The sequence below is a fragment of the Pseudochaenichthys georgianus genome, chromosome 10 (genome assembly GCF_902827115.2).
Source record: "Pseudochaenichthys georgianus chromosome 10, fPseGeo1.2, whole genome shotgun sequence".
Lineage (NCBI taxonomy): Eukaryota > Metazoa > Chordata > Actinopteri > Perciformes > Channichthyidae > Pseudochaenichthys > Pseudochaenichthys georgianus.
This window is the reverse complement of record NC_047512.1, coordinates 7550638-7622726: the sequence shown is the minus strand read 5'-3', so window position 1 is coordinate 7622726 and position 72089 is coordinate 7550638. Positions and strand designations below refer to the sequence as shown.

At 41.8% G+C, this 72089-nt stretch overlaps 1 protein-coding gene and 1 pseudogene across 1 annotated transcript; both read left to right on the top strand.

Annotated features, from left to right (window-relative positions):
- The first annotated feature begins 34024 nt into the window (after nucleotides 1–34024).
- On the top strand, nucleotides 34025–41897 carry LOC117454007 (cathepsin Z-like; annotated as a pseudogene).
- Nucleotides 41898–47782: 5885 nt separating this feature from the next.
- Nucleotides 47783–50222, top strand: nanos1 (nanos homolog 1). Its single transcript, XM_034092815.2, has one exon. It carries the CDS (start codon nucleotides 47956–47958, stop codon nucleotides 48664–48666), a length of 711 nt encoding a protein of 236 aa, XP_033948706.1. The 5' UTR covers nucleotides 47783–47955; the 3' UTR covers nucleotides 48667–50222.
- The last annotated feature ends 21867 nt before the right edge of the window (nucleotides 50223–72089 follow it).

The following is a 72089-nucleotide window of genomic DNA, read 5'->3' as shown; positions in this document are numbered from 1 at the left end:
TGCGTCCTCGCTCAGGCCTCGGGCTGCCTCGCTGGCCGTCTGAGGCCGTGGCGCATTGCCATTACAGTTTAGGACCTGGGGTAGCAACGCAGTGTAGGCGGGGCTCCCGTCGAGCTCCCGCTGGATTTTATCATCCCCAATTAGATGTAGGAACGTCGTCACCTCCTCGGTCGACCACGGTGTGCTTTTCTTTGACGTTGCCATTTTTGTAGCTCCTCCGTTTACAAAAACGCTGTGTATAAAAATGCTGCAAGCTTCGCTTGCTTCTAGATATATATGCGACGCTAGGGATGATCTCGCACGCCATCTTGTGACGATTCTCTCTGACCAATCAGCAGTCGAGAGTGTTGACGTCACTAGTTCAGCCCTGGCCTGATAGAACCAGGATTTTATGGGGCCGGAAAAAGAGGGAAAAAGTACCCGCTAGCCGGTGCTACGCTATATGGAAAGGCCACCAAAAACTGGCCTGGCCGCTTGAGGACGATCAAGGACGCTTAAACGGGGCTACCCGCTGCAGTGGAAATGCGCCATTAGTCTCTCTGTGTTTGTGCGCTGGGCTAATGCTAATGCTAATAATGCTAATGCGAGGACGATAAAATGGCGGCTTCAGAAAACCTTTTGGGAGTTTACGGGGCGTGGTTTGCAATCCGCCCAGCCAATCAGACATTGGAACCTTTTTCTCCCACGAAAGTCCCTGCTCTCTAGCAGGGACGGAAAAGGGGGTAAAAAAGGTTCTGGTCTCTCAGGTCTTCAGGGACTGGTCAGCTTTCTGTCCCCAGAGTCAGAACTAAACATGGAGAAGCAGCGTTCAGTTATTATGCTCCAAATATCTGGAACAAACTCCCAGAAACCTGCCGGTCCACTGCAACTCTGACTACTTTTAAATCCAGGCTGAAGACTTATCTTTTTGTCGCTGCTTTTAATTGAAACTGAGCTGTTGTGTTCATCAGTAAAGTGGAACCTCTGTGTGAACTATTAATATCTTAGACTGCACTGTAACTTTTTATTCATGTATTTTTTCTTTTAATGTTTCTTTTATTATCTTTTCTTTTTAATGACTGTTTTTAAATGCCTTTGTCTGAATGTCTTTCATTTTTGTAAAGCACCTTGAATTGCCTTGTGTTGAAAGGTGCTATATAAATAAACTTGCCTTGCCTTGCCTTGATGAACTCATTTTAGTTCCGGCTGTTTTTGGTGTGAACGCGACATTTCGGAACTATATCAGAACTAAAGTGGGAAAAATACTGCGGTGTGAACGCGGCTAATGAAAATTCATTATATTTAGCTACAACAACTTCCTCCAAACTATTACTGTGGCCTGAATATTATACTAAGAGACGACCTTTAAAAACTTGCTGCATGTATCCCTGTAGGTCTGGCATATGCAATAAGTTCACAGTTATAGAAGAAAATATCCTTTTTCTGCTTCCCTCTATAGTCCTACCCTCCACCTCATGCAGCTAAACATGAGTATTGTCATCATGTTTGTTTCTGTTTTTGTCTCCATTTCAGTTGACTGAGCACACACTTCCTTTCAGCAGCACTGCTTTATGCTTACAAGGTTACACATTCACAACTTAGACCCCATTTACACGCAAACACAAACGCATACGAAACACAAACATACAAAATACGATATCAAAAAAGTATTTCGTTCACACGAGACCGCTCGAAAGCGCTGGAGACGCTGTAGTACATATGACGGGCCTGTAAGTGGCGCTGTACTTACGCACGAGACTGCTCGAAAGCGCTGGAGACGCTGTAGTACATATGACGGGCCTGTAAGTGGCGCTGTACTTACGCACGAGACTGCTCGAAAGCGCTGGAGACGCTGTCGTACATATGCCAGGGCACCACAAAATACACCAAAAGCAGCGAAGAAGACCCCCGAGCATGGTTGCAATGGTTGCCGTTCTGTTTTATTCTGTTCTGTTTATGCCCCGCGGTGGATTTAGCAACATGTAGTTCATGTAGTTCTCCCTGTCCACTTGTTGCTGATGGTTGTGGTAGAGGAGCTGTAGATTGTGCACTAACATCTGTAGCATGGTCAGTGACAGTAGCTACTGACCATGCTACAGCAGTGAGCAGCAGAGGTGGGGAGAGGCGGGGCTATGGCTTCATCGTTATCAGGAAAATGATCGTATAGGACATACACACGGAGCCATTTCGCCCCCCCCGTTCCGTTTGCAGATCTACCCACCTTGGGACCCGTTATCGTTTGCGGGGTCCGTTTCTGCGTTTCCATTACGGCCTCGTGTGAACGAACCGGCATTGCGAAAGAGAAAAGTAACGGATACAACCGTTTGCGTTCTCGTGTAAACAGCACCTTAATGATAGGGTACAAATCTTCACTGGAGAAAATGCAGATCCTTCACATGATGAGGTGCTCATCTTCACACTCAACTTAGCATTTCAGCAGAGTACTAATAACGACTAGGATGCATTTAACTATGAGAAACTATTGTGATTGGGACCTTAACATTTTGTAGAAAACCTTTTTTTGTGAGTGAAATATAATTATGGCAGGTTCACTTCGGGTTTAGCTGTTTTTATATTTCATTTAATGAATGTTTTGTAATATTACTTTCACCTTAATTGCCTGGAATCAAATGTTTTAGATCACACAAAGCCTGTGTCGAAGGTAGAGCCGCAATTATAAGTCGACTAATGGATCATTCGATATACTGTATGATGTTTCGCTCCTATGTTATCTTTGGGTTTCGGACTGTTAAAACAATACATTAGAATATATAACTTAGGAGGGAACTGGGATGGACATTTTCCACTACTTTTTTGCATTAATCTATACGATTAATTGAAGATGAATTGATAATGAGAGTAAATGCAGCCCTAGATGACAACACGTTTTCTCCCATTTGTGATGTTTAAGTCTTTTGTGTTTCTCGTGAGGACAATACAGTGAATTTCCTTTCATCCTGCCTCTAGAGACCATTATAGAAACTGCAGTCGCTATTTTAAAGCGTTGCTGTTTAGTGTGATCACATACTTTGTTGCAGCAGCAACTGCAGTGTTGAATCCCATCTGGATAAACAAGAGCATCCTGAATTAACCTTCACACGAATCACATGCCTGTCCCTGGTGTGCAGGACTCACAGAGTGTGTCGGAGTCAACACTGAAAGGATGATTTGAAGGACAGAGCTTCTCAGAATTGACTGTTACACTATTATCATCTGCTCTCTGGCTGTACTGCAATATAAGCTTTTATTATGTTGAGACCAAAAGACATGAAAGAGGCTAGTCTGCTAAGGTGAGAACAATAGAGTGCCACAGTGACGCGTCCTAAAACCCGGACGTAAGTTAGCATTTTACAACTTCCGGTTCCTTCGACAAAAAAGCAATGCAATTTCTCCATAGGATTTAGGAAAATAGCTGGAAATAAGGTCTGTCGTTGACACATATTTAAGAGACGGATCACGTTTTGTCTCTTCAATGTGTATGTCAACCACAGACCTTATTTCCAGCTATTTTCCTAAATCCTATGGAGAAATTGCAATGCTTTTTGGCGAAGGAACCGGAAGTGGTAAAATGCTAACTTACTTCCGGGTTTTAGGACGCGTCACTGTGGCACTCTATAGGGGGAACATTTTGAAAGTACCCACAAGCCATATTCTATATTGTTGAGTATGAACCAATCTCTCCTATGGCTAACATTCATCGGACTCCAATAATGACAAGTGTTCATGAAAGACAAGTAGACACATCCGAAGAAACTTCACAAATTACTCAAGCTTTGTTGATGTGTCAAGCTAAAAATAATTCATCAGTAAGAAATCTTAAAATGTATTTATCGTTTATAAAAAGTAATATTCATTTTGTTCTTTGCTTCTAAATGAGAGGATTTTTATAGAATCATGATATCATTTGAGATGTTGCTTTTCAAAACACTACATTTAACACCTAAATATGTACATGTTTATGTCATGTGTTAATATTTGAATGTATCTTATTGTTTACCTAGTATGTATTATTTGAATTTTCTGTGGAACTGCAGGATGGAGCAGAGATATTCATTACAGGGACAATAAAGTATGTCATATCATACATTTGTAGACACCACTTTAAACTGTGGGCATTTGTGTCATTTTATGGATGAAATATTAATCAATGAATCAAAAACAATGGCTTCGATAATTACTCGTTGCCATTCTGACTTTTTTATGCGCATCATTTTCAATACAGCAAGAGTCGTTTTGTTTATGAACAAAGTATATTGTCTCTCACACAGCGAGGCCACACTGAGTAGATGTGCAAAATGTGCTTGTGTCAATACAGACGAGCCAAATGGTCTGTGTGTTTAGACTCTTCAATGGGACGGCACTGGGGCTTTGGTGGGTTATAATGGGAACACCAGTGTGTGAAATATGTTATGCAAAGGAAGCAGGCGAGTGGTGTAGCAAAGGGCCACCGTTTGGCACTAAGTCCAGAGAGTCAGCAATAAAAAGATCGCTAAAGTAAACAAGCTGCTGACAGTTTTTGGCAGCCGCACCACGAGCAAGAAGCGCCTTCCAAAGCTGGCCGAGTGTGTCCTCAAACACACCTCGCTCTGCAGGCAGGAGGGAGAGATTCCTATTCATTGTTTGGAGCTTTACTTTAAATATGCACATATCATCATTTACAGCATGTGTGTGTGTCGCTAAAGGACAGTGATGTAGGTCATTTCCCCTTGAAGAAAAAAATAGCTTTGGATCTGGATCTTCTATATTTTATCAAAGATTTGACATGAGTAATAATCTTACAGTAGATGAAACATTTCAGCAGAATTGACATGAGGTGTTACATTATTTATATTAAAAAGTATAGATAATATCACATGCGATTGAGATGTAAAACAGAACCTCCTTTTGTGAAACATATTTTGTAATCCACAAAGTTATGTCTCTGTATTCATTCAGTCTGTTCTGATTTGTTAGCTGGCTGGCTCTGTTGTGATTGGTCAACTGCTTAGATATGTCCCGCCCCTTAGCCTATCAATGTGTTAGAGAGCTAGCCAATAGGAGTGCGTGTGTGACAAAGTGATGTCACTATGTTAAGGAAGTAATCAAAGGAGTCCAATGGAGGCGTTTCATGCAGGGGAACACAGGGATTTTAGCCTTTGCAGACCATTTACATGCACACAAACATATACAACACTACAGGAAAGGGAAAACCCCCAAAAATGGCCCCTTTAAGTTTGAAAGTTGAACATAAATGGATTAAACATTATAACAAAACAACATCTGCCATGCATTCCTATTTTCTATAATCGAAAGTCACGTTGAGTGGGAGTTCTGGGGTTGAGTTTTGATGTAAATTATTATCCTCGGAGCCCATTAATTTTGCTGGCCTTGGTTCCTTTTCAATTCTCATACACAAATGTCAAAAGAAGTCATTGCTTCTGACAGCTGAAATATTAACAGCAAGTGGTGTGGAAGTTGCAAATTATGAATAAAACATAACGTGTCGTGTTTGACAATTCTATCATGGCAAATAAAACCGTGGGCGTGCTGGGCTTCATCCAACTGACAGCATTAATTGAAATGGCAACGTAATTAAAAATCCTATTAATCATGCAGCCCTAATGGACAGAAAACTGTAAAAACTGAGGATTGACCTTCAAAATGGAATTCGTTCTACGCTCAAACGTAAAAAAAACAAATAATATATATAAATATTTCTGGCCTTTCAAATTAATTGGAGAGTTATATTATTTATCCCCGGAGACAAACACGCAAACATTAATTTGGGGTTGAATGGTTTGCGGCCTGGCTGCCAGTTTAATTAAAACCAGTCGTTTAAGGATTAGGACATTAATGTCATAAACTGCATGTGAAATGATCCAAATGAATGCAAAAGGATAAATATTGAAATTAATTGAGGAAAATCCTAAAGTTAGCCAAAAAGAACGAACACAATTTGCCAGAAATTGCTTTCGTGGAAGTGTAATGTCATCGGTAATGCTTAAAGTAAAAAAAACAACACACTTTTTAATATTTTATACACATAATTGCATTTTCATAATAAATCTAGTCATGCATCACTGAAAACTGCACCTTTAAACCTCCGTGCCTTTAAAAACTAATAAGAGGATTAGCGTTTTATCCCCTCCAGCAGGAACACAGGTAGCGTGTTGATCCATTTAATCGATCCCTAGTCGTGTGGGAATAAGTCTAATCCCGTCTTTTCCCCCTGACATCGACCTCTGGGCCCAGCGATGATCCTGTTTCCAGGATGAGCCTGACTCACAAACCAATGGAGCTCAGCACACATCCCGGGAAAAACTCATCCGGACACATTCAGCCACAATAGCGTCACGCTCGGATTGGCTCTGTGAGCACTGTCATGGCCTTTTGAGCACGAAGAGAGGTTTTGGATGGCAAAGGCTGTGAAATAACAAGGGGAGGGGGGTTGACACTCTGTGGTGTGTTGACTGTCTGTCTTCAACTCTAAAATGCTGCATGCGAAAAGCAGCTGCACTCAACAATACTACTAATGAAAACTTCAATAAAAGATAAAAGGGGACGATATTTGTCATCACTTTACGGATCTTGACACGGATTTGCGTGGCTCACTGCTTGGTGATTGCTCCATTGTCTGCTTGATTCTGCAGATTGGTAGCCAATAGTGGAATCTGGAGGCTAAGTCGTTGTTCACGTCTGCTTAACTCAAGAATCATCCCTTTTATGTCAAAATAGCAGGACGCCCTCTTTTCCAGCAGACACTTCAGAAAAGCAAACAATCGGGTCCAGGAATAGCAGCGGTATTGTTGCGTCCCCAGTTTCTCATAAGGGCCCTCCATTCCTCCTGCCCTCCTCCCAGAGTTTCAATCCAGGCCTGAATGAGGCCCGAACAAAGAGGAACTGTCAGTGGTCTGCTAGACGGGGTGGATTAAGCAGAAATGAAGACCTGTCGCAGACTTCAGCCAAATAGACTCCCTGTATCCAAGCGGCAGTGGCAAGGAGCCACATTTCTTTCACGACAGCCCTTTAATGAGCTCTAATTAAATATCTGAGGGCTCAGCAATTGTCCAGGGGTAAGAGTTGGATGGCTGGCCACCAGAAAAATAAGAAACGGGAGGAATAAACTCCCATGGGATAACCTGCTATGACCACCCTGTTTTTAATGAACAGATAGGATTATCTACTGTGATGCTTATTATAGAGAAAACCAAACTGGTGGAAAGAAAGGTTGGATAAAGTTCACAAGAAACATGATCTACATATTTTTATGTGTTATAAAGAGCACTACGAATTGCCTTGTTGTTCATGGGTGCTACAAATAGACTTGCCTTAACAAAGTCTATGGTAATTCATCCAACAGTTGTCCAGACAATTCGTTTTGAACTTCAAATGTCAACATGCCTTTAAAGCAAGAGGAAAAGTCAGGTGATCCCCGGAGTCTTTAGGACTCTGGGAACAATGAACGTCTGTACCAGGGTTTGTGCCGATTCATCCAGTAGATGTGGGATTCTTCCAATATGTTATTTGTGCAAAATATGGAGGCAATCCATTCTATAGTTGATATATTAGTTGAGATTTTTCTCTACAAACTAAAATGTCAACTTTATGTTGAGCCCTAAAGAAGCAGACAGTAATCGTCCAGATAGTGGTGTAGGATTCACTGTGAATGTCGTTAAAAACCAAGAACCATGAACATTTCATCGCTATCAATCAAACAGTTGTTGAGTATTTTGTGTCTGGACTAAAGTGGTGAGCAAACCAACCCAATAGCCGTTTCCCAGCCATGTGACTACGATGACTAACAACCTAAACCAACATCTCGCTTTTTGTTCTCTAAAAGTCTACTGTTTTAAACATTGTTTGGCTGACCCCATTGCTCAAAGTGACTTCTAAAAGGTGCTTGTAAACTAGATGTGATTAGAAATAAGAAGTGCATCCCTCCTTTAAACATGAGATGTAAGCAAGTAGGCTATGGGTCGTGTTTTCAGTCAGTAGTATCAGTTTTTTTGTTGTGGAACATTCTGTTGCTAATAGTTACCACTTTAGGCAAAGTTCCAACAGCAATTTAACTGACATTGTTACAACCACCATTTTGTCAGATCTGTGAGTAAGCAAATATGTTCTTATTTACCCCTTATGCTTATTAAAGCCCCAGGAGCTTTTTTGTAGGTGTTATACACTTTTGCTTTGTTTGTTTTTTCCTTGTTGATCAGTTCGTATTTGTATTTTCTGTGATCAGTTCACGGTCACTGTGCTAGCAGTATGCTAGCTACCTGAGGCTAATGTGTTGCTAACATTCTGACTAACTGTACATTCAGTGCTCGGCTAACTTGTGTATTTACTAATTTTACTTTTTTGCCATTACTTATTGTGCTGTATGAGGATTTTCACTGGGGTTAAGTTATTGCTGATATGAGCGACCATGTTACTAGATAACCAACCTGTCAATGTAATTAATGTAATTTAATCGATTTTAAGAAGAGTTTCACATTCGCTAACCTCCTGCACACAAGGAACACAAGTCAATATGATGAATACATTATATAAAAATATCTTGACTGTTACTGAAACCACAGAGGAAAAAGCCCAGGTCAAAGCAGGTGATGTGCTGTAACTCATCATACTCAATTTAGTTAAGTGTTAGCACCTGACGTAAGGTGTGAAACTGGAAACTAGTGTGGTTAGGCATGCATGCAGTTTCCCCTAAACTAATTTTGCTCATAAAACCCTGGGAAAGATCGAGTTGTCCATCTTGTACTCGAAGAATAACGGGAAAACAAAAACAGGTTAAATGTCTATTATTCTGTAACGCTGAAAAACTTCCTGAGGATCTGCATTACAGGCATGGGGCGGACTGGCCATTGGGAATACCGGTCGGACAATTCACTACCCCCCCCCCTCCCGTTGACAATTGACTAGCGGTACCGAGTTGGGCCGGTCCAGTTTCCCGGGCTGATTTTTAGTCCCAGTCCGCCCCTGAGTAAATGTGAAGGCCATACGAACGCCTTGCTCTGCAGCTTACGATTCATCATTTTGTGTCACATTCCTGTGCATGATCCGTGTGAACACGAGGGCCATCCCTTCCACCTGGCCGTCTTTTATTCATGGCTTCCTCTCTCTGCACCATTGAGCGGCAAAGGTACCTCTGCTCCAGGAGGACGTGTAGCCTGTGGTACACTTACAAAGGAGGTGATCAAGTATTATCTGTAGTCTTCAAACATATAGTTCAAACTGCTGGAAGAAACGGACTACATCAAGCCAGAGAATAGTAAATAGCACTGGCATAAAGCTCCATAATAATAATAATAATAATAATACATTCGATTTATAAAGTGCTTTTCCTGGTGCTCAAAGCGCTTACAAGCAAGTAAAACAAAAATAACGTCAACAGTGCTAAGCTAGGTGGAATAAGGGCGAGGGGTTAGTGGATTAGGAGTTGAGTGAAAAGGTGAGTTTTGAGGGATTGTTTGAATGATGTGAGAGTGTTGGCAGATCTGATGTGTATGTCTGACTCAAGACTCAAAGACAACCAGTAGTGTTGGTATAAGCACGTTTGCAGGACATACAGTCAACCAAGACTATCATACACATTAAACAGCTTTAAGTCTGTATGTAGATCAGTTATTCTCAACACATGCCTGTTTTATAGCTAACATCCAAACTTAAATGCCAAGGACAAGACTCTGGTCAAGAGATAAGAAAAACTAATAGCATGGACCATGTTTTCATGACCATTCATTGCCTTGGAAGCTAACTACTTAGCACAATAAAGGCTATTTTAACCAGGTTATAGTTTGTCATATTCGATATCAAAAGGCTTTACGTTTTGATACCAACTATTTTCCAGATATTAATGTGGCAACTAAGCAAACGTTCAATAATGTGGCTCTAGAGGGAACTTTCTAAAGTTTGAGGAAATGAATATATTGCCATCATACAGATTGTCTTTTGGGCTAGACTGCAACTTAAATGAAATGGTGAGTGGACATCTTGATCAAAATGCGTTATGGTAAGTAAGGAATCTAGTTATTGACCCATAAAAGTCAGGATATATGTTGGTGTGTGATGCATTGATTTTGACCGTTCCTTTTGAAATCTCGTTTGAGGTTTTGGCTCCATTATTACTTTAAAAAAACACCTGTCAAAAGAGACCCTTTCACTAACTGGCAGCTTGAAAGAACACTCTATGTAAAACTGGAACTGCAAACCTTTTTTCGACGAGCCATAATATTGCCTTCTCCTTCGATTACAATTTTCCTTTTCCACAGAGTTGCAATCTAAAACCACTTAACCGCACAAAAGTTCTCTCGGTCGGTCCAGCCACTGAGGTGAATCAGCCAATGAGATTATTTCTGCTTGAGCAGCCGAGAAATGCTCCGGATTCTGAACCTCACCGAATAAGCATTGGGCAAAGATAATGTGTTTAGAAATGCTGCCTTCTCCTGGCTCTTCAAGTGCTTGTATAACGGCACTTACATTCCTTTTAAGGTTGAAATAGACTTGTTTATGGAATGTTTCAAGTCCTCCAGATGATACTTGGAGGAGGGAGGCATAATGTCATGAGAGGAAGAAATAAGGATACAAAGAGAAAGAGAAAGAGACGCCTGCACAACTTGTCTGCACTGAGGATCTGGCTCATGACTTAAACATTCTGGGGGATGAAATATGCCCACACTGCAGGGATTCTTTCCGCAGCAAAACCTGCAGCTTCAGCAGTGTGAGAGGCATGAATCAATGGAGTATTGTATCAGTGTGTTGTGATCATATTGCTCTGCCTCATGGTCGCTATAAAGCCGCTGTGATCACACTGTGGAGTTATGGAGAACGTTGTAAAACAATACCTTTGCATCCCAGAGAAACAGCATAGTAGTGGGGTATAATGAGGCACTGTAATATGCCGTGTAATGAAAAAACCTCAGTAGGTATCTCCACGACAGAAGGAGTCTTTTTATGGCATCTCCTAAAGTAAAGCTTGGGGTCGTACAGGGTGTCCTCAGAATAAAAATAATGCACTATAATACCTATCAAAGCCACTTCATTCAGAGTCAGGACAGGTGTTATCGGATCAGATATATAAAAAGGGTCAAACACGAGGCTGCTGTTTGTGTCCCTTGTGAAACCAGAGAAGTTACGTGACTTTCAGAGTTAAAGTGTAACGCCCCTTCCGAAGTTATATCAACCAGAAGCAAGATATTTTTCTAAATCTTAATAGTTTTGTAGGCCTTAAACGTTTCTAAACTTCAGGGGCGTTGGCAGGGGCACTGGTTACTAGTGTTGCCGGACTTTTATGTAACTAAAAACAAAAGATATTTGTCTAGGGGACCTCTCATGTCCTATACTCTACTGGTTTACCTATCCCTCTCTGCTGTAAATAAAACATCAAGGTAAATACTTTCAAAAGCGTCAAAAAGAACCTCAAACACTGATATACTGTATAACATTAAACACATACAACATTGTTTACCCCTCAGGATATACATGACTCAAAGGTCCTTCAGTACACCAAAGGGGGCCTGAGTTTTTTATATTTCCTTTCTTGTGACTCAAGATATCTAAACATTCTGCTAAACATTCAGAGCTGGAACCAGACGTAGGAAACACTCGTGTACATACATTCTCCACAACATGTTCAATCAAAGACAAAGTATAGGTCGCCAAAACAGCTCCTTATTAAAACCATCCTTCAAAAACCCAATTCCCTTAATTGTCGTTTTGAGGATGATGTTGTATACGACAAATATTCGCTTCACCTCCAATTCACTTCAATTGACGACTGCACAAAGACACATTTACTGCTTTCCCTGCTTTCATGCACTCTAGCAGACTCCAGGGTCGGAGTTTCGAATGGAGAACCTACAAATAAATATAAATGAAATCTAAACATTAATATAAAAAAGAGCTCTGAGCTATCTTTAAATGCCCTCTCCGTGCAGTTACAGCGGCAAGGAAATAAACCATATCTAATGAATTCTGGAGAGATGGGGAGCTGTGTGTTATCCTCAGCTGTTATTGCCATAAGAGCCGCAGTAAGGCCGCCAGAGGCTGACTGCCACACTTTACATTAAAATAAATACGAAACAGCAGGGTCGAGCAGTAAGAGACTGCTCGTGTGCCTCAGGGTATAAAAAACATCAGCATGTGTCCTTTATTTCAAGAACAAAATGCCTTTTTTTCTCTAAGAAACATGATTTGAATATAAATCAACATTTCATGGCACCAGTAATGGACACAAAAAACAAAGGTATTTATTTTTTACCCAGCCATTTCAAAAGCTCATGATTACTATGACTTCATGTTCAGCAATCAACCCTGACCTTCCTCCCTCATCAGTGGAAATGCTCAAGAAGGTTTAGATGTGGTTTTAAAAAAAGATTTTTCCTTTGATTGTACCTCAAGTAGGCTTGCCCCTTAATGACCATGGATTGTCCGGTTTACCCTTCTGTGAATAAGTGAGGTGGAAATCTGTACTGTACTGTAACAAGTCAGAGGGTCCATCGCGGCTGTTGCTAACCCTCGACAAAAAAACTGGAATGCAGTGAAGGTCAGATTCCATTAGAGAAGTGTTATACAACCCGGGGTGGGCGGGAGGGCACAGAGGAGGGCTTTCACTCGCTTGCCTTGCTGACTTCAGAAGCACCACAAATTCCTCAAGGGTATTTATCTGTAGCCAGGTGATTTCCAGTCCTGGACATCGTCAGATTGAGTCACAAGGGGAAGGGGAGGGATGTAGGAAAGAAAAGGACCCAGGTCCCCAGGTCATTTACTGTACCGGCGGGGTCAGCTTCAGACTATGTCAAGAAGAATAAGAAAGAAAAAGGATAAGTGTACCTGCATCAAGATGATCTGGAGTCTTTGGCACATTCTCAGCATGTGGGTAAAGAAAGGACAGGAAAAGGAAGGGAAGGGAAGAAAAGGAAATAAGGACATCGAGAGGATTAAAGGGAATGCACAGGTGTTCTTGTTTTCTGGATGAACCATTAAAGGGGAAGCAATTTAAATATTCTTACAACCCGTTTACCTGCTTCAGGTGAAGAGAAGGAGAAGAGAGAAAGGGAAAGGAACAGAAAGGAATTGCGAGGAAAGGAAAGGAAAGGAAGGAACATTGGTAGGAGGAGAACGTTTATTTTTCAAAGGGTTCACCAGGTTTAGCCATCTTCTGAGTAGGGAAGTAGAGGATGGAGGAAAGGAGAGGTAGAGCTCAGGAAGGAGAATAAAGACTAGTCCATGTCAGGAAAGGAAGAATGCAGTTGAGAAAAGGAAGTATACTCTCAAGTGATACTTCTTTTGATCATGTCATGTCATGATCATACACAGTGATGTGTGGCAATTCTCAGGAGGAGGAGAAGGAAATGAGGAATGCAGAGAGGAAATCATAGGTTACTGTTTAGTGTCTATATCCAGGTGACTTACAGATGAACCTTTTCAGATTGAGCTGAGAGCGAAAGGAAACAAAGGGAAGGAAAAGAGGAGAAGGTACGGCAAGGAAACGTGTTTTTGAATCAGTCAAACGAAATGAAAGAAAGACGTAAGAAAAGGGAAAGGAAAGGTTACTGTTAGAGTATTTGTTCAAAGATGAGATACATGTGAGCCAAGAAGGAAAGGGAAGGTTAGGGCAGATTGTGTCATACTCAGGGCCGGCCCTGACCAATTTGCTGCCCATAGGCAAGAGTTTAGCTTGCCCCCACGCGGCCGCTTGCATCACAGTACATTCCAATGTTAAAAACACACAGGCGCTGTATATGTTTTTTGGGAGTTTGATTTATTTAAAATTAACACAAATACAAAATTAAAACCTATAATTTTACACTAGAACCATTATTTCCAAAAAAATAACTATTTCACATAAACCTCTGGTTTTTACTGGGGCTGGGGCAGTTCAACTTAGCTCATTTTGGGAGGGGGGGTGCGTCATAGTGTATGGGCGCTGTACGCAGTATAGGCGTAGTTCTGTTAGTATAATATAATAAGATGTACTTTTTGAGCCAAAATCGGGAAATTGTTTTGTTATGAAATTTAAATAAAACGTTTTTTTTTCTTTTAAATATATATTTTTTCTTTCCCCCATGGGTTGATGCGCCCTTAGCATCAATGCGAAATTAGTAGGAGATACAATTATTAGAGAGGAAAGTAATACAGAAAAATAAAAAGGTTACTGTTTAATATGTGAATAGGTGAGTTATGGGAGAAACCATCCTCACATTGAACCTAGAAGTAAAGGAAACAAAGGGAACGAAAAGAGGGGAAAGGTATAGAAGGGAAAGTGTTTTAAGGTTTTGTCATCCATGGATTTAAGGAAAGGGAATGGGCATTTTTCTGCAATACAGTATACGCCCAAAAACCATAATGCCTTTTAACTCAATCATACGCCGTCAACCCAACCCCCACTGCACAAAACACTCTCTCTCTCACTCTCACTCTCTATATCACGCATGTGTGCCGTCCTTGTGACAGCGGATACAATGCTATCTCTGAAGCCTAATCCACAGCAGCATGGGGATACTGGAAGGCTCATGACACAAATTGGACATTTCAACACGGTGTGCAGGAGTGCAAGGACCAGACTTACCCTATCAGAAATCTAAATGACATGTCCTTTTGTGCCAATTCCAGTGTACGCTGTAGGAAATGGAACAGGGGGATTGTGGGAGACATCTATTTTATGTTCTAAACCCTTCAATAAAACTCTCTCTCCTTTTATCCCCAGCACCAGCACCTCCGTGATAACAAAGGAGGTTCTCTGTCTGTGGAGCCCACTGTGCCTCCAGTTTGATGCATTGAGACATTAGCATTTAGATAACCCCTCTGAATATGGGACGGGAGGGAATTGAAAACAGGAACGGAATAAATACAGGGAATAATCAGTAGTTACATTTGGAATTAACATAGGTTTATATTCCATCCTTAAAAAAAGAAAAGGCCGGTAACAACAACTGAAACAGCTGGTTTGTTTTGCTCGCTGAAGGAGGGAAACGGGTACAAAAGAGGGTGTGTTATAGGATAGCTGTGGCGAAATTGACTGATGCAGTGATTTCAGTTTCACTTTAATCAAATCACAGATGTTTTGCATCTGTATATTCTAAAAAAAACATCCCTGTCTCCTAAAATGAAGTTATTATATCATTTTCTTAGTAATGGTACCCAGAATTCTAATCAACATAATGTATCTGCAAATTGTCATCGCTTTTCATCAGTTTTTTTTCTTTAGTTTCCATTTTCAACATGGTCAAAATGCTTTTTTGCTTTCAATAGGAAAGCAGTGGCAAACCGTCAGGGCCTTCAAGGTATTCAGAGAATCACCTGGAACACTCAGATAAAACAAACAAAAAAGCAGCGGCGGCGGCGGGGTGTGTGTGTCTACAGAAGGTCCAGTTGTGATAGACACGGTTCGCCACTGAAAGTGAGAAGAGATGACTGATACAGGCTGATTAAAGGTCACCTATCGTGCTATGTTTAGGCAATAGCATAGGCCTCAGATATATACAAATATATAAAAAACATGTCTACGAAGTGTTTTGCTCAAAATACCAAACAGATCACCCATTCTAGCCATGCCTCATATCCCTCTATTTCACTTCCTGTTTCAAAAGTGCTGATTTGGGGTATATAGCTTTAAAAAAAAAAATTGATAAGAAAAAGGAGGGGTCTGAGCTCATGCGGGACCCGGCAGCTACCGTCTAAACTAAATGCTGCCGTGATGAAACGCCATATCATGGATTATCAAGGATTCTCTCTGAAACAGTCTGGAGCTCAAAGGCTTTCTCTCTTGCCGGTTATACCACAAGGTGAGTTCCTTTTTACTTCCTGCTTCTTCACACACATGCTCTCCAGTTCAGGTTAGCTCTGAGTGTTAGCGATGCTAATGTAAACACCGACCATACTACGTCCAAAACAGTCGGGCATTGTTTCTGATAGCAACGTTTCTGATTGGGCCGTGGGTCCACATTTCAGATATTACGTCATATCGGACGCAAATCTGGATCAGCTCCGTTGTAGCCCCGTTTTTAGAGATTTGGGTACGGAGGAAAAGAGAGAGGGGTTTATTTTCTGACGCTGCGTGAGTTCCCGACACACCGGGGACACATTTGTATGTATAAAAGACATACAAAAGTGCATTTTAGGTCCTCTTTAAATATGATGCTACAGCAACGAGGGAGTTAGCAAAGACTGTTAGCAGAAGGAAGTAGATGCCTTTGTCCAAAATGTCTAAATGATATGCCCACTAACTCACTTACTTATGGTATATCTTGCTGTTTAGTCCAATTATCATGTTACTGTGTTCTTACTTTGATCACATAATTAACAATGGGCGACCGGGCCAAGAACACCGCTAATACCACTTACGCACATTGACAAGCACCAACCGCTGCAGTTTGTTTTTCATTATAATCATACGATTCTTAAAATCCAGCAGGGTTTAAAAGTTTCAAACTCTTTTTGATGGCTATTCCAGGTGAGGGGAGCACAGCACGGTTCAGTTCATGCACTCGGATCAGACAACAAGAGCCACATCTTGTGATCTAAGACTTAACTACATTCAGGTTAGTGTGCAATCAAAGTGCAACAACTAAGATAACCAGCTGCTGGCTGCTGAACGGATGATACGATACCGATATTGTTATCTTGCACGAAAGGAAGAAAGAAAATAAATGATTAGGCAATATACGTGTAGAATGTCCAAATCAAACCGCTATCGTTATCTTTCATCAGCAGCTGAATGATAAATAATATAACAAATAATATATAAAACAGTGCCGTGTTAGTTATACAATAAAATGAATCCAATCTTGGGTCTCCATTTGAAAGCTCATATTTTATTCCCGTTCCCCAGAGCAGCTTTACCAGATTCAAATTGGTCACTTTAAGTCATCAGCTGAGGAAAAGGCGAGCTATAAAGGTTGTCACACGTAATAGAAGACAATTTGGCCCATTTTTGTCATCATTGATAAGCGCTGCAATGTCCGTAAAACTGAGGCAAACCGTTTGGCTCTGATGTCATGGGTCTCTGGGTTCTGCCCTGATTCATCACTCATAATTCTTCCCCTGTGCTCATATATTATTTTCACATCCAGGCCTTTTATTTGATTTGAGTCGCCAATCAGAGCGTGATGAAAGTGGCTGGAGCCTCAGTGAGATCGATTTGAGCTTCATGCTGAGAAAGACATGGCCAACATATTCTCTTAAAGGCACACTCCACTGATGTCGGCTCAGATTGTGTTATCCTGTAAAAAGTAGACTTCAAGTTTACTTCAACAAGTTCCCAGGTTTCTTTTTTTTGTTTTGAGTGAGAGGAGAAAACTAAAGAAATGCCAAGTCCCTGGAGTTAAGCTTAATTAAAACTGAAGCAAATGTGGGTGTAGCTATTTTCTTTTGATCTCATTGTGCATTTTTCTGAAACTAAATCCACATTTGATCTGAACTGCAGAGAGAAAGGGACATGTTGGTTCTGCAGGGAGACTCTGAGGCAATCAGTATTCCAGTCACCTGCTGCACAACATAAAGAGCATGCTAGCAAGCTGTGGACAAAGACACCCCAACACACAGCCGCCCACCAATGCATATGGAACCACACACACACACACACACACACACACACACACACACACACACACACACACACACACACACACACACACACACACACACACACACACACACACACACACACACACACACACACACACACACACACACACACACACACACACACACACACACAATTTCAAAGAGCTTCATTGAAATAAATTGCAGGGTCTCGGGCATGCTGCACCTACAGCAGTTTCCTGGCTTCATCAGCAGCCGGCATGTTGGAGGGTGGGGGGTGCAGAGAGCCAGCAACAGATGATTAAAGCTCGACAAGAGGTTAGGAAACGGGACAACATGGCTGCAAGTCAATCAACAGGGAGCAATATGAGCACCCTTTCCAGATTCCAGGTAATGGAGAAGAGGAGTAGAGTGGGAGGGATAATGGGGTGATGTTGCACAACACGATCAACTTTCAAGATCCTTTTGAAGTCCACATTCACTCCTCAGGAAAAAGAAAATCGCCGGACAACATTAGTGATTAAACGGTATTAGTGGGGTTTCCCCCCTGGAGCACTTGAATAACAACAGGTCAGATGGAGCATTTGCAGCCTGTAGCCATGGCAAGTGGTAGTTAACATTTCAAAGTGTAAGCCCTCCTGATTTCTCTCTGTGTGTGTGTGTGTGTGTGTGTGTGTGTGTGTGTGTGTGTGTGTGTGTGTGTGTGTGTGTGTGTGTGTGTGTGTGTGTGTGTGTGTGTGTGTGTGTGTGTGTGTGTGTGTGTGTGTGTGTGTGTGTGTGTGTGAAACAATAAAGAAGAGCACAGGCAGACAAAGACTCCACCTGGATGTTAGGTGGTGTTGTGGTGACAGAGGGAGGGAGGGAAGGCGGAGCCCAGAGAAGAAGAATTTCAGAGCTGTCACGTTACAAAAACATCTCGCTGTGTTATCACAAGGGCATTTTGTCAGACGAATCCACTACCGCTGGATTTATAGTGGAGAGCCAGCTATTACCATTGATAATTGATGGCCTGTGGGTGTGTGTGGATGTGATGGTGAATACGTGGGTGAGGATTCATACATATATGTTTATTAAGTGTGTGTCAGTGGGGGCTGAGTCCACCCCTCCCTCAGTACCAACACACACACCCTCCCCCCCTTGCCTGTCAGCGGTATAGGCCTCTGATTGGGGGCCCTGGGCTCAGTCGCCACGGAAACTGCACCAAAGCAAACAAAGAGGTGGAAAAGAGCTGAGGGAATAACGGCGACACAAAGGGGCTACCTAAGCACGGTGGAAGATTTCAGGAGAGACTCACACAAAGCCGAGCCCGACGCTAAACCGCAATGACGAGGCGGACGTGGCTCGATGTGTCTCTCGTTAACACCAACAACAACAACAATGCATCTTAACACTGAGATTCAAGATACAAAGGCTTGATTGTCATGTGCACAATAGCTACAGAGTCGTTTTGGAAATGAAAACAAACGTAAATCCCAGATTACTTCAACAGTAAATCACACAGGAAATAGTGCAGAAGAAATAGAGACAATGGTGCAAGTACACTGAAAAAACTGAAATGTTGACTACAATGCAGAAATAAGTAAACTATATAAGATAAGATAAAAAAACGTAAATATTGAATATAAAACATTATAAAATACTGCAAATTGTAATAATATCTTAACCCTTGTGTTATGTTCACATTTCGCACCCTTTGGACATATTTCAGGGTTTAAAAAAATACAGAACTAAATTCAACATGCACAATTCCTTATATATATTGTCTTTAACTCATTCCCCAACAATATAAATGAAATATATGATTCGTTTTTGAAAATACTCTTTGCTAGATCAAATTTAACAATGGAAGTGTAAAAAAAGATACACTGTAATAAAAATTAAGTTTACATTTTGCTCATGCTTTTCTAGGACTAATGTAAATGAAACATTTTTTCATTAATGTTTATTATGTTTAATCTGTCATATAATAATCAACGCCCTGAAGGAGTTAAAAGCAATTTAGCAGCAATTGGAACACAAGAACCACACAGCCAAAAGTATTTGGCTGTGAAATATAGAGAGAATTAAACATCCATATAAATTACATAGAACAGATATAAACACAAAGCAAATAAAAACAATTAACAGTAACTATTCATAAAATACAGTATATCCAAAAACTATATTGATGAAGTGACGCTGCAGAACATCATGTGAGTCAATGGGCAAGTCCGTTTAGGAAGCACATGATGTACAGAACTTCTTCGTGTGTGTATAGCACAGATGTACTTGTTGCAGTTGCTGCATGTAGTCTGTGTCTTGGAGTCCTTTGAGGGTCCACAGACCTCACAGCTGGCTGTGGGGGTCTTCCAGAAGCTGACTGTGGGGGTCTTCTTGCGGCTGGCTGTGGGGGTCTTCCAGCAGCTGGCTATGAGTCAAGTTCATCTTCCAATTTGCTGTCAAATTCTGAGTTTACCTCCACATTATCCTCATCTCCAGAAATGTCTTCCTGTCCCACTTCACCGTGTTCCTCTAATGCATTCCACTCACTCTCATCCATCATCAGCTCCAAGGCTCTGAGCAGAACATCTTTTGGCCATTTTGCTGGTAGATAATTGTAGTTCTGCACTACACTGTTACTACACTGAGGTTATGTCTCTGTTTAGTCCCTCCTCCGGCGTGCAAGTGCGAGGGGGGACAGTGAGAGAAAATGTAAAATGTTTATACATTTCTGGAAGATCTAAAATGTTTATAATGTTCTAGGATACACTAAAGGGTAAAGATCAAGGGGAAACAGGATCAAACAGCTTCTCTATGCATACAATTGTGTGCGTGTGTGTGTGTGTGTGTGTGTGTGTGTGTGTGTGTGTGTGTGTGTGTGTGTGTGTGTGTGTGTGTGTGTGTGTGTGTGTGTGTGTGTGTGTGTGTGTGTGTGTGTGTGTGTGTGTGTGTGTCTTTAGTTTGTGTGTTTGTGTGTGTTTTTCTCTGTCTGTCTGTCCTGGTATTCAGATTGACCCGAACCTCTTATGAAGGACATAAATGCGGATGGGCATTTTTTCATAAGTGGAAAAAAATAAAAACAATTCCACATGTCCTTCAAGGGTTAATAAATATATACATGTGTCCTGATATCTGCAGTTTGCTGCTCACAAGCCTCTGGATTTCAAATTCATTCCCGTCTTTCTCTTTCTCCCACTCTGGAATTGCTTTATTAACATATGCAAATGACAACGTTGGAGACGTGATTAGGGAAATTGCACAATTTTTTTGTGATTTTCCATGCGGCACAGAAATGGAGTCGGTCCAAAGTCATTTTAATTCATCCTCTGCTTATCGCTTTGCATTTTGTCAATCAAACTGCGGCGGCTGACTTTAAACCGATAAAGCTTTGATACCGCTTTAATTCCCATTGAATCTCCGGTAGCAAGAAGCCTTAGAGGATGAATTCCCATCAGCCATAACAATAACAACAAAACAATAAGCTTATTAAGATTAGCTATTGTCAATAAACCGATTATGGCAAATTAATCGCCAGAAGCTGCACATTATATAGAATCCATTAATAAGACTATAACATGAAGCACAGAGAACTTCAAATACTCCGACATTTCCTCAACCAAAGGACCGTAATTCTGCACATGAGGAATAAAAGCAGACATGGGGACATACAGGAAGTCATTGTGCTAAAGCAGGGATTACACTTTGTTCGGGGCTGTGGTTGGTCCTGTCCACTGAGACTCATTAAGAATGGCCATGACATTAAGGACCCTCTCTCTTTCAACCTGTTTGCGGCCGTGATGCTGAGATCAAACAGAGTGCTATAGGTGAGGGCACTCTCAATGGCCTAAAGCTGGTCATTCATCCTTTTTAAAGACAGGAAATCAGGCTAAATGGAGGCCCGGCTCCTCCTTCTCCCCGCTAAAGAGCCCTCAGAAGCTGCAGAGTTTGTGCAGTAAAGAATTTCAAGTGGCCATGGGGCTTTGAGGGGGAGCGCAGAAGCAATAAAACCCAGGATTACTTGTGTCAAAGAAACACACCTGCATTTCAGACATTGTCAGTGCCTTTTTCTAATCACTGCGGGCAGAGCTGTAATTAAATTCCCTTCTTTCCAAGGGGAAATTCACCTATGTTTTAGAATCTTTGTCACATGTTCTTACTTGTCTAGAAGGCATGTATCAGTGTTTATGTCTGGGTGGTTGAAATACCACAGAGGGAATAAAAGCCTTTTGTTTAGCTGACACATCCTTGACTTCTTAGCCGAGAAGTCAGTGTGCTTTCTATTCTTCTCTGTCCATGAAGGCACTATTACTCCTCTACATAATAGTGAATTATAGCTACATTGTGTTGCCATTATCGACACTGGTCAGTTGAATGTAAGCGGACTATAGGGGTGTTTGGACTTCCTCATTATACAGTCATTGTTGTGGAATTGTTGTATTTGTCCAATAAGGGTGGTTGCTACCAATGCAGGTAATTGTCCATACTGTATTAATAGATTAAGTTGATTTTCTTCTTCATATGTGACCCCTGTCATGACACAAATCTTACGGTACGTCCACACAGCAGCTTCAGAAGAATCTTCCACCGCTTCCAACGCTTCTCTGCCCATTGACTTTGAATGGGGATGACGTCACTTTGCCTCGCTTTTCGCCGAACTGCATTGTGGGGGAGCGAAGCGAAGATTTCCAGGATGTCCAGGATTTCCAGGATTCCAAAGTTGAGCAATGCTCAACTTTTGAAGCCGAGCTGGAAGCGTCAGCCAATCAAACACGTTTATGCAAATCTGACAGTAGAAGCGCTAGCCAATCAAACCGCGTGTAAGCAGGGAGAACCAGACCGCAGTTCATTTCCTCATATTCCATACGAGAAATTACGGTAGCAAATCACCCGGTTCTTTACGACCAGAACTATTACCGGGATACAAACCGGAGGAACCAGGCATGGAGGGAGGTGGCAGAGACAGTGGGTGAACCTGGTAGGTTTTCGCCTGTTTGGGGAGTTTATATATATATATATATATTGCTCACATAAAATCCCCGGGGTTTTTTGCTTTGTATGTCGGGGGCGGGAGATTCATGTGATTGGTTGTTGGTCGCGTTGCTCGCAAAAAATCCCCAAGCTGTCAGACACGCCCAGCTCCAAGATTTTCAAGATTTTTGAAAAGCTGCTGTGTGGACGTACCGTGAGGATGTTTCGGACAGAATGCAAAGTAATGAAAACTGAAACCAAAGTTAAAAGAAAAGACTAAATAAAGACCACATGAGTCACAGACAGAGTTTAAGTTCCTAGTCAGTTTTGAGTGCAGTCTGACGTGACACACCTCAATCACAAAGGCCAATGTTTGCAGGTCAGTGTGAAAGCAAGCTGTGGCTCATACTGTATGTTGGCTTCTTTGAGACGAATAAAGACTGACTGCAAAAGCACTCCTGTGATCAAATTTGCATTAATGAAGCAAGACGGAAATTAATTTCACGCTTAATCTGAATGCTCTTTCACAGGAAATCAGTGCTGTCTTTATAAATTAAGCCCTGTCGTGAAAATCCTCTGAAACTCATCAAACAGCATGTTAGACCTCACTAAGCAGAGATCTCTAGAGTAGAAAAAGATGCGAAAGACAGACTGGATATACAGAATACTTTTAATTTGATAGCATTATGAACCCACAAAAACTAGGGTGTCTCCGGTTAGAATATCTAGCCATCTTACCTTAAAGAACTCATTATACCCTACTGTCCTACTAGGGCATTGCGTTCCAAGAATGCAGGGTTGTTGGTTGTTCCTAGAATCTTTAAAAGTACAATGGGAGCCAGAGCCTTTTCTTATCAAGCTCCACATTTGTGGAATCAGCTTCCAGTTTGTGTTCGGGCGGCAGACACCCTATCCGTTTTTAAGAGTGCGCTTAAGACCTTCCTTTTTGATAAAGCTTATAGTTAGGGCTGATTAGATTCAGCCCCTAGTTTTGCTGATATAGGCTTAGTTTGTCGGGGGACATCTTACTTCTTCCTTCTCTCTGTCTATACCCGTGTACTCTCATGTTCCGATTAACCCAGCTTCCCCAAATGTCTTTCTTTTGGTGTCTATATACGCTGGGATCCGGAGTCATGGATGATCCTGCGGTCCTATGTCCTGGATCGCGAGCGCTGGATCTTGAGTCGTGGCTGTGGTCCTGGATCATAGGTCCTGGATGGATATCCTCGTGGATTCATCTTCCTATTATACACACATGCATTTCCAAACATTTGGACTACCTATGTTGCAAATGTATTATCTTTTCAATTTCCACACGGCATCTATTGCACGTCTGTCCGTCCTGGGAGAGGGATCCCTCCTCTGTTGCTCTCCCTGAGGTTTCTCCCATTTTTCCCTTTAAACTGGGTTTTCTTTGGAAGTTTTTCCTTGTACGATGTGAGGGTCTAAGGACAGAGGGTCTAAGGACAGAGGGTGTCGTATTGTCATACTGATATTCTGTACACACTGTGAAGACCACTGAGACAAATGTAACATTTGTGATATTGGGCTATATAAATAAACATTGATTGATTGATTGATTGAATATCTCACTTTGTGTACATGACACTGACTGGACATGATACTGTAACCCCTAGTTTCCACTGGGTCCGTCTGCGGCGTGTTACGGGCGCGTTGCGGCTGCGCCGCGGCATCCGCAAAGATCGCGGCCACTCTAGTCACTGGGTGCTATTCCACCAGACGCGCCGCGTTACGGCTCAGAAGCGTCCCAGAAGCGTCTCGCCGCTGGGCTCCGCTCGAAATAGGATTGAAGTCTATTTTTCGACGCGACGCAGCCGTAAGGTAATGTCGGAACGGTGACAGCATCCGGCCCACCCCCCAAAACCGGTTCCTTCTCCTCCCCCCATCCCTCCTCTGTAGTCTTTCCAGTAGGAGAATAAAGGCCAGCGTTCTCCTTCGGTTTACAGGCACTGTGTGTAATAATTATGATGATGAATGCTTTTTTTTTACCACTAAAATACAGCAACCCATCTTTGATTCATGTTGTTTTTAACTGGACTATTACAATTATTATTAATTATGTATGCAGTCTACAACACAACAAAATAGGAAATAACAACAATAAACACGATTTAAACAGACACAAAAATAAACCATTTAACTACGGAGCCTACTTACTTTCTTGTAGAAGTACAAATGTCCAGGAAATATGCCCAAATCAACAAGAACTGCGAGCCGGCAGGCACGCCGCTCCGCTTCCATAATGCTTCTGAAACGCTTGTGAAACGCGCCCGGTAGGGTATGACGCCGGACCCAGTGGAAACTAGGGGTAAGACAGTGTGTTTTACTGTAAGACACTCTTAACAACCTCACTTGGAAAACTGTATAGGAAAGGGTTAGCAGCAGCACATCTGAAATCCAGCATGATGAGCAATATTCTTAACCAGTTTAGCCCGATCCTGTTTTTCAGGTCTCAGGCTCGAAAATGACATTCCCAGAACAAATGACCATATCTTCCCTTCTAAAAGAGTTAAATTAATAATCTTTTTTCTCAAAGTAATGATAAACCTGTGAGTTGGATGTAGAAAAGTCAGAATCAATATAGATGTTTTTTATTTTAAAGAAAATCCAGATTGAACATAGTAAAAAACTGTAAATTATAGTGCCCGTCCAAACATTCTTTTTTACTTATAGTGAAAACTACCCTTGGATGATGGTAAGGTAGACTAAAAGCTTTAGGAATCCAAAGTGCAACATATAATAAGTACCCTGTATCAAGATTGATGCAAAACAAGTGACATTTGGTCTTTTTAGAGAGGTTTAGCAATAAAAACTCCACCTCTGAGGTGATTTGGGTGGAAATGGGGGTTTTACCTTTCTCTGGAACCCATTGGTCGATTTTGGTGATTGACATCTCTTTCTGACCGTTAGAGCCAATAGAATCGAAGGGGATTCTCCCCACTCACACACATGGTAAAACAAAAAGGTGGGGGCTTCGCTCACACAGTTTTGCATGACGGCCCGTCTACACTACAGCGTCGACAGCGTCGACAGCGTCAAAAGCTCCAATCTGCCCATTCACTTTCAATGGGGTGACGTCACGTAGCCTCGCTTTTTCGCCGAACTGAATTGTGGGTAGCAGAGCGGTCCGTCTCAGGCGTCTCCGGCGACAGAAGTTGAACAATGTTCAACTTCTGACGCCGGAGACGCCAGAGTAGCCAGCGCCAGCCAATCAAATCCCGTTTCGGAAAATCTGACAGCTGAAGCCGTAGCCAATCAAACCGCGTCTAAGCTGGGAGAGATATCCCGCCGTTCATTTCTATATTTCAAAAAAAGTCGGAGGAGAAACTAACTATCGCCGTAGCGAATCACCCGGTTTTGTATGACCAGACCCTCTTCACCTACCGGGATACAAACCGGAGGAACCAGGCATGGAGGGAGGTGGCAGAGACAGTGGGTGAAACTGGTAGGTTTTCGCCTGTTTGGGGAGTTTATATATATTGCTCCCATACAATCCCCGGGGTTTTTTGCTTTGTATGTCGGGGGCGGGAGATTCATGTGATTGGTTGTTGGCCGTGTTGCTTGAATAAAATCCCCAAGCTCCAGACACGCCCAGCTCCAAGCTATTTTTGAAGCTGTAGTGTGGACGCTCCGTGAGAGTGAAGCTGTCTGTAGCTCTGACTTCTGAAAACCGAAAAGCAGGTTTATTGCTCATGGATTATCAGAAATCATTCAAAGTGACACAGACACATTGGATTAACCTATGGATTAACTTCAGCAGCGTTTTTATCGTTGTAATGCCATTGAAGACCACTTTTGACCAGACTAAGAAACGGTGAGCCATGTTAGCGTGTTTAGCTACCTAGCGCCATATGTTTTGATGTCTGTTCTTGTTATGACCTCCGCGAGTTCGTATAATTGAGTGATAATGAGGGTACCCTTCGATTCTGTGTCTCCTCACGATGTGAAAAGATGTGTTGGATGTGCAGCAAAGATAAATAATAAGGTTTTGTGAGTGAATTTCGGTGCCGTCATCTGTTAGCATTTTTCGCTCGTTGCTAATTCAGAGGCTCAGCGTTAGCATTGTGGGGGTTTTTTTTGAAAAAAAAATTAAAATGATCAGTTAGATGAGTTTCTTCCCGTTACATGGATAAAAAACATTCATAGTTTATTAAATGAACATGCCCTCAGACACTGTTTCCTGCAATATGTTGCAGGAGGGCCGGGGTCTCTCGGGCTTAACAGGGTCCATACTGTGCTTTTGGGGGTTTTCCCTTTCATGTAGTGTGTTATATACAGTAGGTTTTTGTGCATGTAAATGGTCTGCAAAGGCTAAAATCCCTGTGTTTCCCCCAGATGGAGTTTCTCTCCCACACCCCTGCCTGAAACGCCTTCATTAGACTCCTTTGTTTACTTCCATAACATAGTGACATCACTGTGTAACACTTGTGTTTCTATTGGCTAGCGCTCCAACACATTGTACGTGATACGCTAAGGGGCAGGACATCTCTAAGTAGTTGACCAATCACAACAGAGCCGGCCAGCTAACCAATCAGAGCAGACTGGGCTCATGTTTCAGACAGAGGGTGAACAGAGGTGCTGCAGCACAGGCAGGATGAGAAAAATAAAGAGCTTTTTGAACATTAAAGCATGGAGACATGTCCCAGTAGAGACACTAATATGAACCTAAAAATGAGCAGAATAGGGCCCCTTTAATATGCCCATGTGGAAATATACTGAATATTTAAGCTTTATGAATGCTGGTTAGGGACAACCATTGATCCAACCTACCCTTTGAAGTCAGGCCAGTATAAACATTGTAATCGAAGTGCATGATTAGGCTCCTACATTTTTCTAAATAACGGCCAATACTCCATTCAGCGGTGCAGGTTCCCCCTTACACAGAGCAGTATCAGTACCGGTATCTGGCCTCAGGGCTCGACATAGGAGGAGCTGCACAGCCCTCATCGCTCTGTATCCCTCACCCTCTGCCTCTATATCTCTGTTTTTCCCTCTCCCTCTCCCTCTATGAGAGACAGATGTGTGATTGATACCCGCGGTGCCGGGTGATACGCTGTTTCTAATTTTAGCCTCGCTCACTGGGGAACTCTCGCAGCAACAGGTACATTGGACGCCGAAGCGACAGTCCATCTGTACTGTAAATAGGCAATGATAAATGATTCTCCATGACAGCCACAGATATGAATAATGTAGCATGTGCTGCTTACAGAAAGGCACACGCAACAAGAGCAGTGTATTTATGTAACTTCTGCACAAGCTCAACAATGTATACCTTGTTCCTTTTCTGCTTTAGCATCTAGATGTTTTGTGTGATGAGAGGAGAACCAGGTGAAGGTAATAATATTCCTTGCAACGATTATATGAGCATGAAATCAGCCTGATGGCATCTCAACAGAAGTACACAATCAATTACAAGGAATTATTTGATACATTTGGTATTGACTGCAGTGAGGATTTCTGTATACAGTATGAAACATGCCTCTCTTGTCATATCCGTAATTAATCATCGCCTGCAGAGACGTCCTTCACTCACAGGGACAAAACATTATTTTTCACACTTTGTTCATGTCACAAAGCCGGGATGAAACTGGGCCATATTAATAATTTGAATCTCATAAAATAACCAGGCCAGCAATCTAGCAGGTACATGTAGGTCGGAGTCCATCTCGGCTCCCGTGTGGTGCTGACCGCCGTTTCCTCCCGACTGTCACTCGTGATTAATCTGCTAATGTCCGCATGCAAATTCTCCAAATAGGCCTCCTCGGTGCCGCGATACGACTAATGGGTGTTAGCGGAGACGGTTTTGCGGAGTCATGCATATGTATGAGCTTGTATATTTAGCAGCCAAGTTGCTTTTGATCACCAGGAGGAGAATGAGTGGGCTGAGATGAATGGTGGTCCAAAGCTGGGGCACATTAGCTGCTGACCACCTGCCTTTCATTTCAAGCAAAAACAACAGATGGGCCAAACAGACTGCAGCGCCACGTTGCCACAGTGAAAGCAGGGAGGAGATAGTTGAATGCTTCACTAAGCCAAAACACTGTAAAGAAAACACTGTATAGAAAACACTGTCTACTATGACGAGAAAAGGATGTTATATTTCAGGGTCACGGCAGCTCAGATGTCAGACCGTTTCCGCACACGTGTAGCATCTGCAGATATTTGTCACGAATCAGAATTGTAAATACGTTTGTTGTCTTTTCAAATCAGCTTGATAGATGCTCCTTGCTTTAGTACAATGAAGTTAATCTAACAATGTAATTTAACCTCACAAAACACCAGTTGCAGATCCACCCCTGCCTCGATCGGTACTTTGTGTCTAAAGTCAAAGATGACTTTCGATTGGGCCAAATTTGACCCCGAGTGACCCCCAACAATTCTGCTGGGTCTCCCCAAACCCGAACACCAAATTATACACTTTCTTTTTAGAGACTTTCAGACGTGGCAAAAATGGTCAAAATCAGTTTGGTAGTGTTTATATATCTGTTGTGGAGGACATCATGAAGCCTTGTTCCGATACAAAAAACTAGAGCGTAGTTGTTCTACCATTTTAACTTGAAACGGGTCACGGGAGACCCGAACACAACATACGAGTTCAACCGTCTTAAATAGAATAGAACAAACACGCGAGAGAATAAATACAAGAGTTGAGTGTGATGTTGATAAAAAGCCGTGGCAAACAACAACAACTGTTTTATAAGAAAAGCATTCACTTTAGAATCATCAAGCACTCCTTACTTGCCACAAAGCATTATATACAAGTAGATATCTTTTATTTGTGATCGCACTTTTGCAGTGTAAAGGTAATCCAGCATGAAGGAACGGAATAATTTCCGCTATAAATGCATTCATTAACTTGAAATTAAAATTCGGCACATATTCTCCATGCTCAAAACTTCTCTGTCTCCAAACAGAAATAAGCTCCAGTGTTTCTGGGGACGCTGGGACACATCTGGCGCCGCTGCGTGCCGGGCGGGTATTTAGCAGATTGTACCAATGAAGAAACCTTTCGATTAGAACGAGGAAATTGCTTCTGTCAAGACCACTCAATGGGGCGAGATAGCTCTTGCTTGAAATGGGTCTCAATTTGAAAAAGAGGAGTAATCTAATGTGGCATCTTGATGGCATGTATCATGGAAAAGAAAGAGAGGAAATGTCTTGCTGCCAGAAGACTTAGTATTTCTTTGCTGAGTGCAGACGTTCTCCTAATGCGTTTAAATGTGTGGTCGAAGCCTTCTGCAGTTGTTCTGGATCACACTGAGCCAGACCGCCCGCAATCCACCGATAATTCTGATTTACTCAATAAAATCAAAGCCTGCTCAGCTGCACCATTTTAGGGAAACGTCATTATCACAGTGGAGCGGATTTGGCCCGCACAAGCTCCAATTAGGACCCCTAAATGTTTAATAAGCAACAATCGACGTGCAGAATGAAGTCTCCAACATGGGGCTTCAAACGGAGGCGAGGGAACTGTTACTCTCCGCGGGTTACCTTTACCTTGTGGAGGGAAAAAAACCTTTTGTTTAGCACTCAGGCATTCCTTTGGTAACCATTTTAATGGCCAATGCCTTCTGGTCAAGAGGTGGGCGCTGAATGGACTAATTCTGCAGGATTAGTCCTCTGTGGTGGTGATCCAGCCAGCCAAACAAATGTGACCGTCTGGTGGAGAATCTGTGCGTGCACGACTTTACATTGACTCCATAGGAGGGGGCAGCTCAGTCAAGGGATTAGTGGGAATCGACCATTCAGGCATAGACGGACGTTTTCAGGTTCTTTTTCTTGACTTTGAAAGACTTGTTTAACAACAATTACATCACAGGAGGAGGGGGAACCAGTGGCAACACGAGCGAAATACCAGCCGAATGAGAAGAGAGGACATTCAAAGAAAGGTAAGTCTATAGGCAGGAGAGCTAAGCAAACTCATAACATCCACAGTTTGTGCTCCGGGGATGTGTTTTCAGTCTCCAGGGGCCTGAAAGAGAGTGCTGGGGGGTAAAACCACAGAGAGGTGGACATGCTAGAGCTGGGATACACAACACACAGGCTTCACATGTGTCAGGTGACCCTTTGTTCCCAACCGGGCTCAGTTCTGCAGGACTGCACAGCCAAATAAACAGAACATGTTCCAAAGGGAGGCCTGGTGCATGCGCTTAAGTAGCGACTGACAGATGATACTCCAGGACAGATAATGCAGCTGCGGTGTCTGCTGCTATGTTTCACTGACTAACACAACATGACGGTGACTCATCCTGTGTGAAGGCCATGGAAGACTTTAGATTGTTTGCTTTAAACACCTTCTGGTGAATCTCTTTCTTGAACAAACCCTCTCACAAACAATCAGACACACCACGGTTGAAAGATGACTGTGCCATGTGCAATATCACGTTTACACACTATTCATGTTGTCCCGTACTGCTAGCATATTACTGTGTATGCTGACTTCACACATGCTGCAGACATGTTGTTCCATGCATGTGTACTTCCTTTTAAAGGGGCCCTATTATCCTCATGTTCAGGTTCATATGTGTATGTTGTGTCTCTACTGACATGTATACTTTCATGTTCAAAAAGCTCTTTATTTTTCTCATACTGCCTGGGCTGCAGCACCTCTTTTCACCCTCTGTCTGAAACCAGAGCCCAGTCTGCTCTGATTGGTTAGCTGGCGGCTCTGTTTTGATTGGCCAACCGCTTAAAGACGTCCCGCCCCTTAGCGTATCACGTACAATGTGTTGAAGTGCTAGCCAATAGAAACGAGTGTTACATAGTGATGTCATTATGTTTTAAACACACTACAGGAAAGGGAAAAGCCCACATGGACCCTTTAATAATTTATGTAATACGTTTCTCAACTTACTTTTGCCTTCTCTTCTCTGTAACATTGTACGTTTTCCCCGCCGTGGGGGAAGAAAGGATTTCTGATTCTGAATCTGAAGTGGTGCCTTCAGTGAGTCATTGTGGATCTCTTGCCGTAACTAAAACGCTGGCACTTTTTTAAGATGCTGGAGTGGAACAAATGGGGGCCGGGGTTGATGTGAATGATGGGGGGAATGAAACTACATTGATTTTGACATCTACGCCTGGCGCATGAGTGCACATTGTATTTCCCTTCTGCGGGGTTCTGTACGACTGAACAGTGCATACCGCGAGTCCCCTGAGCAGCGTGCATGGGGAGACAGTGTTTAAACGTAAACATACCAATCAATAAACACAGCGGGCCCCGAGGTGCTGCTGCTGAGCGACTAATAAACAGAACAACAACGAGGCGCAGAAAGAGGATCTCTGTCAGAATCTCAAAGATCATTAACAGAAGATCCACAGGAAGAGCTGCTCCGACTGTTTGATGGATACGTTCGCTCCAACACGACAGCACGACAGCACGACTTCACAGATATGAGGATGTCAAGAATTATTGTTGCAGAGGGAATATGATTTCACATCAGTGCGTACACTCAAAGATTTCGTTCTAAGACACACAGGAAATTGCTGAAGCGCTCCGACAGCATACCTCCACCGCGGCAAGCATGGTGTGAATGTGTTATTTTAATATAATGAAATGTCATCTCTAATTAGATTCAGGAGGGGATCAAAACACACACAGTGAGAGAAAGACCCACTCATATTTGGTACTATGCTTTATAGGGTATATGAAAATAATCCACTCAAACAGACACGACTGCAAGCAAGCAATTCCTGAAGTAATGCTCAGAACATCAACAAACTCAACTGTTCTGTAATAATCTAAATTTCCTACAGTATGGTGGATACAAATGTGTGTTAGAGGAAGAGAAAAGCAGTTTTGTAACATTTAATATGGCTGGAAAGTGAGTGTAGCCCACTGACAGATTTAGCTTTAATAAAATAGTCATATCGCATCTGCACCTCGTGGTCATAAAGAGATATGGGGAAAAACATAAAGCGGAGTCATCTTTGAACTGATGCAATAATGTCTGAATGTCGGTCTTTCTCTGCAGGCAATGTTTTTCCTGCTGAAAAACGTTAAAAGATGACGTGTGATTATTGATGGTTCGACTGGACAGTGTCACATAATCAGAAACATGGTAACTAGGGATGCACGATAATTGTCGGCCCGATAATTATCGGTCCGATAGTAGGAATTATGACGTCATCCCGATAAACCCGATAAAAGTATTAATAGCCCCGATGATATACAATATATTTTTTGGGTAAAAAAAAAGAAAAAAATACTGCGGTGTGTCGTGGATTGGGATGAGGGGCGCTTGTTTTTCACTCGGCTCCTCCCGTTTTGCCGGAAAAAAAATACACATGCGTTAAAATAATTAGTGGCGTATTTTTTTATTTATTATCGGTATCGGTCTTGAGAAGCAGGAAGTTATCGGCATCGGTATCGGTAACCAATATCGTGCATCCCTAATGGTAACACATCTCTTCAGACACGTACGCTTGGCGAGCTTCCCCTTAGTATTCTGTCTCTCATACTGTTCTACAACATCATAATATCTATCGTGAATCACCAATTAGTCTGCCGTGTCCACTACTGTTTTATATTCTAGTGTTCTGAGTGTTTAAGTTATCACTCCCAGCGCTTTTTAGATGGACATGAGATCGGCATACAATCTCAATCAGCACCAAATGTATCTGCAATATTACAAACTAAGAAACTACAAACAACAACGACCTATAACAATTATAACTTTGTTTAGGCATACGAAAAAAAAGCTTTTATGACAAAGATGAACTGCTGTTGCTGAGCAGATAATACAATTACATATATCATCTGTTAAAGGTGGGGTAGGTAATTCACTTCAGAAACACGTGTTATATTCCATGGAATGCTCTTAACATCCCGATAGCAATGAATACATTAAATGCTTTGACAATAAATACATAATAAAATATCATCTGTGGAAGCTGTGGCGCTGTAAAAAGCACGACCAATCATCTGAGCTGGCCCGGCTAAAGTAACTGGACGGCCTACCTGCCTGTCAGCCTTCCATCTGTGCACAAACTTATCTCGTGCCCTCATTGGTCATGTGCGCGTTCGTGTGTGTTGGAGGAGGGGCTCTGTGAGGAAGTCTGAAGGAAGGGGCAGATTTTTTCGGCTGCGTACTTTAAAATTCCAGCGCACTCGAGCTGGTTTCTCCATTCTTACCTACCCTACCTTTAAGTGAAGGAATAGCTGAATAAATCCACAATCTGAAGACTGGTATTATTCCGTTCATAATTCTTTATAAAGCAGATATCCGTGCTCCAGATTTGAGTATGCACTCTGTATTAATTATTGCTGTCTGATAACATGGATGCCTTTGATTTAACATGAGTTCCTTCACTCTTCCTCCCCGTCTCCCCCTCTCTCCTCAGGAACCACAGGGGCCGTTAGCATTATCGGCTTTATGACACGACTGCTAAAGATCACCGGGATCCCTCCGAGCCCCCATTCCTCAGGTTTAAGTCCTCCGACCATATTCTAATGCCCTCTCTATTAAAAAGCATTTATGACTGCGGTGACTGAAATGAACTGAACAAGTCTGTCATCGCTGCAGCTTTGTTAGCATCAGTTGAGCCAATCGAATGTGAAATGGCTCGCCGGGTGACGAAACCCCCGACAGTGATCTCTGAGGCGGAGGGATTTGGTCCGGGAAGACAGGTGGTTCCAGTGGAGAGGCAGGAGCTCGGTACAGAGCCTTTGAAAACAAGTCAACTGGAAAATGTGCCGCGTTTCAGACGACAAGAGGTCTACACTGCAAAGTGAGTCATTTAGTCCAGTGCAGGGTCTTAAAAGCTAGTCGAGCTGATAAGCCTAACAGAGCTTTACAGTTAAAACAAAGATAATTTCAAGAATTCAAACACAGGGCTAAAGTGAGTGAAAAAGTACGAGTCATTGTGCCACATAAATAAGTTATCTCCCCTTCTGATTTCATAAGAGTTGAAGGTTGTTTTCCAATTCAATTGTAGGTCATATTTAGACAATGTCACCTTGAAGTAGGTTCCAATACACCGAGGCAAATTAAGTTATCCTGGAGTTGTTTTTCTACATGAACAACATAATGAGAACTGTGGCTTTCTTTGGCCCTGCAGCTACACATGGCTGCAGTTAATGTTCAACAGATGAAATGTATTTTAATATGTTTGCAAATTGAAAGAAAATGCAAAATATGCAGGTGCATCCTTTAACATGGGATATGAATCAAAACTCCGGTTTAGTTTCTTAACTCTGACCGTAAAAATACAGATAGGCTTCACATGTTTCTCTTTTTTATTTATACAGTATGTGACGTGTGATTATTTTTTTGTTGAGAAAAAACCCTGCCTCTCCGCTGAGTGAAGGGTCCAGTTATCTGACGTTCACTCCCTCATGACAGCTGACAGGTGAGAGGAGGATGTGTGAGGGCGAGATATCTTCCTGAGGAAATGCCAGAGAAACCAACCTGTGAGTTTCACTAGGATCGGTGAACACGTTATTATACACACACACACACACACACACACACACACACACACACACACACACACACACACACACACACACACACACACACACACACACACACACACACACACACACACACACACACACACACACACACACACACACACACACACACACACACACACACACACACACACACCACTTCAGGGGACATTACATTGACTTACATGCATTTCCTGGAGACTTATCCTAACCTTAACCAACACATACCTAAGCCTAACCCTTACCCTAATCCTAATCCTAAACCTAAACCTAACCAAGTCTTCACCCTACAATTAATGACTCCCCTGATGCTAGACCACACATAGTAATAGTAATGCTAGACCACACACACACACACACACACACACACACACACACACACACACACACACACACACACACACACACACACACACACACACACACACACACACACACACACACACACACACACACACACACACACACACACACACACACACACACACACACACACACACACACACACACACACACACACACACACACACACACACACACACACACACACACACGAATAGGGTACTAACCCAGAGATATGTGTTCATAACACACACTCACACGATACGCTCTCACATACACAAATCAATATTCTGGCTTGCGAGTGCACAAATGATGTTGTGGACGTTAATGAGGAAGGGGCCACGCTCATTATGGCAGCTAATGACACCAATCATGGCAATATCGCACTGATAGTCCTCGTAACAAGCCATCATGTCACTGAATGCATCAATTAACTGGGATGGTTTTTTACATGGGGAGCTATTCCTGATTCAAGCCAAATAAACCAATCACAAGCGAGAGCAAATAAAAACACCATGTGCGACCCAGTAATGTTACTCCATTCTAATTCCATGTACTTTGAAGCATATTTGAGATAATCAAGCAATATTTACATTTATTTTCGTGTGTGCCGTGGAGGAAAAACCTTGTGGATGCAAATTTAAAAGTTGTTTTAAACCAAACACATTCACTGCACTTTTCAAGTTTCATTGAAAAGAGGATACAAACCCTCAACTCATATTTTAAACATGAAGGGCATCTCATAAAGATTTTTAGTCTCATGAAACATTTCTGTGTGATGCATCAAATTAAATGTTCACAAAAAAACCTTCAATACTCCAAAATAAGACGTCTGCTTACTTGCAGTTTGAAGCTTTCACTTTAACTTAATCAACCACCAGTATCAAGCAGAGTTAGCTAAGAAACAACAGCTTATTATTAACAGTTCCACCAAAAGTACAATCATCTAAAAGCCCAAATAACGTCTAAACCAGGGGTGTCAAATTAGCATTAGCATTAGCATTATGGTTGCACTCAAAGGGCCTGTTGTAACTTTTAAGACTATATAAATATACTACATATATAAATATATTATATAAAATAATGTATTATATATTATTGCCTCTGCATTGGATTATTATCCGATAGGGTAATAACTTCATAATTAACTACGTCTGAAAGCAGAAGTCCAGGGCAAATAATTGCAAGTCTCTTCAGTGTGCATGTCACAAAACGAGATGCATTGTGGGACATGTAGTTTATTCTGTAAATCGGCATGTAACCTTATAATAAACGTATTATATTCTTTGCAAGCTCTTGCGGGCCACATAAAATGAAGTTGCGGGCCGGATTTGGCCCCCGGGCCTTGAGTTTGACACCCCTGACTCTAAACCCTTCATTCCAAATCCAAGGTATTATTGCGTCCCTTGACAGCATCAGCTCTTGTGATTTCCATCAGATATTGGGAGCTAGCTGCAGGGATGTGCTCACCTTCAGCCAAAACAGTATCAGCGAGGTCCAACTCTGATGGACGATAAAGCCTCACAACCAGAGTTCATTCATGAATTCTTGATTGAGTTCAGTTCAGTGCTTTGTAAGGCAAACTACTGCCTGACATATCGATGTTTACTGGGGAATGAAAACATCCATGCATTTTAACTAAGAAGCCCAAACGATGCTTTACCCTCGTGTTGTGTTCGAAAGCTGTTACCGTTCATGGTGTTCACGGGTACATTTTGACCCATGATTTATTTCAGTCCAAAACACTCAAAAATAATGACTATCATCCAATTTTGTTTCAACTACATCATAACTAACTTATTAAGCATTAATAACCGTACAATCCTGTTGTAATTTCATTTTATGACATATTTAAGTATATTTAAGTAAAGCATGTGATTAAATTCACTCATTATGTTTCCTATAGTGAAGACAGTGGATCATTACGTTATCTGACTATATTAGAATATTAGAATACAATCTCCAGAAAAAAAGTTTTAAATAATTGTTACAGTGGATGAAGGGGGCGGGGGAGGGGTGTCTAAAGTCAAAGATGAATCTTGATTGGGCCATGTTTTTTTCACACTTTCACACGTGGCAAGAATTGTCAAAATCAGTTTGGTAGTGTTTATATATCTATTGTAGAGGATATAGTGAAGCCTTGTTCCGATAAAAAAAACTAGAGCGTAGTTATTATATAATTTTAACTTGAAACGGGTCACGGGAGACCGGAACACAACATAAGGGTTCAAAGGTTCAGTTGCACTGTATTATGATGAGAGGACATTTATTTGACTATAACTAAAAAATATAGAGAAAGAGAAATATGAATAACATATATTTGTTGGCGGGAAGAAACATAAATATTAATCGGAAAAGTCTTATTGAAACTTATTTGAATTGCTGGCTTTGGTTTCCAGCTCAGTGGCAGCCCTTAATATCGTTTACCATCCTCCAGCTGATTGCAAATCTGGGATCTGGTTTCCCCTTCTATATCTAAATATTAATAGTCTCCATTACACGAAAATTACTTTCATCTCCGACTCACATGGAGGGATTAGATTTTAATCAAGGCATTAAAGATGGCTTTCTATTCCTGCAGATGGGAGCGATGGCAGGCAGTCAATTAGATCCTTTCTGTGTGCAGCCTCACTCTGAAACCTGATGCACTCTTTGTTATCACACAAGCTGCACGAGCAAACAAGAAGACAAAGAGAAATCTGCCAACATAACGATGAGCTTCTGTCAGGGATCAATGCATCAATATAATACAAAAAAGAAAATAGAAAAACAAAGACCACGTTGAACATCAAAGCATGTCCCAGTAGAGGAAAAAAATACAAATAACAAACCTAAACATTAGCATAATAAGGACACTTGCAGCAGCCATTAAAACTACAACAGACAGGATATAGATGGATAAATACGTTAAATATACTATGCAATCAAGACAGCACAATAAAACAATTAGTGCAATTCTAATTGAAAGCATTTCCTATATACAAATACATTAAAATATCAAATATGATGTATTTTGTTTTCTCTGTTACAGTAGATGCAGTTTAAGCGTTTCTTAAATAATGTTGTAATGGTCTGTATTGCAACTGACTTGGTGTTGCTTTAAGATGATATTTCTCTGCTCACTATCTTGCCTTTTAATATTACATCATGTTAATATTACATCAAGTTAAATCAAGAGAGTATATTATTCAAGAGATTAAAGATCCCGATCTTCAATAACATGTTATTTCAAAATGGTATATCTTACAGCCCTTAACATAAAGCTTCAAATCATTCTGGGTATTTCATTAGAAAGTAAAAATACTGCAGTGCCGGTTCGGGCTGTAATAATGGTGAATGAAGTGTTACATCTAAGTATAGCAGTCCATTACTCTGCAGCTCATCCTGGCAGAATGTGTTGATCCACTCCAACCTGCAGACAGACTCCAGGTGAGATCAATAAACCCTGATTAGCTGAATGACTCGCGGCAGGGTGCTCTCCTCTCTCAGGGGTAGACAAGCCAAAGTGATGTCATGGTGTTTGATGCTCTGAACTTCAACACGGCTCAGTGTGTTGTGTTTGCCGTCCTGCTCTTGTCTCTCGCTGTTTCAGCAAAAACATTTTCTTAGAGAGACACCAAGTTGTCATCAGCCGGTGCCGAGGAAACCGGACTTTGGGGTGAAGTAAGTAGCCTTTTTAGCTTCCTGTTGTTCCTCATGTTATGTCTTTCTGTTGGGTTCAAAGGAACTCTTATTGTAAGTACTGACAATTATTTGTATTTGAAAGGAATTTGGATAGTTTTATAAAAACATTTTGCTGTTTCCAAGTTATATTTTACCAAATACTTGTCCAAAATGACCTCTTATGCTGTGTTTGCCCTCAATGGCACTTCACATGTTGTAAACTGTAGTTCATTTTAGGTGACAGATGGTTTGAGTTAAACGTTTGCCAGGTTCTGGGAAGGTCTGCTTGGGAAAGTTTAACTCTACACAAATAATCGTGTACTTAATAAAAAAAGGAATACAGTCCTCGGCGTTCCAACCGTGTGGTTTGCCTGCCTTGCCATTTTCTCTGACTTGATTTAATACCATTCGTGAGTTTGGCTAGCTGGGCTTCATTTAAAAAAAGGTTGAGACATCCGAACTTGTCCATTCCTCTGGCTGTGCTTTTTGCCTCTGACTCACCACAATCTCTGACCACTGAAACCGCAGCCCTTAAATAGTTCTGCCCGTTATCTCGTCTCCCACAGAACTGCTGCTCGTGCACGTGAACTCCTGAACCTCGCTCAGCTGCCCAAGTCCTGAGATTGGAGGAACGTAAATGGCGCTAACGACGTCTCCAACACCCGTAACCAGCACATCCCTCAGTCCTGCGGCTCGTGCTGGGCTCGTGGCAGCACCAGTGCCATGGCAGGTGAGAGGTCTCCTCCCTTTCAGCTTGTTAAAGCCAGATAGGAAACTCTTTCTGAATGTCCTTCTGATGGTCTTTAATGGCAAAGAATAGGCAAGTTGTAACTTTTAAAAACTAAAACCACTTCTATCAACGCAACTGTTACTCTGGAATGTCTACGAGTTGTACTTCTAACACTTAAAGGTGGGGTAGGCGTGTGGCGTAGTGGGTTGTCTGTAGGTGTTCAGATCAGGGGGTTACAGGTTCAAACCCCACTGCAGTCAGCATGTCGTTGTGTCCCTGAGACACTTCACCCCAAATTGCTCCTGTGGGGATTGTCCACAGTGTTGAGTATGTGAGTCGCTTTGGATAAAAGCGTCTAACATGTCATGTACGTAATTCACTTCAGAAACACTTTGTTATATTCCATGGAATGCTCTTAACATCCCGATAGCAATGAATACATGAAATGCTTTGACAATAAATACATAAAAAAATGTCACCTGTGGAAGCCGTGGCGCTGTAGAAAGCACGACCAATCATCTGAGCCGGCGCGGCTAAAGTAACTGGATGGCCTACCTGCCTGTCAGCCTTCCATCTGGGCACAAACTTATCTCGTGCCCTCATTGGTCATGTTCGTGTGTTGGAGGAGGGGCTCTGTGAGGAAGTCTGAAGGAAGGGGCAGATTTCTTTCAGCTGCGTACTTTCAAATTCTAGCGCACTCGAGCTGGTTTCTCCATTCTTACATACCCTACCTTAAGTGATACCATTTTTAAGTATATGGTCTCAAAACTTCTTCTTTTTTGTCTTGGAGTATCCAAAAGTTTTTTGTTTTTTTGGTTAAACATTGTTTTTACAAATTAAGCACTATAGATAACTTACAATTTCAAAAAAGACTATGACAAAGTTTAAAGTTAAAGAAATGGTTGCACATTTGGGAAATGGCGAATTGTCAACGGATTAGACCAATAACCCTTAAAATGCATGTATGGTGTGTTTTCCTGGTTCTTCTACATGTATATTACAGACTGAGAGCCATCAAGCATTCATTGCAAATAAACATGAACCCGGTTTAAACATGCATGTAAATATGGCTAAGGCTACCACACTCTCCACCAGCCTGGACCTGACCATGCGCTAGTCTTTAAGTGAACACTGTTTATGATAAATATTATTTTCTCCGCTTGTGTAGATCGCATCAACATTAAGAGGCGAGGCGCTTGGCCGTTGCCTTATCTGTCCAACACGTGATGAACTGATGCTGGCACCTGTCACGGAGGAGACCATGGAGGGATGTGGGAGTACGCTCACAAACACGACGAGACCTGCAACACCTACCAGGCGATTGACCAGAGTAAGAACTCCAACAAATGAGTGCACTTGGTATAAATGTTTCCAGTTCCTCAAAGCCTTTTAAGACTTGCATCTTTTTAGAATGCAAGCCCTTCAATGAATGTGGGACTCGCACAACTTTCGGGGCGTGCAACACTGTGCAGAACTACACTCTGTGGAAAGTAGGTGACTTTGGAGCAGTCAGAGGGCGCAAGGACATGATGGCAGAAATCTACTCCGGAGGACCCATCAGGTTGAGCAAAACATCTTTTAGAAACTGGTTTTGCAGATAATTGTTTGAATGCTGCATTTGAAGTGTTCAACGTTTTAGGAAGGCCTTCACGTCAAAAACCCTACTACAGTGTTATGGCTGTACCAAGTTACTTTCCTAAAATCTGATAATGTGAATCTGTCTTCCCTCAGCTGTGGAATGATGGCCACGGAGAAACTGGACTTGTGCCCCGGGGGTCCGTACACGAGTATATTGAGACGACATCCATCAACCACATCGTGTCAGTGGCAGGCTGGACGGTAGAAAACGGCACTGAGTACTGGAGTGTCCGCAACTCCTGGGGCTCGCCATGGCTGAGACATAACATTTAAAGGGCTTCAGTTACTTTTGTAAATTGATATGCATGTGATGCACTTCATTTAATATCCAAAGAACCTGAGATTTCTCTCTTTAGGGTGCGAAAGGCTGGCTCAAGATTGTGACCAGTGCCTACAAAGGAGGGAGTGGAAGCACAACCTGGCTTTGGAAGAAGACTGCATGTATGGACACGTGATTGTACGCTCAAGAAAGCCAAGGACACTAATGCAACTTAATCCTCATTACAGGAACCCTGTGTATTGTCTTTGTCTGTGGGTCAATCAGTTTGTTCACTGGAATTGTGATTTGTTCAAGCCGTGAAATAAAATATTTTACTTTATCCATTACATTTGTGCTTTTTCTGATGTGGAAGAACAGGAGGCTTTATTTCCCTCTGGTCGGGTTAAGTTGAAAATGCAAAAGCCTTTGGCATGGCTCACTTGTCGTTGAGGCTCTTATATTTTTACTGCATTTTAAACCATGTCCAAGGAATCTAATACCACAGCAACTTATTGGGAGTTCGTCTAAAACGGTTCCTTGGCTTCAGATGCACAACTCTTCAAAAATCATAGGCAGACATCTGAAGCATGGGTCACTTACGGCCCGTCTACACTACAGGCATCAAAAAATCTTGAAGCTGGGCGTGTCTGAGGCTTGGCGATTTCTCGCGACCAACAACCAATCAGGAATCTCCCGCCCGCCCCCGGCATACAAAGCAATAGCAATGTTAAAACGAAGTAAACTGGATATAAAATCCCCAAATAGGCGAAAACCTACCAGTTCCACCCACTGTCTCTGCCGCCTCCCTCCATGCCTCGCTCCTCCGGTTTGTATCCCGGTAGATGAACAGAGACTGATCATACAGCACCGGGTGATTCACTACCGCTCCATTTTTTCGAATATGAGGAAATGACCTGCGTAGTCTCTCCCAGCATACACGCGGTTTGATTGGCTAGCGCTTGTACTGGCAGATTTGCATACGCGGGATGTGATTGGCTGATGCCAAGCATCAAGCCTCAAAAGTTGAACATTGTTCAACTTTTGATGCCGATAGATGCTCGTGATGCTTGCAAAGCCATGCCATGCTCCCCACAATGCAGTTCGGCGAAGTTTAAAAATCTTCTACGTCACCCCATTCAAGTGAATGGGCGAAGCGTTGAAAGCATTTGTCGATGCCTGTAGTGTAGACGGGCCGTTATTCATAATGCCACTCAGTGTTTCACTTGACCATTGACTCTGAACTTGGAAACCTTTTCAGGTGAAGCCCCGAGGAAACTATTTTCAAAAGATGTAGCCTTAACAAAAAATGTAGTCTCTGCTCAAAACTAGAACAAATATGGTGTTACATTTTTGAAAGACTGACAAATGGGGTATCGGAGATAAGGGGGTGGGCTCGTGACTGCCTACATTTTGGGTTGAACAATTCCTTAAGGATTGCTACACCTGAGATCACATGCCCCACAAACCTAGATATTTAACATCACCGTATATGCACTCTCCATTTTTGGTATTAAAAAGTTGGGAAATTAATTTCTCTCCTGGGGAAACATTTACACATTTGTTCAGGCGGACATTTCAGTACTGATTCAGAATGTATTCGTGGTGCAAATCATGTAGCCTCATTTGCTTTTGCCTCTAAGTGCACGGATACAAGGTCAGGTTGTGGGGTGTGTAAACACAGAACTGTCGAGGCTTTAGAGCCCAGCACTGACAGCTATTGTTTCCCGACACTCAATGACAGACAACAGCCCTCCTGTTACCTTGAGACAAATGAAAACCACATGACATTTGTTTGTTCTACATCTCTGAGCTTGATAAGCAGACACCTCATATTGACTGACATGCTTTATTAGTTTCAATTCTTTCATGCTGCTGGAGTTTCATTCAGTGTAATCAGCAGTTATCTACAGTGGCACACGTAACGGTACAATGGCATCCTCCGAGTTTCTGTGCAATTACAACGAGCCCATTTTCTTGCTGTTCATCTGGGGAACAAAAGCAAACGGAGCACTTGGATATGTGGTTCAGGGGACACAACAATAATACAAATGCATAAACACAAGCTGCTGTGCTCGGCTGCTGATATGGAAAGGTTTCCCATTAACTGCACTTCCCATTCTGCATCTCCAGGGAGAACAAAGGATAATCAAACCGTATGCAGCGCCGTTAACTTGAAGGCATGCAAACCTTAAGCTGTGGCGTGTCCAAGCCGAGGCCCACCGTGAAAACAAATATTGAACATCCTTTGGTTGCTCAATAGTACGCGATCAAGCACCCACCCTCGAGCAATCTTTTTTCACGTGGAATCAAATTTGTGCTCTGATGAAATTTCCTGCATGTTTTCTCATTTGCATAATCACAAACAGAGCTCTAATGGATGTGAATGAAAACACATGGTAATCGTTGGGACTGAAAAAGAACGAGCCGTCTTTCTGCCGGGATCGGGGAAAGAAAGTAGGAGTGGATAATGCGTGTTGCAAAATGCACGTGAGCCAGCATTCATCTTCATTAGAGCAATTGATACGGCAACATTGATATTTCGGTGATCTCTGCAAACCCATTGTGTATTGTTTCGTGATCAATATGTCGCTCTGTAAACATGTAGGAGGGGGTGTAATATGAAAATAGTATTATGATCCTTTGGTGGGGCAGGGGTCTGGATTACGAGCTTAAATAGGGAATATCCACTTCAGTGATATCTTTGAGAAAGGCATTGTAATGATTTATCCGTGGCAGCAGTGTATGCAGAAACCTGTGTGCTTGGTGTAAACCGTCCCAATGTTTTCACCTCTCCAAGGCCACTGCTGAAATGTGCCTCATGACATAAGCAACAGATTGAACGCAGCCACAAACACATTCTGGTATTTCTCCAATTCTGCCTAAGAGGTAACAGACACAGTGTCTTATGGTAGTGATGCAAAACAGGCCCAAAATATGCATTTCAGTTATTACTATCAGTATGAGCAGATGGAAGAAAAAGGCATCGGATTTCTTCATGCATTTTACACCATCATCAATCTTTCATTTATCTTGTCAAATATGGAGTGAGTTTCACCCCAAATGCATCACATTGTGTTCTGTTGCCAGGATCATAGCGCAGATGTATTCGTGATTGTAATCATGATGTATGAAGCAGATTAGCTCGACGGGATAACCATAACTTCAGCAAAAGGCGCGCCTGAGCGGATTTGCATTGCATAATACATCTTGCACACAAACATTGTAAATGGTATGTCTCACATTGCTAATGAGCCCACGCTGGAAATGTGATGAGGTGATTAAAAACAAAGTGACTTCCTCAGCCAGCCTCCACTTTTCCTGATGATCCGTGTTTTTCTCGCTGTAAAAAAAACAAACACTTACACAACAATCACTTAGTCCGCGTGATTCCCAAATCGATTTACAGGCCAGCGCTCCCCCGCTGATGTTATGCATCATTCCCCTGCTAATCTCACTTCCTTGTCCAATATACTCACACAACCTCGAGGCGGCCGCAGAATTAGCTTTAGTTAATGGATGAGTATTAATCCCTCTTAGTCACAACAAAATTAAGAAATAATATGGCCATGAATATTTCAGTTGCTCTGCAGCAACACGGGAATCTGCCGTGGCTTGCAAAAAAAGAATTGGCGATTACATATACATTATTAATGCCTCATCGTCAAATTCATATTTTGCACCAGCTCTGGAGTGGAGATCCAATGAGCAGCCCTTACTCTTTCAAACTAACTTGCTGAACCTACAGAATGGCCGCTGAAAGTCATCGGACGTGCTTCTGCTCTGCCTTTATCACTCTGTCTCCGAAAGGTAGCACATTCTTATTACATCCCTTAAAAATAGATGTGAAGCTTTTCAAGTCAGTGAGTTCTTGCAGCCTCCCCCTGGAAGTTTTAATTAGAACACCAGTCAGTCGTGTTATCATTGTTTCAAGAGGGCCGCTTCCACATTCCTGAGCTGCCCACTTCATCACAGGATCAGAGGAGAGAGAGCGCACTGTTTACTGCCTCATATTCCCCCGAGAGTCACCACCTGGATCACTTCTAGCACTGCAGGAGAGTCTGTGTGCGGCAAGTTGATTGAGAGGATACTTGTGGGGATATATTGCAAATGTAAAGACTAAGAGATTCTCTTTTTGATGTAAAGAATGTGGCAGTTTTACAGATGTAGAAACAGACATGATGAGGGCTACTGCTCTTTATAGAAACACACCATATCGGAGATACTGTGAATGTGATGTTGTTGTTGTTGTTTCAGATTGATTACATCACAACTCACTCGCTTCAATTGAGGCTACATCTAAAGGCAACATGTTCCACTTCATTCTGATATACTTTATTAATCCCCGTGGGGAAATTGTTTCTCTGCATTTGACCCATCCTAGTGTTAGGAGAAGTGTGCTGCCATTTTGAACGGCGCCCGGGGAGCAGTGTGGGGAACGGTGCCTTGCTCAGGGACACCTCGGCAGCACTTGGTCTTTCGGGGACTGGTGACCTTCCAGTTACCAAGCCAAGTCCCTATCGACTTCGCCACCACCGCCCCACTTTGTCTAAGTAACCTTCAGTACAACGTGTTTCTTTATATCTCTCGCAAACCCCAACAGATGTGTCTTTTCACAGGAGAGGCAAACATCAAGATGTGGCGTTTAGACATTGAAACAACTTCCATGGTTTCTTGGGTAGGAACCTGTCTCTTAAAGATCACTTTATTGTAAAGCTTTTCTTACAATAGTGAAGAAATATTAGAATAGACTAAGAATGTGGTAATTCCATATCATGTGTGATGACATAACGTTATAAGTGTTGTTTCTTTATTATATCATTTCATTGTAGGTTGACATAATAGCAAGAACGAATATAAAACCATCGAATGTATTTGTTAACCAAAATTCTCATTTTAGATTAATTTATATCAAATCACTGGATTATGATTGTTTGCATTATGTTTATCACGGTCGTCTCGCTGCTGGTGCCAACAAAAAGAATAAGGCTGCATAACACTAAAAGTAAGCAACAGATTGTTTTGCAATGTGGGTGAACTGACCCTTTAACAACACGTTATGGACACATGTATGCTGGTGCTTTTTATGTAGTCCCACATTTGTACACAGACATGTATTGTATATTATTTGGCTTATGAGTACACTTGATTGTTCTGTGCAGTGGCTGTGAACTCCTCTCTGTAAATGACCAGTGTTGCTTCAGTGAAATCACCGTAATGACATCTGACTGTTATGAGGACATCATGGCTGACTTCATCTTCCAGCCTTCACGACTGTAGGTTTCGTTTGCCACTCTCATTCAGGAGGACAGAAGGAAGGGAGGGGTCTTTGGTGTGTATGGACTGACCTGTAACTGCACTCTGCTGCCCCCTATCGAAGAGCAGCTCTGCATGTTGTGTTTACATCAGGACTGAGAGGACTGATGTGTTGTTTTGTCTGGATTTTACGAGGTTTTTAATGTCAGGACTCACAGCTTGTCACAGCTAAACTGGAGTTTAATACACCGCGAGACGTCATAAAGCGTTATTTCCTTCTATTAAGTTTACAATTCTGGATGTAAACAGACATTTGATTACAAAAAGGTTATAAACATATACAATGCAATGTCTTTTTTTCTTTCTTCGTGATTTTATTCAAGAAACCTGCCTTTTTATTTACTACCAATCAAATTAAATGTGGTTATTTATTTAAGAAATAATCAGAATATTTGTTCCAGCTGTGGAAACTGTAAACATGAGGATCTGGTTAAAAGCCTCGCCTCATATAGGTTACATTTGAACATAATATGATGCATGAGGACAGATTGTTCCTCCCTGGATAGAGAGGAGGGCTGCTTCATGGAACAAAGGGCCTCTGCTATAGTACACAGGGTTAAGGTGTGTGAACGCCCGGGTTGGTGAAGATGGTTTTCAGGCACGATTATTAACGATATTGATCCACGAAACACGCAGAATTGTAATGTTTTAACACCGAGGGGGGAACAAAGAGCCGAGCCGTCCTCATCTAATTGATCGGTACTCGCGCTGAAATAATGTAATTAGTCTGTGTGCGGGTAATTATTTCTCTGAGCCCAAATCATTAACTATTAACAACTTTTGTTCCACAAGAAAATGCCCTAATCTCTGGAATGATGATTGATGCAGAGAGAGAGAGCGCCTGCCTGCACGAAAACAAGTCTTTCTAAATGTGGCTTCTGAAGAAAGGGAGCTTGCTTTCAACCTGATCACAAACTTGGTTTTGAAGGCAGAGCGCCCCGCCCTCCTGGTCCTTATAACCAGAAAGCCTGTTCGCAGGACGTTCAAACATAACAGGAACACTGGAGACCGCATCGCTGTGCATGAACCATTCCTGGAGACCAACTCTGGCTACAAAGACTTTAACGGATTACTCTGGTTGTTTATCTTCATATGACCGCGAGCAAACGACCAGAAGTGACCATGGATTTTCTCAATCACAACTATTTGAACGCGCGCAACCCCTACGACTACACTTTTAATTTTTGGAACGACTATCTCGGGCTCACCACGTTGGTGACGAAGAATAACAAACTCAGCATGCCTCAGAATCCCAACTCCATCACAGAGTCCCTGAAAGCCACGCTGGGTTTGGATGACTCCCCGGCGTGTCCGTGCGTAATCTCGGGAGGAGTTGGAGACAACGGGCACCTGGACTGCTGCTGCCCGTCTGGAAGCCCCCCTCCGACCTCCATCCTGGACCTGAAGGAGCGTTTCTCCATACTGAGCCCCTTCCACAGCCAGCTCGGGGTGCAGCTGCCGGAGAGAGAGGTGGGTTTCGGTGGGAGCTTCGCCGGGTTCGACCTGTTCGGCATGGAGAGGAAGATGCGTAAACCCGCCTCCAGGAGCAAGCAGGAGCCCAAAATCTGCGTCTTCTGCCGAAATAACGGAGCGCCAGAGGAGGTGTACGGCTCCCACGTCCTGAAGACCCCGGATGGGAGGGTGGTGTGCCCGATTCTGAGGGCTTACACCTGCCCCCTGTGCAGTGCCAACGGGGACAATGCCCACACGATCAAATACTGTCCGCTGTCTAAAGACCAGCCATCCCAGCGACCATTAAAGGGAGGGCGGGCTGTGGGGGGTAAGAGGATGAAAATATTCTGAGCAGATACGGCTACAAAGTTAAATTGAATTGCACTGAACAATTTCCAGATGACTGTTTTGATTTCGGCTCTAGCCTTTATCCCAGTTTCATAAACATATTGATTTCCTCTAAGATCTCTTATATTTTTATAGTTATCTTTTATCCACATAGAATAATGTTATGCTTTATACATTGGATTTATTTTTCTTGCTAGTTCCTAGTCATTTGAGCATGTGTGCATATAAATACATGTATCAATAATCACAACGTGTGAATACATTTAAAGAGTATTTTGGTCATGTAGGGAAACACAGTGACATTGGCAAAGGGGATGAATGTCATATTTCTTACCAAGTATTTTTGTACAGTGAGCTAAGCTCGCTGCGATTTTCTTTCTCGTCTTAGAAAACCAAAGTTATGTTTGCCATTAAAGAAGCTCAAGAATGTGTCATGAGTGCATTTGTGCGTCTGAGTGGAGGAGGAACTCTTTGATCCCATCTGCCTGCCTCAAAAACTCCACAACACATTTTCCAACTTGCTCCCAAAAGTTGACATTCAATCTGCGAGGCGGGAGGAAAAAAAAAAAAAAGAGACAATGTGGCCTCTGTTTAAGGCTCATGTTCTCGAGGGAACATTATAATCAATTGTTGCCAAGCCAAACCTCTTTTCCCATCCGATGTTATGAGAAAGTGTTCTGACTTCACAAGCAGTCAGAACTGAGATTTACTACATTTCGTTATGTTTACATTCCCAAATAAGGGCGACACACTGGATTTCCTTTCTCCGTCAGCTCTCTCTTTCTCTCTGGTGATCTTCTTTCTTTTTCTTTTGATTTGCCCTGACGATGTACCCGCCACAGAGAGCCCCATGCACCCTACACTCTGCGCATAGGGGGAACAAGCAAATGAATGTTCAATAACATGTGATCCCAGTATTTCTTTTCCTGAAGAATCCAAAAAAGATGCAAAAATGTTGTGAATGTATGATTGAAAGTGTCACATTTATGACAGTTTTGTTAACCAAAGGAAAACAATTGCATTGAAGAAATAAGAGAGATTTGCTGTATTGTATATAAAGTGATGTTTATTCAGTATTTTAACATTACAAGTGACTTCAGAGGGCGCTACCTCAACAGGATTTTGTACTTACATGTCAAATGTCAACAGCAGTTTATTGATATAGTGCTGCCATTTATAATAAGGGTTTTGATAGTATTTTTGATCTTTGTATAACATAATTGTATTTTCATTTCGTTGCATTTAACATTATGGAAGTGAATTTCCAAGAAGCTATAAGCATTGCTCGCCAAAAGGTGATTGTCTGTACATAATGATTATACCCATACTTTTTAAAGTTTAGATGTTCAATGTGACATTCTTGAGAGTGTGCAAGGTATTGAAAAAGGCTGACACAATGTGCCACTTTTAACAGAGGTGTTTTTGGATTAAATGAATAATAGAAAAAAAAGAAACACTGTTGAACTTTGTTATTTATATTTTACCACAATTTCCTGTATGCTGCTGTGCAGAATAACAACATATGAATCCACTAGAGAAATAAAAACCTATCAAATATTTGGAGCTATGTGGTCATGTTTGCTCAACATCTGACTGAGAGGGTGTATACACTTTTCCTACGTTATGTAAGAGTGTAGAAATACTGGTTTATTGACCGTCTCAGCATTCTTTCCCACTGTTTGAATTTAAGCAGGAAAGTCCACTAAAAACACATTTACAGGAATAGCCCAGCCTTTCCCTAATAGGCCTTTGACTGACTGCCTCGCGGACTTACTAAAACAGAGACAGTGTTGAGCCCTCATGCATGCATCAACACATTACCCAGAGAAAAGCTCCCCTCTAACCTTTGCTTTAGGACGAACTGATCCGCTGCTCTGGTATCTCAAAGATTTGTCTCTGAAGGACAAACACAGAGCCACGGTTGTTCGCGGTTGTTTAGGGAGGTCTGCCCACACAAGAATGTCTTGGCTTATGCCTCGCCATTCAAACGGATCATGTTTGCACTGAAGTGGATTGAATAGCTGGCCCTTCTCCGCCTGCCATCTGTGGAATGGCTGCTGCTGCTGCAGACATATTAAGGGGCTCCAAAAACAGGCAGGAAGCTTCTTGTTTTCCTGGAAGGAGCTGTACGCAGTCGCTTTCTTGGTTTCCTACACATGTCAAATCAATGAGGAAACAATAAATAGAGTAGAACCACGGTGTGTTTGTGAATGGCTGCCTGTCTGCGGCCTGTGCACCGCCGACACAACCTCAGACGCCCCTAATTGCTGCTGACGCTGAGCATACAGGGCAACAACACATCAAGAGCACTGTACATACATTAGCCCCAGGCCTTCAGCTGGTGTCATCCACACCTTCGCCCCCCCACCGCCGCTCTGGCTTCATGCATCTCTCCAGCTGAGTCTGCGTCATTAAAAATGGATGACTACTAAGTGCAACAGGGATTTATCTCAGTGAGAGCAGTGGTGAAGAAGCCTGGAGGGTTAGCATTTCAAACACAGTCAGCTAACAGGTTTTAGTCCCTGTACGCCGCGGCCTCCATTAGCCACTCAGCAGACTGGGTCCATAATCTACTTAGCTCACCATTTATGAGATATGTATCTTTCATGATCATATAATATGTTTAAGATGGTCGGTTTTTATGCTGCATACAATTTGTGTGCACAACAGATCTTCCTGCAGAGCTTTAGGGGACGAAGCAGGTTTGTTTTAAGCTTTGTACTGAATGTATTTGCATATTTATACTCTTGTCTAAATATTAGGGATGAAAATGTTTTAATTAATGGGGAGGATTATGCATAAGGTGTTGACTCAGAGTTATCTCCAAGAATGAGCAGCGGGATCCCCTCGGACAGGTGATTAGCATTCAGCTAATGCTCCGCAGCTTTGGTTAGTCTGATTTAGAGGATTCATTCATTCACACTGCCCGTCGCTACACTGGATGTTTCCTGTTTGAAGTGATCACCGTGCACTAGATTAGTGGTGCCCAACATGCTGTACAGATGTTCCATAGACCCATTAGGCACTGCTTCATGAAACCAGTCTGATGGATGGCGTGACTTCATGGCACCGCCCGGTAATCTTTCACTTTCACTGCAGAGAAAACACAGCAGCTGATCTGAGTCATCTTGGCTTCGTCTAGATTTAGGTTTGCTTTGTGTTCTTTTTGTTGTTGTTATTGTCAAATTTGTATAGTGATTTGTCAATCATTAGGAGTACAATTAAATGGATGTTTCAACCATTTACCTATAGGCTACCATTAGCTTGTCAAATGGCTCAATGCAGACACTCAATTCAAGCACTTGGCTGATGTAACTGAATACATATATAAATACATTAAAGTAATATCAACACCATAGCCATATTTAATCCAATGTGTCTGATGCTTTCCTCTTAAAGACAGATATTTGGATACTAAATCAAAATGTATATACAGTATTGGTTGTAATGCAGCTTTACCATCAACTATGTATCCGTAGTAAAGGGCCCTCTTGGGAATAACTGCAGTATATAATAAGAGCATTTTGATTAGTCTGAAACTTCTTCTCTTGACCTTTTAATTTCACATGTCTCATGTAAAAGGTCACAGTAATATAGGTGTTCGTTGTATGCTATAGTACACTGTATATAACGATCCTTAAAGGACAAAATGTCTCTTTTTTTATCGAGCCCCTAAAGTAATGTTTAAGGCAAATTATAAGTATTATAAATAAGGAGAATTCATATTGCTTACATGAACTACCTGCAATTATGATATAAAACCTTCTTCATAGTTATAGTAATCATAGCTGCTGTTGGCTGAAGACATATATTTGTTAGATTATCCATGAATACAGAAAAACTAGCCTCAATGTTGTGTATGTGCTGTATTTGTCGGACTCATTTAAACCGTATGTGTCTGCAGGACAAAGCTAACCCTGAAATATCTCTTCTAAAAGACCCAACATCACATTAGCATAGCATCCTTCTCTTTCTTTGACCCTCATGTCGTGTTGAAGGCTGATAATAAGCCACAGATCTGCAGAATTCATGTATGGGTCCCGTCCTTTCCCAGAATACACATGTAATGAGGATGCTCCTGTCGCCTAGCAACTCCTGGAGATAATATTGGACAGCAGCTGGGCATGAAAGTCATTCGATAGAGCGAGGTAAAAGAGGATATCATCTCTGGCCTCCACTTTAAATGGCTTATTGGTGCTGGTTTGATTTTAAAATTGGAAGGACAAGAAAAAAAAAAAGGGTTTCGGGCATAATAGACATCCTTTCAGCACCTTACTGCCCCCTGTGGTGACACAATTAATTACAAAAACATTCATACCTGCTCTGTGACACTTCATAGATGCAGTGTTATTAGAAGCCAGCGATGTGGAAGGGATCATAATGACGAGTGTGGTGTTATTGAACTCTCTGTCAACAGCGCTGACCATATCTCAGCGCCGCGATAACAACGGTGTCCCTCCGCGGGCAGATTACAGCTTTGATGCTGTAATTGAAATTTCACAAAGGATTTATTTGAAACCAAAACCCGTTGCTGTTTAAGTGAGGCGGACAGGTTATTAAGTTTCCTTCACAGCACGATCAGCTTATTTCTCAGGGGCTGTTTCACTGGTGCAGATGTACTGTCAGTAGAAATAATCCTCCAAGTCACCGAGGTGTACCCAGAGAAGGCGATGTCAAGTCATCTCAACATTTATTCAGCGTGTTTTCTTAAAAAGGTGTTCTGCATTTGAAGCAAATACTCGTCTGTTTGGCTTCGGTCATCGCTCTGGGTCGTCTCAGTGTATCCTTTTGTATTGGCATGCTATTGTATAAGTCAATACAATAAAACAAAACAGCAGGAGACTTGTGTTCTGCTTTTATCTGTGCTTTTATTAGAATCAGGAAGAATTTAATTTCCTCCGAAAATTGTTTCCCAGAAAATAATCTTGTAGCAGTTTTCTGCAAAATGTAATTATAAATCCAGATGAAATTATTATTTAACTAATATTATACTGATAACAAATATGCTTATTTCCTTCCCTCTATCAGATAATCAGAATCAGAATACGTGTTCTATGCCGGAGGGGAAATTGGGTTTTGTGACATGTGTTCCATTTCAGAATAAAATTAAAATAATAATATTTATTAAAATATAAGAAGTTTAATTGGAAATGTGCAATAAAAAGATAAAATAAAATAGAATTACTATATTTATATATAATAATTTTAAGTGAAAATGTGTCGTAAAAGAGAAATACAAGTGTTTCTGTGTGCAACCATTGCCTTTCAGCTCGCTCCAGTATTAGTTCAGCTCCATCACTAATCCCTCTATCAGCAGAGATAATCAGGGCTTCTGAATGTAACAGAGGTACACAACAAACATGTCAATAAACTACATCACTGAAAACAAGACTGTCTTATTGGAGACCAAACATCATTTATTTAAGAAGTAATGTTTTTGATTACAGCCTTGAAGAATATATTATGCTGTTTTATACTTTTGTGAGATTTATGATTAATGATTTTGGACCGAAGAGAGGTTAAGAGACACATTATTTCTCAATCCTGGCCAATCACAGCTCATTGTAGGTTTTGGAAAATTGCAATTACAATAATAGCTCCACATTCTTATATCCTAAAAAGGTGTGATAAAGGGGGAAGGGGTTTTATACTGCTTAGCGATATGACAAGGATAGAATTTAACCCATCCTATACCAGGAGTCTAGTACTAGGAGCAGTGGGCAGCTATTGTACAGCGCCCGGGGAGCAATGGGAGTGAGGGGGTAAGGGGGGTGTCCGGTGCCTTGCTCAAGGGCACCACGGCAAGGCAGGAGGTGAACTGGGACCTCTCCAAGTAGCAGTCCATACTCCATATTTAGGTCTGGTCGGGGACTTGAACCGGCGACCCTACAGTCCAAATACTGAATGAGCCACGGCCTGACCAACACTGAGGAACAATAACTCCTTCAATGTGCATATTTTCACAATTTGCTATTGGTATCAGCCGCTCATGGATGGTGAACAAAGTCAGCAATGCAACTTGTAAAAGCCAGTTTTTGCTTTGTAAAAAGGGCCACCTAATCGTGACGTCTGTAGTCAACACCGTCTAAAGGACTACAATTCCCACAGCTCCAGACTAAAGATAATAATAATAATAATACATGATACTTGTATAGCGCTTTTCTAGACACTCAAAGACGCTTTGACAGAGAATACAAAAATAAATACAAAAATACAAAAAGAGATAAACAAAAAGAAAATAGGGGGGGGGGGGTCAGTGGTTGAATGCAGTGTTGAACAGGTGGGTTTTGAGTGGTGTTTTGAATGCGGTGAGGGAGGAAGAATCTCTGATGGATTGGGGTAGTGAGTTCCCGAGGGTGGGTGCAGCAACGGAGAAGGCTCAGTCGCCCCAGGACTTGAGGTTGGTCCGGGTGGGGGGGACAGGAGGTTGACAACCTGTCTGAAAGACGCCGTCGAGGCACAGTTTTTAACCGTTTGAGTTACCGTTAACTTTATACGAGCCGATACATAAAAAGAAAGAAAGGATGGAAGAACACATAAGTTGTTTATTATATTATTTGAGTTTTGCCTCTTTGTTTCATTAGTTTTGACTCTTGTAAAGGCCTGTTTTCTTTGTTGAATTAGTGAAATGTTGTAATTGTGCGTGAAGCTTTGCTTACTTACTACTAAAGTACTATTGACTTTTCTCAAAGCTCCAGAAACAGGAGGATATTCACTTTAATATGAATCATATTTTACAAGCAGAATAAAAATGTTAAAGATATTAAGTATATCGGTATTTGTAGTAATATTCTCAGTCTCAAACCATGTCATGGGATGTTCTATTTAACACAAATATTACTGTGACCACTGCAGGGATTTGCAAATGAACATATAAAATCCAAGTATTCACAATTGTAGTTGGGAAGATGATCAGGTGTACTGTCCATTTTCACAGCTGCCTTTGTATTCACCCATATAATAACACTGTTTGAAAGCTGATAATAACTTACAGATCTGCACAATTCATGCATTGCTCCCATCATTTCCCAGAATACACTGGTACTGTGAGGATGTTCCTGTCGCCTAGCAACTCCTGGAGATAAAATTGGACGGCAGCCAAGCATGACAGTCATTGGATCGAGCGAGTTAAGAGGGGATATCATCTTCAACCTTCAAATGATGGCACATCTGAAGACAGTTATCTCCACAGCATTCGGAAAACAGCTGCATGTTTTTATATTTAGAGATTTGTAATAAAGATGCGAGTTAAAAACTGATATGGATGTTTTGCTGCCGTGTTTGAAAAGAGCCTGATGGATTACCTTTGTTATACAAACTGAGATAATTGAGCAAAAGGTGTGAGTTTAGTGCTTTAGCTCCATCGTTCGGAAATTAACATAATGTGAGCACATATAAGACATGTATTTATACTTTCACTGTTATAATTGTCAAAATGGTTACAAATGATCTTTGAACTGTAAAGATAATTTAAAAAATTGATCTGTTTCTTTCTCCCTGATCGATTACAGGTGATGTGTAATGCATTTCAAGTGTTTTCCAGCATTACACAGACTACCCTTGACTTGCATCCAAACTCAATTGTTTATTGTGTTTTGCTTGTTGAGGGAGAACACTGTGCCCTGATAAGCTGCATGTAATTGGAAACAGATTTAGTGTTTTTAGTCCGTGTATCTACACACTGAATCTGGTTGTGTTTTGAGCCTTTGAAAACAACTCAGGTTTCACACATGCCTTGTATAAAAGTACATACATCTCTGGTATGCTAACAGTAAAGGTGACGCTCCAGTTCCCCACAACAAACTAATTCTAAGCACTTGTGTTGTTTATTTACACTTCTAAAGTCCCACAATTAACAATTCTTGATTTTTCATTTCACTGCTGATGTTTACTTATGTCTAAAAAAGTGTTGCACATGAAGATAGTGGAGGAACTGACATGCATGCTAAACAATTAATACACATGTTGCTATCGTATGCAAGTAAGGACAGTGTTTTGTCAGCATGCAAACTGGGACACACTGCATCATTAGTTCAAGAGCATCATATTTATGTTGGTATAACAACTGCAAAAAGGTATTATCACTACGGTACTACAGTACACATTACATTACTATTAGCATTGAAGTGTTCCATGCAAAGGGCACATCGTGTAAACTACATTTATGGAATTGTGAGAAGACACACTTTAGGACCCTCTTGATCCTTTGACCTCCAGAGTAACTTCAAACTGAGCGGGGTAACTGAAAACACGTGTGTCTGACGTTAAATTAGATAGGGTTATAAATCACAGAAAAACACTAAACACCAATCTGTTTCCAAGCACTTACTATTTAATGGATAATAATTTGTTTTCATTTACATCGAAGCAACTTCATTCCAGTAGGCAAAGTGTTCATTTCAAATGGCCCAGGGTTGATCACCGTCCAAGTGGTAAATTGATCCGTTTTCTATCTTGTCTTATTTAATAATGCAGTGGATTAAAAGTGCCAGAGGGTGGTCTTTTCCACACAATCGAGATAGTCGGGTGAATCTGATGGAAATGTTACTAACGGTTTCAGGGGAGTTTGGAAGATGTATTTCTCTGTAGGAGGGAGCATCAATAGTTAGGCTTTTGGTTTGACCAAACTTTAAAGTAAACTTTATACAGCTGCTTTTGTTCTTTGTGAATTCTGTTTCTCTTATACTTGGAGGAAGAACTTTAAAATGTAAGCACAACCAAACTATTACAGTACAGGAAACCAGAGATTACACTGCTGGGAATTACTGACAGAGTTTGGTTCTGCTTTCCAGGAACAAGAGACGGTTACGATGGGTGATGCATTTATTACTTGTATATTTAACAGATTTTTCATAGTATTTTCCTCTCCAATTTTCCATTCCACTTTTACATTTTTTGTCACAACATCTTGTTTCACCCTCTGTCTGAAACCAGAGTTAACTGGCCGGCTCTGTTGTGGTTGGTCAACCGCTTAGAGATGTCCCACCCCTTAGCCTCATACAATGCAGACCATTTACATGCACACAAACCTATATAACACACCACGGGAAAGGGAAAACCCCAAAAAGCATAATAGGGCCCCTTTAAACATCTCTGTAATGCATGATTTGTATGTGTCTCTAAATGTCAACATAGATGAATCACCACCACTGACAGTTTGGTTAATCACAACGTTGTAGAGAGCTGAGACACACAGATGAAAGCCAGGATAACTCAAACGTCAGGAAGACAGATAATTCGAGAAGTCAAAATCCTCATTGGAGATCCACATTTGACATTAGTCGAGGGGCAGATTTAGATACTGTACTTTTACTAACTACTAATGTTTTCCTACATAAACACGACAGGTGCTGCTAAGAAGAGGCTCATTCATGGAGACGAGCAGAGGAACAGCCCGGCAGTGAGTTGTGTACAGTTCATGTGTTTTTGTCAGTGGGAAAATTCCAGCGCTGCACCGGGTCCCATGTGGTTGTGGTTTGGGTGCGAGGCACAGTAATGCGTGTGTGACGCAAGAGGGAGGAAATTGCAGAAGTTTCCTGCACAACTGTGCTTTTGTACCACTTCCAGGTGGATACAGGGCCAGTCTATAGGCAAACAAGACCCTCAGCGATTTGGACCAGAGTGAAGGAAGATGGTGCAACAGCACTACCCGCAGACTGAGAGAGGTACTGCACCTATTATACTGTTTTTCATCAATATATTACAGGTCTCAGATATATACAAACGTGTCTTTGAAGATCATTGCAGCATCCCATAATCCCCTCTGTTTCAGCCCTGTTTCCAAAGTGCTGATTCTCTGTCTGTTACTTTAGATGAAAATAAGGAGCCACTCCCCACGCCCCTCTGAGATTTGGTTAAAAAAGGGAGATTCAGGTGATACGGTGGGGGGGGGGGGTTACCTTGGTTGGTGATTGGTTAATGGTTACACAAGCCAAAAAGTCGTTAGCCACTCTGATCTGAGGGGACACATGTTTATGTATAAAAGCCCTGAAAAAGTGGATTTTGCATAAGCCCGTCCCGTCCACACTACAGCGTCGAAAGCTCAAATCTGCCCATTCACTTTCAATGGGGTGACGTCACGTAGCCTCGCTTTTTCGCCGAACTGAATTGTGGGTAGCATAGCGGTCCGTCTCCACCGTCTCCGGCGTCAGAAGTTGAACAATGTTCAACTTCTGATGCCGGAGACGCCAGAGTAGCCAGCGCCAGCCAATCAAATCCCGTTTCCCAAAATCTGACAGCTGAAGCCGTAGCCAATCAAACCGCGTCTAAGCTGGGAGAGATATCCCGCCGTTCATTTCTATATTTCAAAAAAAGTCGGAGGAGAAACTAACTATCGCCGTAGCAAATCACCCGGTTTTGTATGACCAGACCCTCTTCACCTACCGGGATACAAACCGGAGGAACCAGGCATGGAGGGAGGTGGCAGAGACAGTGGGTGAAACTGGTAGGTTTTCGCCTGTTTGGGGAGTTTATATATATATTGCTCGCATAAAATCCCCGGGGGTTTTTGCTTTGTATGTCGGGGGCGGGAGATTCATGTGATTGGTTGTTGGTCGTGTTGCTTGAATAAAATCCCCAAGCTCCAGACACGCCCAAGCTCCAAGCAATTTTTGAAGCTGTAGTGTGGACGCTCCGTTACGGTGGGGTGGAGCTGAAGAGGCCAATCAGCGCGATCGCGGACACCTGGCCGGCGCCGAGGTGCTATTAAGCCCAGCTGCCCGGAGTCACAGGGGCACTAACTCTCTCTCTCCATCTATTTTGTGCATTATATTTAACAACCGCAATAAATGTGCCGTGGCTTTTGGAATCTCGTGTACGTTTTGTTATCTTTCCGTTGTGGCCCACGAGCCGGTCATAACAGTGAAAGTCAATGTTCTTTTGTACAAGGGCTGCTGATGAGTGTTCACAAGAAGCTAAGTAGCAGTGGAGAATAATAAAATACTAATGTTAGAGTCCTGACACCTTGCCCTCTAACTCATTTACAGACAACTGTGGCTGCGAGGGAGTGCGGTCGTCTTTCAACCAGAAGGTTGTGGGTCAGGCCAGGCTCCAGGATGAAATGACTGAGGGGGCTGTTAAAAATTCAGAGGGGGCGACTTTTTTTCACAACTGTCACGGCCTGGCTCTTGGCCAAAAACGTGAAACGGACGCGATGTAAGGAAATATATTTATTATTACCATTAAACTAAACAGAGCTACCACAATGGGATGTGCCCGCCTTAACCTGCCATCAGGCCCTGGGGGGTTTTGTAGGCCCCCTATTTAAACAACAAATGAAAGTCATGTATAGCCTCGGCAGGCTCTGTGGTCGCACTTCTCCACTCTGCTCTATGCGCGCCTGGTCCTCTCCTCCAGATGAGTGACCTATCGGGCCTCCCTCATGTATCTGTCCGGTTGCCGTTGGCTCCCCTCCACGTAGCAAGTCCTCGTTGTCCTCTCATCTCCTCCAACAGATAATGTCCCTCCTGTCTGTTCTTCCTCTCCCGCTACTCCATCGCTATCAGAACCAGACGGCCTACTTGGCTCCGAGGCCCCGCTGTACCCCGCTCGGTACAGAACTCATCTGTCCTTCCTCCTCATCCTGGCCTGCAGGTTTAAAATAACCTGTAAGCTTCGGCATGTTTTGTAATAGCTGCTTGTCTCGAAACTCCTTTTCCCTCAACAATTTCCTTTCCCGAGCGCCACTCTCAAACTTTTTCTTCTCAAACTTTCTCTCCTAAACAACCTTCATCTGTCACTCAATCACTCGCAATTTGAATAAGTCACATGTGAAACATATTCTCATTCTGATTGGCTGTTAAGTGGCGCCCACTGACTGTTTCGGAGTCATCTCTGGAATCCATCGATCTGATTGATTAGCGGAGCGAATGATCAAAATACTACGGAGGGAAGATATTTTCGTTTGGATTACTTTTCTCGGGGAAGCTTGCGAGTGTGTGTGTTTGTGTATTTTTGCATTTGTGTGTATTGTGTTTGTTTCCCGGGGAAATTAGCACTACACCCTATGTTAAACTTTCTACAGCAAAATGCAGCATCAGCCACAACTGAATATTCCAGCCACTTTCTTCCATTAAACCTATTCTTGGTAAAGGTGCGTTTTGGCCAGTAATTATTCGGACAGGGGCAGGATAACCTGGGTTGGCCCCTCTGTCCCAAGATCGTCAGGCGCAGTGGCATTAAAAGGTGGAGCTGGAGGCGACTGTTGACTCATTCTAGTGCTTATTGTGGAACAAGATGCTCTGGCCGCCGCCGGGACATCTTCTCTGGCTGGTGGAGTTAACTCGCTCTGAACTAAATCCCTCTCTAGAAGCTCGGCCTCCACAATATCTTTGCTGCTGCCAGAACTACCAGCCTTCTTGTTGGACGACCACTTTCGGATATCCATCCTGACCTAAACGTGTCTTCTCTTTCTTCCTTTCCTTCTCACTGCTCTATAATCTCTTTGCTTCTTTATTCCGGATTTACCCCTCTCATTCTGTTCTTTTCCTCTGATCTTTAATTACAGATAGTACATTATTAGATGGCTGCATTTTGGTTAATAGACTAACTTTGATTTCCTCAATTCATAAATTGACAGGCTCTGTAATTATACCATAACCTTTTCTCCTCTATCCCTTAACTCGTCTATACAGATTAACATACTTAATTACTATCTACTCTAGTCATGTCAGGATTAAAGAAAAATGAATCATTAATCATCATTAAATGGTTGATTTTTTATTTTCAGAATTGAATGTTCAAATCAAGGCCTAAAACCTGGCATTTCATAATAAAGTGACTAATATATAAACCAAATGTAATATTGGATAAATTACTACACCAAATGGACAGACAGAGATTAAAAGCAAAGCCCCCTGGTTTGTCTCTAGAGTCTAACTGCCATGAGAAAAATCGGTACCACTTTACAATAAGACTACCCTTATAAAGGGTTTACGAATAGTTTGTAATTCATTTATTAATTAAGTTGTGACAACTTTATAAATCATTAGTAAGCTTTTATAAGATTTGAGATAAACAGGGCAACTGTGACCGGTTGCTTGCCAAATAGTGAGCCCACATTTATCTGTACTGCTAAGCCTTATTAGAAATGTAACTCATTAATAATGGGAATGTGTTTTACACTTTACAATAAGGCTCCCTTTTGGCAGTTATAAATGTTAGTAACTCATAAATAAATGGTCATAAAGAGATGTCAAGAAACATCAAGATGGAAGGGGTCTAAGGACAGAGAGTGTCGTATTGTCATACTGATATGCTGTACAAACGGTGAAGTCCACTGAGACAAATGTAACATTTGTGATATTGGGTTATATAAATACTAGGGCTGTCAAACGATTACAATTTTTAATCAGATTAATCACAGTTTAAAAATTAATTAATCATGATTAATCACCATTCGAACTATGTCCAAAAAATGCCATTTATCTATGTATATTGTTGTGGGAATGGAAAGATAAATGAAAGCAGGCGGATATATCCATTTAACATACAGTATCTATGTTTATTATAACATTTTTCTGCATGTCAAAATGAAAGACAACCCACACACCTATCAATCATCAAACCGTGGGGTCTTAATTCATTACGTGTTGATTTCTATCAACGGGGGAGTACTTCAGGAAAGTCGACAGAGGGGGGGCTAGTGGAGTACTTCGTGACCACAGAGTGTGAACGTTGTGATCAGCTGTTTTAGCGCAGTTCTCCGGTGAAGGGGGGAGTCTCCCTCCGCAGCCGGTTGGCGTAGTTTTGGCACAGTTCCGTTGTACAGACCGACGTTATCAGCAGCCCTGTCTGTGCACACGGAGACCGACTCTGTCGTCCGGTGATCTAACCGCCTGGAAAAGCTTCACAAGTACGTCGGTACGCAAATGCGCTTTGTGACACAAGTGACGGTACACATTTCAGATTACGCACATAACCTGCGTACCAGTTATGTGCACCCCTGTACCAGAGCCATACTATTACTATGATATGGCTCTGCCCTGTACTACAGCAAGAGTATTCTCCGTCGGGACTTCCTGCAACAACACCACGCCGTTATCAAAGATGTTCTATTGAGAAGACGATCACTACGTGACAAAAGTTTTCAAAACCGTGGCTACTGAAATCAATCTTACTAACTGCTGTCTGTGCAATTTACTCCGCGCGAGTTGGCAGACTTTATTTTGCTTACTTTAACATCATTTTTCATGGTGGGGCTAAGCCATTTCTTGGTATGGGTGTAGCCTACCCCAGCCATACCCTGGCGCTGCCACTGGTGGCACGTATGGGGCGGGCCATTCTGCACATGCGTTAAATGCGTTAAATATTTTAATGCAATTAATAAAAAAAATTAATTACCGCCGTTAACGCGATAATTTTGACAGCACTAATAAATACACATTGATTGATTGATTGATTGATTGATTGATTGATTGATTGATTGATTGATTGATTGAAGGGGGGAATAAACTCACTGAACAGCAGATACCAAGGATGCTGGCTGATGAAGAAGACGAAGTAAACTAGCCAATATAAGGCTTAGTCATCTTGCCAAATAGTGAGCCTGTGTTGACGTATGGAAACTGTTAGAACTGGTTTATAAAGGGTTCTTAATGATTAATAAAGTGTTTACAACTTAATTAATAACCTAATTATTTATGAAATCTTTATAAGGGTAGTCTTATTGTAAAGTGGTAGCCTACCGAAAAATCGAATCAATGTTCCACAATCCGTCACTCGATGTCACTCATTGTACCAATACGGTTTATATCATATACAACATAGTATTATTATTATTATTATTATTATTATTATTATTATAGTAAAAATCTAATCTAAACTAATGTAATATTCAATCCCACACTTGACGATTGAGAACATAAATTCGTAATTTACCTCGTTTAAAGCTTTGTTGTTGCACTATGTCAATATTTATAATATATTTCGCGGGCAGGTAGCCTACATTGAATTACAAGTAGAAGAAGAAGAAGTAGAGGTAGAAGACAAAGTAGTAGAAGAAGAAATACGCTAACGCTACAAACAGGCACAACTCTGCTCTGTTTTTACCATAGACTTGTTTTTACTGACATCATGTAACATTTTATTTCACCTTGCTTTATGTTTTTTAATGCACATTCCGGAGTTTCAACCGGGTACCGGCCACCGAAGACTTTGCCCGGGAAACGGAGACGTTTTGGTCTGTGGACTGTGTTTACAGCTAAGCACACACGCTAACTACAAGCTCACTTGGGGTTGAGACTTTTTTACACGTTGCTTGACTGCCTGCCCACATATCTGATCCAAGTAACGTATATTGGGGGAAATAATTATTTAAAGTTATTTAATAATTGTGACATTTATCGTACTTTTTGATGGATGAATGATGCTCAAAGTGAGGGGGCAAAGAATACAACTGAGGGGGCAATGCCCCCTTTTGCCCCCTTGTGGCGCCGGGTCCGTTGTGGGTTAGATCCCAGCCTGTGCAGTCAACATGTCGATGTATCCTTGGCCAAGATACTGAACCCTGAGTTGCTCCCGATGGCATGGCCAACAGTGTGTGAATGTGTATGAATGTTAGTTCCTAGAGTGAGGTACACTGCTCTGTATGAATGGGTGAATGACAGTATGTAAAGCGCTTTGAGGGGTCGTAGAGATTGGATAAAGCGCTATATAAGTACAGTCCATTTACCATTTACTACTCTGTTTTAATGCATTCTGCTGACTTCAGCTTCGACTTGATCATAATTCAGGTCCACCAGCTGATCAAAAATGTTCACTATCTCAACATCCCTCCATTGGTCATCACTTCATCAACTCCTCAACAAGTTTTTGTCTCACTCTCAACCACAGATTCAGTAAACTCATCAACCATCATCTCTAACTTGTGTCCTTGGTTCCTTGCTTGAACTCCTTTTACACAAATGAGTGAACACGCCCTTTGACCCATAGTATAACAACTCTGATGACACTTACTTTATATTCTCTCTAATCTTTTCTACTAACATCCGAATCATTTTATGAAACATTCACATTCAAAATCATTCAAAATGTGGCTTTAGAATAAAACCTTGAATGCATTTTCTTTTGGTACACACTTTTCTTTCATTTTTAGATTTGGGCATATTTTCCAATTATTAGGAAAACGTATTATGCTGAATGTTAAGGGTTCCCATTTAAATCCTGATTTTGATAGTTTTGGTATTCTCAGCTCTTTATTTACAAAGTAGATTGTGGAGGCGTGTGGCGCAGTAGATTGTGCGTAGGTGTTCGGAACAGGTTCAAACCCCACTTCAGTCAGCATGTCGTTGTGTCCCTGGGCAAGACACTTCACCCCAAATTGCTCCTGTGGGGATTGCCCACAGTATTGAGTATGTAAGTCACCTTGGATGTAATGTAATGTAGATGATCAGCATACAGGGACCATGCAGCTCAAATCAATTGCGGTAAAACCATCAAATCAAAACCCTACAATCATCTTTTGATATAATTTTAAACATATTTATTAGGCCATTTACTACAGCGACTGATTTTGTGTGAATAATTGAATTGTATATATATTATTAATATATGGATATTGCTGTACCCATGTTCACCTATTGACTAAGTATACTATATGTCATAGTGATTATATATAGATTGGTGGTCTTTAAATCGTTACCATGCAGAGATAAAATACTTAGTTTGGATGAAGATCAATCACTTAGTAGTTTGTACTGTGCTCAAATGTGTGAGTTAAACGTTTAATCAGGATGAGGATTAGATTTCACCTCCAATTTCCCAAGACTTTAATTAAATGTCTAAAACAGAATCAGCTTGCCATAGGGTTTTATTAATATCCAATTATACTGCCGTGCAATAGGATCTCTCCTGTTTTGATTAGTCCCCCTGTGGGAAACACATGTCAAACCACTGTTGATATTCATTCTCCGAGCATCTAAAGGAAACTAAAACTAACTTTCTTCTCTTCACTTTTAGTCACAGGGGAGTTATGGTCAGAAATAATAGCCACTCACGGTCTGCCATCTGCCCTTATATAGCCTACTTTAGTCTAAATTGTGGTTTTTATTCATAATTAACAGGCAACTTACCATCTGGCTCAGCTGCGGCTAACATTTCCCATCTGCTACGGTACATTTCATTTGGTTCTCTCATGACGTCCATTCAAACTAAAGTGTGATGTTTGATTAAAAGATAAAATCTAGACTGTGACTGAACAAAATAAACCAGCTAACGCCGAGCTTCTGTCATATCACCTTTAAAAAAGACTTCCAATTTCATATAGACATATTTGTTGTCTATATGTATATGAGTAAGTGTTATATGTTGTCCAATGTAAGAAAACAACCCAATACACACATTGACAGTAGGTTAAAGATTTGATGTGTAAAAATGTTAAAGCACTCAATTAAAGCAGTTCCTTTAATTGGGGAGTGATTCACGAATCCCATGATTATGTGTGTATCGTTGTCTCTAGAGCAGTGGTTCCCAAACGGTGTGCCGCGGCACACTGGTGTGCCGTGAGTCAAGTCTGGGTGTGCCGTGGGATTTTGTGACAACCATACGTTATTATTGCAATATACAACTACACAAAAATAATTATTCTTTAATTTACTATATCAGTACTTTGTAGGTTTATATGTACGTAATCTGCGGGACTTGCGCGTCCACATCTCCACGTGCAGTGCTGCATAAACATGGCTGAGTCAGCGATAACTTTCGAGGGGTGGCTGTATGCCCATTATTTTGAGTTCGTCCGAGGAATAGACAGGAATGTGACGGTGAGGTGCAAACTGTGTCCAGGCCAGAAGCTGCTATCTACTGCTGTAAACACCACGTCACACCTCAACAAACACCTGCAAAGAACAAATGCTAAGGTGGAGCTACCGTACACGCTATTTGTTGTTTGTTTATATCACAGTCTGTTCTTCTTCTCTGTCTTCCGGTTGTTGCCTGTTTTGAATGACGAATACACACTACCGCCGCCTGCTGGTAAGGAGAGTTATTGCCACTCACGCATGCGCAGTTCGTACGTGCTCGGCTGAAGTCTTTGCGGTGTCTGGTTCCAGTGCAACACATGGCCAACACGCAGGAGAACACGCCGACAGCAACAGCGTGAGCAGAGATAGACTGCGCAAAATATACAGTTAGCAGGAGACAGAGGACAGCCACGGTCAGATAGCAGGAGACAGAGGACAGCCACGGTCAGATAGCAGGAGACAGAGGACAGCCACGGTCAGATAGCAGGAGACAGAGGACAGCCACGGTCAGATAGCAGGAGACAGAGGACAGCCACGGTCAGATAGCAGGAGACAGAGGACAGCCACGGTCAGATAGGAAAACATTCAGGAGCTATCTGGATCAGTCTTATGCGACAATGGAAACTGAACTAAAGAGAACATTTGAAACTTTAGCAGTCTGCGTGATCTGCCTTCAGAGGGGCGGGCCGGCCCTGCGAGTAAAGTAACGAGTAAAGTAACGAGTTACTTTATGTAGAGAGTAACGAAGTAGTGTAATATATTACTTTTTTAAAAAGTAATATGTAATATATTACTTTTTTTTAGTAACGACCCCATCTCTGCTGAAATGTTACATCTATAATGTGTAGTTCAGGACCATGGACCGTGCAGCTTCCTTGCATTGACAGTTCTCTGTGCTGAATTTCCTTTGTCTCATTTTTAATGTTGTGACCTGTCTGGTTTAAATGAGTGTGTTGCTGCTTTGATGAAGCCTAATTTTATAACGTTTCAAATTAATTTCTGAAATATTTCGTTAATAAATATTTCATGAGTAATATAGTTGTCTTTGTCACATTTTATTTGGCATTAGTAAATAATTATGCACATTTACAGATATTTTACATGATATGAGTGATAACACGTGTTATAAGGGCTATTTTGCACAATAGGTGTGCCTTGAGATTTTTACTTGTCCTTTGGTGTGCCTTGGGCACAACAAGTTTGGGAACCACTGCTCTAGAGTGTAATGTGGAGCTGCATTATCTGCACATATTTAAAGTCAAAGTAAAGTTCATGTTGAGCCTCTAGCACCCTCTGGTGTTTTCATATACAACTACAGATGGGGCAAATCTACAGTATGTTCCTGTTGAACAACACTTGCAGTAGTTAGGAAGGCAGTGAAGACAAGATACATTTTTCACCTATGAATTTGAATTTCCTACAATACAAGACATTCTTGGTATAGAATTGGAATATATGCAATACTTCTTAATATTTGGTTTAATATTGGATTTATAGTGACAGTTGAAACAACATCCACACTATTCATCTGGCTGCTACCTAAAAATTATGTATCTATAGGCCTATATACCTAATAATTATATAATAATATATCATATTTCAATAGACTCTTATTGCACTATTTCACTTTTAAAAACTATTTTCTTCTTGTATTTACTATTTACTTGCACTATATTTGTCTGTTTATCTGTGTTTTGTGTTGCACTGTTGGAAAAGGCTGTGACACAAGATTTCCATCGACATAACTACACTGTAGCTATGTTCGTTTGACAAATAAAGAACCTTGAACGGTTTTCATGTCTTCTTTCTGCTCCAAATTTCTAAGGGGAGTCGGTGGACGCGCCGGCGCGTCCAGGTGCGCATAATTTTACGTAATTGATCATATATTTTCGATTATAAGGAGTAGAAATATGTTTCAGATATCCGCGGAATCGCTGGAAGAGTAGCTTTCCAGCGGTATCTCCTGTGAGACTGTAACCAGGGCACACCAGCCAATATGGCCGCTCAAAGCAGCTTGACTTTACACTGTGTGGGATTGGTGGATTCGTGTGTCCGTCAAGGAAATCTCGGCCGGCAGCCATCATGGTCTGAAATGACCAATGGACAACGAGAAATCACTAAGGACCTACCCACCAAGTAAAAAAAAACATAAACCACGTGTCTCCCATCAGTTTAGGTCTGTGTGGAGAGAGAGAGAGAGAGAGAGAGAGAGAGAGAGAGAGAGAGAGAGAGAGAGAGAGAGAGAGAGAGAGAGACAGAGACAGAGAAAATGGCTAAAAAACTTTAGCGAACGGCAACTTTACAGTAGCGATTTTTTTCGCTAGCAGCAGTGATGAAGATAGAGCCTCAGAACCTGAAGTCTTCGACTCTTCTGAAGAAGAAGAACACAACGACAACAACAAGGATCCATTTGGACATGGGTAAGTGTAAATATTACAGTAATAGTGTACTGGCAATGTGTGGGGAATACCGCGAAAATGAACAATAGGTTTATTGATATATATTTTTTATCGATAGTCATGAACTTTTTATTGGACAAAATAGACTCTCCATTAGCAAACGTTTACTCTGTGTTAACGTTATTTTGGTGTGTAAAAGTGAGATTACATGTGTAGATGATTAAATTAATCATTTATTCGTCCCACAACGGAGACATTTACAGTGACATGTTTTTGCCATCGATTATTTTATCATACTGTTCTGTACAGATGAGACTTTGTCATAACTTTGTCATAGATTTATTTATATGTGTGCCTGTTATTTTACCGTCCTGTACAGATGAGACTTTGTTATCAGATGTAGCCTATATGTGTGTCTGTGATTTTATACTGTGTGTGTGTGGTGTGTGTGTGTGTGTGTGTGTGTGTGTGTGTGTGTGTGTGTGTGTGTGTGTGTGTGTGTGTGTGTGTTTCCTTCTCCAACCTCCCAAACTTTCTTTTTATGTGTGCATTGTTATTTGTGCTTGAGCAACATTTTACTTGAACTTTATTTCAATGAAATTAGTTGTAATTATTGTCCTACATTTTAATTTGTTTTACAGAGATGTTTCACAAGCTGCCTGAGCCTAGTGGCCCACAGGCGGTGTTTATCCAGCAGCCAGAACATCCATCTGTGCCGGCCCCCAGGTCAAGATCTACTGTGGCTCAAGGGCCTTCACTAGAGCCATCACCACCAAGGACCAGCAGACCAGCATCACTACAGCTGCCTCCACCTCCATCTGCGGCTGCCACCAGGTCAAGATACACCTCAGCACAAAGGCTCCACCACAGCCAGCAAGGAGGTCTCGTGGAGGTCTCGTATAGCACTTGTACACCCCACCTACACAGCAGCCCATGCACCATCACCCCCACCTACACAGCAGCCAGACCCACTGTCTTGGAAGACAGACAAAGACCTTGACACTGTCTTGATATTTATAATGAATAATAGTTGGTTGAAAGTTCTGATGTTCAATATTGTAAATAGTTGAATAGTCAAATAGTTTGAAAAAAACACATTTATAATAGATTGTTGGTTGAAAAAAAAGGTTGAATGCTCTATTTGTATTTTTACACATCACATGAACCTTGGTATGTAATATGAAGTCATTATTCAGTCCTAATAGCCGCGTTCACACTGCGGTACTTTTCCCACAAAGGTTCATGCGAACTCTTTAGTTCGCATGAACTAAGTACAGATCGCGTTCACATCAGAAAAAGTCCCTGGGGGAGGATTAGGCAAATGAAGCCGCTGACGTCACTTCTTCTTCTTCTGCTTTGGGTTTACTGGCAGGCCGCAACCCACTTCACGGCGTATACTGCCGCCCAAAGTCCCCGGCCGGAAGTCCCCGGAGTTGGGGACTGGCTTCAGTAGAAGCTGCTGGGACTCCCAGCAGCTTCTACTGAAGCCTTCCGAGTAAATCGCCAGAACGCCGACACCTCCTCATCTCCACCGCTCCCATGTTTTATTTTGTGTTGCCATAAGTTAGTCTCTCTGCGTTTCTGCGCTGGGCTAATGCTAATAATGCTAATGCGAGGATAATAAAATGGCGGCTTCACAAAACTTTTTGGGAGTTTTACGGGGCGTGGTTTGCAATCCGCCCAGCCAATCAGGTATATAGCTCTTTTCTCAAAAAAGAGCCGCTCGAAAGTCCCTGCTCTCTAGCAGGGACTTTCGAGGGGATTAAAAGGTTCGCATGAACTACTTTTAGTACCGGCTCTTTTTGGTGTGAACGCAATCATGAACTAAGTTCGCATGAACCTTTGTGGGAAAAGTACCGCAGTGTGAACGCGGCTAATGTATCTCAGTCCCTGCTGTGGTGAAAGTAGAGTGATAAACACCTGTTTTACTCAAAATTCGAATTAAATCTTTTTAATTTTAGACATGAATAACATATTTATATACAGTATAATTCAAATATTTCACTGCTTTTGTGATCCTAAGACTTTGGTAACCAAATATAAAACACCAAAACATTTCGATCACATGAGTACATTTGTGTTTTCATAAAAGTTTTGAAGATTTTCTGAAAATCGGATGTCAGATTTTAAGCTTTTGAGTAGGGATGCACGATATTGTTTTTTTGAAACCGATACCGATAACTTCCTGCTTCTCAAGACCGATACCGATAACCGATAATAAAAATAAAAATTACACCACTAATTATTTTAACGCGATTAACGCATGTGTATTTTTTTTCCTCGGCCGCCCCGTAGCTTCAGAGCGCATCGAGTTTAAAATGCCATCTACAAGCTGATGCTGACAGCCCCGCTCCTGCCGCCCGCTTGTGGCAGACCACACTTCCACGCTCACCGGCAGGCACCGACTGGCCATCTGGAGGACCGGGAGGGTGTGTGTACGTGTGGTCCGAGCGAGCGAGAGAGAGACCTTACGTGCATTGTTGTTGTTAGCATCGGGTGCTAGCTAGCTGCGCTAACGGATATAAGGAGCTGTTTAAATGAAAACAGAGGAGCGCTCTATCCACACAACTGCGCCGAGCACTTGACTTTATGCAGGAAGCAGACAGTGGGACATTGTAGGAAAAGACAGCACACTCAGCAACATGATTGCAGCGTCCAGGCTGCTCCGGTTCGAGCATATGCCTTGAGTTGCACATAGCTCCAACGCGCGTGCGCAGACACACACACACACACACACACACACACACACACACACACACTGTATTGTATTATTGTCTTCGTACGCTTTTAACACACCATCGTAGCGATGGCGATGTTTCAGGTGACTGATCAGGTTCGAAGTATTAGGGAGCGCTGGATTTGTGAAGAACTCCCCTCTTCCTAAACCACTAACACCACAGTACTGGCAAAACAGGAGGAGCCGAGTGAAAAACAAGCGCCCCTCATCCCAATCCACCCACACCGCAGTATTTTTTTCTTTTTTTTTACCCAAAAAATATATTGTATATTATCGGGGCTATTAATACTGTTATCGGTTTATCGGGACGACGTCATAATTCCTAATATTGGACCGATAATTATCGGGCCGATAATTATCGCGCATCCCTACTTTTGAGCTACTTATCTCATCAAACAGTGCTCTAAGGTGAGTAATTTGCATATATAGCAAGACCAGAGATTGTCCTGAACATTTTGATATGTAACACATGGGGTGCCATGTTAGAAGAAATATATTTAAAAGGTGATTTAAGAAAACATCTAAAAATCGAGAAAATACCCTTGGACTCCA

Bases quoted from the DNA above. Each gene is read 5' to 3' on its own strand.
- nanos1 (XM_034092815.2), top strand. From the start codon at position 47,956: ATGACCGCGAGCAAACGACCAGAAGTGACCATGGATTTTCTCAATCAC.